This window comes from Vitis riparia, chromosome 14 (genome assembly GCF_004353265.1).
Source record: "Vitis riparia cultivar Riparia Gloire de Montpellier isolate 1030 chromosome 14, EGFV_Vit.rip_1.0, whole genome shotgun sequence".
NCBI classification, from domain to species: Eukaryota; Viridiplantae; Streptophyta; class Magnoliopsida; order Vitales; family Vitaceae; genus Vitis; species Vitis riparia.
In genome coordinates, this window is record NC_048444.1 from 11,920,728 (window position 1) to 11,992,816 (window position 72,089).

At 34.2% G+C, this 72,089-nt stretch overlaps 2 protein-coding genes and 1 long non-coding RNA gene across 3 annotated transcripts; 2 read left to right on the forward strand and 1 right to left on the reverse strand.

The window, feature by feature from the left end:
- Positions 1-24,986: 24,986 nt before the first annotated feature.
- LOC117929670 lies at positions 24,987-26,392 on the forward strand. Its single transcript, XR_004653790.1, has 3 exons — positions 24,987-25,408; positions 25,816-25,892; positions 26,103-26,392. It is a non-coding gene; the product is annotated as an uncharacterized LOC117929670 (long non-coding RNA).
- Positions 26,393-28,087: 1,695 nt separating this feature from the next.
- Positions 28,088-29,659, forward strand: LOC117929627 (transcription repressor MYB6-like). The gene is made up of 3 exons (XM_034849974.1): positions 28,088-28,337; positions 28,435-28,564; positions 28,654-29,659. The coding sequence occupies exons 1-3, from the start codon at positions 28,208-28,210 to the stop codon at positions 29,078-29,080; spliced, it is 687 nt and encodes a 228-aa protein (XP_034705865.1). The 5' UTR covers positions 28,088-28,207; the 3' UTR covers positions 29,081-29,659.
- Positions 29,660-69,808: 40,149 nt separating this feature from the next.
- On the reverse strand, positions 69,809-70,603 carry LOC117930934 (uncharacterized protein At1g66480-like). The gene has a single exon (XM_034851741.1). The coding sequence runs from the start codon at positions 70,577-70,579 to the stop codon at positions 70,064-70,066; it is 516 nt and encodes a 171-aa protein (XP_034707632.1). The 5' UTR covers positions 70,580-70,603; the 3' UTR covers positions 69,809-70,063.
- Positions 70,604-72,089: the final 1,486 nt, after the last annotated feature.

The following is a 72,089-nucleotide window of genomic DNA, read 5'->3' on the forward strand; positions in this document are numbered from 1 at the left end:
GTGGCCGGAAAGTTCCCCACGCGCCCTCACGCGCCGGCGCGTGAGATTCAGGCCGCCAGAGAAGAGATGTGCGTGGCCGGCGCGTGGCTGGCGCGTGGCTGGGATTCTTCCTCCGGTGCTTTGAGAAAAGTTGAAGATCTCCTCCTTGCGCACCTGATAGTATGGTCGGTGTCGGAAAAGTACTTCGCCGGAAAAGTCGCCGGCGATGAGGGTTTTCCGACAGCGGTGAGGGTTGATCGGAAGCTTTAGGAGATGGGAAGGGTGACCGGAATGAAACATGGTTACTGAAAGATTTCCCATAATGGATTCACGGATAAACCGAAAATAATTAGGGTTTTTTTCTCCCTAGGCTCTGATATCATGTGAAGAGAGAGAGAGAAAAGGGAGAATCCCTAATTATTGTTATTGAAAAACTGTAAATAATACACATTGGACTTGGGTATATATATACATGCTAGTGGGACTCACAATACAGTAAGGAAAGAAAAGGAAAAAGAAAAGTAAATAACCTAAATAACTATACATTATCTAACAGTAACTAGAGCTTTGATTTTTCAGAAGAATGGCCCAAAAAAATATGGGAGAGGTGCCATCCTTACAATTGCCCACCTTATCAATCTGTGGCCCTTACATGTTCTTGACTACAATACACCCATGAACCTTCTTACCTAGTGCTATCCCCATTTTGATGGTTAGAGAGGAATTCCACCTAAAGTGTTTGGATGCCCGACTTTTGTTTATATTCAAGCTCATCAAAGAACAAAACTTGATCATCAAGCCATTAAGTGTATGTTTGTTGGTTACTCACCTATTAAAAAGGGATGTAAGTGTTGTCATCTAGCTTCTAGATGGTTTTATATTTCCATGGATGTTACTTTTTGTGAACGTCAACCTTTTTTCTCTCAACATTATCTTTAGGTGGAGCCTTTCATAGAAGAAATGAATTTTTTTTTCCTACCATTCCTAATCTTTCAATAGGATCAAGACATTATCCAGTAACCATACTCCATAATACTCTTGAAATGACCCAAACAATCCCTTCAGAACTACCTCACCTGATCTCATTGAATCATCATCCGAACCTATTGAACAAAGGAAATGGGGGGAGGATCATGTGGCACCACTCAAAGCCTATTCAAGGAGGATGCAGTCAGTCCAAGAATCTCTTAATGCTCCAATCATTAGCCTTGAAACAGGTATTGAGCAAGTCTCTAACTCTATTGATAATCTTAATTTACTTATTGCTCTCAAAAAAGGAAATAGACAATGCACCCAACATCCCTTATCTAATTTTGTCTCCTTTGATAACTTATCTCCCATGTGGTTTGAAGCCATTTTGGGTCTGAAAATTAATGTAACCAAGAGTGAGCTCATTCTGGTGGGGAGAACGGAGAACCTAGATGAGTTGGCCCTTGTATTAGGTTGTAAAGTGGGAGTGCTCCCGACCACTTATTTGGAGCTCCCACTAGGTGCCCCTTATAATTCGTTGGTGTCTTGGGATTAGGTGGAAGAAAGATTCTGCAAAAGATTGGCACTGTGGAAAAGACAATATATTTCCAGAGGAAGACTAACGTTGATTATAAGTACATTATCTAGTTTGCCAATCTATTTTTTGTCTCTTTTCTAGATGCCAAAGATTGTGTGGTTAAGGTTGGAAAAAATTCAAAGGGACTTCCTTTGGGGAGGCGGGACTTTAGATAGTAAGCCTCATCTAGTGAAGTGGGATATCATTTGCTCTGACAGAAGGAGGGGGGGCCTAGGTGTTAAGCGCTTTCATTCGCTTAACAAGGCATTCCTTTGTAAATGGATTTGGTGCTTTGCTTTAGAAAGGGAGTCCTTTTGGAGACAAATCATTAGTGGTAAATATGGGGATTTGGAAGGGGGTTGGTGCTCTTAGGAAGCAAGAGGAGGCTATGGTGTTGGGTTATGGAAGACCATAAGGAAGTTGTGGGATTTAGTTAGTTGTAAATTGTCTTTTTCAATGGGCAATAGGAAAAGGATAAAGTTTTGGAAAGGTAAATGGTGCGGGGATGAGCCGTTAAATGTTTCTTTTCCCTCTTTATTTGCCCTTTCTAACTCTAAAGATGCTTGGGTGGCGGAGTTATGACAACATTCTAATGAGGGGGGTGGCTGCAATCCTAACTTCCCAAGGCCTCTAAATGATTGGGAGATTGTTATTGTGGAACGCTTTTTGGCAAGACTTTAAGATAAAGTGGTAGAAGAGGGTAAAGAGGATAAAGTGTGTTTGGTTGAAACGAAGAGTGGGACTTTCTTTGTTAAATCACTTTTTGCTAGCTTAGAGATAGGAAGAGTAGTGCAATTCCCTTCTAGTGTTGTGTTGAATGTGTGGGTTCCTCCTAAGGTGAGCTTTTTTGTATGGGAGGCGACTTGGGGAAAAACTTGGACTCTTGACAAGTTTCAAAGGAGGGGGTGGTCTTTGGCCAACCGTTGTTTCCTATGTCTATCTCATGAGGTGTCAATTGACCACATCCTTTTGCATTATGACAAGGCAAGGGTGTTGTGGGAGCTTTTATTCTCTCTCTTAAGAGTTTATTAGGTACTGCAGTTCATAGTTAGAGAGACTCTGCTAGGTTGACATAGTTTCTTTGTTGGAAGAAAGCGGAAAAAAGTTTGGAGGGCGACTCTTTTATGCCTTTTCTGGACTACTTTTTTTTTTTTGATTGGAAACGACACAGAGATATATTGATAGATAAAAAGAAGTACAAATAGAAGGATGAGAAATCCTCCCGCCAAAGAAAACTAAACTACAGGAAATTACACTGTAAAACAAGCGAACACTCTATAAAGGACCATTCCTTATGGAGTACACACCGCTAACCAATCAAGTTGTAGCACATTAAGGGAATCCCCTTAAAAACCTTGGAACAGAAAGCTCAAAGAGAAGCAAGGAAAACAATAGAGTCCCAAAGATACTCTGAATTCCTTGCTTTATCCTAAAAAATCCTTTCGTTTCTTTCCCACCACACAACCCGAATAAGAGCGATGCTCACAGCTTGCCACAAAACTAACCACCTTTTCTGGACTACTTGGAAAGAGAGAAATAGAAGATCTTTTGAGAATGTGGAACTCTTAATCCAAAGGCTGAAATATTTGTTTTTGTATGACTTGTTAGCTTGGACCAAACTGTTTATAAGTGAAAGATTGATGCCCATAGTAGATTTCATTGACTAGTTGGGGTCATTTTAAGGGAGGGAGTAACTTTTAGTTTTGTCTTCCTTTTTTTGGCGCTTTTTGGCTGCCGTTATATATATCGTGTGTACTTTGGTGCACCCTTTTTGACGTTTTTTAATACAAATCTCATTTACTGATAAAAAATAAATATGGAAAAGAAAATATTCCCCCTATGGACACTTTAACCCATTCTAACAACATATACAAGAATGAATGTTTAAATGAGCCCCACTTGCTCAACCTTGCTCCTTTCTAAGAGGTGTAGGTAATTATGGATTTTCTTTGTCATTCAATTCAAGCAAGGTCATGACTAAGTTTCTTCTTTTTCTTTGCACGTGTAACATATGTTCGAAATGTACCAGTCCTTCCATTTGAGTTGATCTAAAGTTATTATCTTGACTCATGTAGTTTCTTAAGCAAAGAAGCTAACCCTTTAAAACACCTTAGAATTCTAGACTATGCCAAAGGAAACACCTCCGCCCTTCCATATGATAAAAAGGAATAGAAGGACTTAATTGGAAAAATGCTATTCTTCATGTTCATTCACACCAAATTATCTTTTAGTGTTCATGCTAATGGATTACTCATTTAACCTCCTTAAAAAGACTTATACCTTCTCTAATTCCTAATCATGCAATTGTCTTAAGAACCTAGGGCTTCAACTACCTTTCTTCGATACTTAAGCTACCCATATGTTTTTTGTAGAGACTATAAATAGAGCTCTCCCTTTAGGAAAGTCTCCCTCAAAGGAGTGTCCCATACCACCTATCCTTCTAAAATTTAACCCCACTCTCATTTTTTATTTATTTTTTGATAGGTAAGATAGAGTGTATTAAAAGAGAAAAGTAAACCCCACTCTCATTATCAACCTTAAAACATGTTCTGCCCTTGAAGACCTCCCATCCACTCTTGATTGCCTTCCACACACCCACTCTATATCATTCCCTCACTTCTTTATAGCACCAACCCCCTTCTCTTGTCCATACTTTGCTACAATCACTCATTTTAAAAAAGGCTTCCTTTCACTTGTAACTCTCCAATACCATTTTCTAAGAAAGAGCCTTGTTAAGGGTGGGTAAGTTTTTGATACCCAAACCCCCCTTCCACTTGTCCATGCAAACTATGGACCAATTTACTAGATGCGGCTTACTCTAAAGCCCTTCTCCCCATAGATAATGTCGTTAAATCTTTTCTAGTCTAGCATTGACCCTCTTTGGAATGACAAAAAGAGATATGAAAAAAATTAATATGTTGGACCAAGTGCTATTTATCTAAGTATGTCTTCCTCCTTTTGATGGGTATTGTCTCTTCCACGAAGAGAGTCATTTTTAAAATCCTTCTTCCACTCCATTCAACACCCAGGAGGACCTGAAGGGGGCTTTCACTGGAAGACTCAAGTAGGTGGTTGGGAGATTGCCCACCTTGCTTGCCAAAACTCTAGCCAGATCCTTCATATTTGAGACCACCCAATTGGAATCAACTCTCTTTTCTTTAGATTGATCTTTAAACTTGATATTGCCTCAAACCATAAGAATACCTAACTTAAATTCTCTTGTTCTCCTTACAAGAATCACAAAAAATGAGTGTCATCAGAATATTAAAAGTAAAGAGTACCACCCCCACACTAGAGATTAGTAGAGAGTTAAGTTGAGATTAGTAGCTAAGGGCTATACCTTGACTTATGGGATAGATTATCATGGAACTTTTGCCTTGATGGAGAAAATGAGCACCATTTGTATTTTGTTATACTTGGCTACTAACCTAAATTGGCCCTTGTAGAAACTCAATATGAAGAATGCTTTTCTACTTGCAGCGTTAGAAGTGGAAGTCTATATGACAGTATTGCTTGGTCTAGAGGAAGATTTAATGGCAATGAAGTTTGTAAAGTTAAGAAGGTTTTTTATGGCCTTATCACCAAGGGCCTAGTTTGGGAGGTTTGCTAAAGCAATGAAAAATATGGGTTCTACTCAGAGCCAAGGGGATGATGATACATCATTTATTAAGCATTCAAACATAGGAAAGATTACAACTCTTATTGTATATGTTGATGACATTGTCATGACAAGAGATGACTTGGAAGAGGGTGCAAGATTGAAGAACTAACTTGGAAAGGAATTTGAGATTAAAGATATTGGAAGGCTTAAATACTTTCTTTGGATCGAAGTTGCACACTCTAAGGAGGGAATGGTAATCTCATAGAAAAAGTATGTATTAGATCTCTATAAAGGTATTGCTAGGAAGTAGACCAACAAAGATGCCAATTGAGCCAAGTCATAAGCATTTTTTTTTATTTTTTTATCAGAAACTAAATATATGTATTAATAGAGAAAAGGGACATGAAAAGGATGACAAATCCTCCCCATGAAGTACAAGCCCGATCAAAAGAAACTATGTAAACCTCCACTAACCAAGGAAGGCTATACAAGAGGTACAAAAGGCCGTGTGATCAAAAGAACTAAGTAAACCTCCACTAACCCAAGGAAGGCTATACAAAAGGAACAAAATGCCTATACAAGTAAAAGAATCCTGACCCTGTAAACCCAACCCTAGGGTGTACATAACGGAAGCCAACTAAGCTGGATTACAATCAAAGGATAAGGTTTAAAAATGTTTGTAGAGTAAGCCCAAAAAGAAACATAAAAATGAAGTTGATCCCACATCATCTTTGGCGTCTTCTAAATGTTCTCGAAAATCCTAGCATTTCTCTCTTTCCACACAAACCACAAGAGAGAGAGAAATGCAATCCTCCAAAGAGTCTTGCCTCTAATAGAATTCCCAAAACACTTGAAGGAGATCACCAACATATTGCAAATATTGTAGGCTTAACCCACTCCATCCCAACCTGTGAAAAAATTATGTGCCACAATCCCAAAGTAATCAGACAATGCAAGAAGAGATGATCAATCATCTCTCTGCTCTTCCTACATAGGATGCACCAATTAGGGTTAAGGGCTTTGATAGGTCTTCTCAACTGCAACATGTCATTGGTATTTACCTTCTTATGAGCCACTGACCAAGCAAAGGCCCTGACCTTAGAGGAGACTTTTGAGTTCCACAAAAAATTAGCTGGGTAGAAAGGAATAGAATTTGAGACACTGGCTAAGGCTGAAAAAAATGATTTAACTGAGAAAATTCCAGAAGAGGATGGAATCCAAGCTTTCGCAGCCGGAATAGGAGTCAAATAAACAAGGGAAAGTAAGGATTTTAGTCTTTCAAGATCCACAATCTCCTTAACAGTTAGGTTTCATTTGAAGACTAGATCCTAAGACATAATAGTGTTATTACCCAGAATAGCTGAAATAGGACGAGTTTTAGTGGTGGTGATTCTGAATAGTCTTGGAAATTGTAAACAAAGAGATTGGTCCCCTCACCAAAGATCTTCTCAGAAACAAATTTTGGTACCATCATCTACCACCAAACGAATGTGTGTAGAAAAAATTTGAGGAAAATGAGCAATGGCCTTCCAGGGGCAATGATGTGACCATTTAATTATATTGTTGATGTCCCATCCATTAGAATGTGTCCCATAGATACTCAAGATAACTTGATACCAAATGGCAGAACCTTCCTTAGGGAACCTCCAAAGCCACTTCCCTAATAAAGTTTGGTTCCTTAGAGAGATTTTCCCAAATCCCAACCCACAAAACTTCTTAGGCTTACAAACCCTGTCCCAATTGACCAAATGATCCCTTTTACCCTCACCAGAACCTGACCATAGAAAATCCCTTTGTAATTTCTCAATTCCCAAAGCTATTGAAGTTGGAACCTTGAAAAGAGAAAGAAAATAGCTGGGGATGTATGACAAACAAGACTGAATAAGGGTGATTTTTCCTCCTAAGGACAAAAAGGCTTTTTTCCATCCATCCAACCTCCTAGAGACTTTATCCAACACTGGATCCCAAAAGAAGAGTGAATTCGGATTCCCCCCTAAAGAGAGACCCAAATACGATAAAGGCCAATCAGAGACTGCACACTCAAGCAGAGAAGCCAACCTTACAGTTTGGTCTTGACTAATGTTGATTCCCGAGAGAATGCTCTTATTTAGATTGATCCTTAGCCTTGATAACCGCCCAAACACCAACAAAATTAACTTGAGAGAATGCAACTCTTCAAAGGATGCTCTAAGAAACAAGATGGTGTCATCCGCAAATTGTAAATGAGACACCCAGATCCTATTTTTGCCCACTAGAAACCCCTTAAATAAACCTCTCTCCTTTGCTCTCACAATCAATCTGCTTAAAACATTAGCCACCAAGGTGAACAAAAAAGGGGAAAGGGGATCTCCTTGTCTTAAGTCTTTGTATGCCTTAACCCACCCCTTAGCGTTTCCATTTATTAGGATTACAAACGACGCTGAAGATAAGCATCCCCTCATCTAGGACCTCCATCTTGGACTAAACCCTTTTCTTTCAAGTACATGGTCCAAAAAAACCTAATCAATATGATCATAGGCCTTTTCAAAATCAATTTTGAAGACTACCCCTTCTTCTCTTGATCTCCTTTTCTCATTCACCAACTCATTAGCAATCTGGACAACATCTAGAATCTGCCTCCCCTCAACAAAGACACCTTCAGTTAAAAAGATGGCGTCTTGGAAGACTTTATGCAACTGCCCTAATAGAACTTTGGCTATGATTTTGTACAAGCTAGTAACCAAACTGATGGGTCTATAATCCGAGATCCTGCTTATTTGACTATTTTTTGGCACTAAAGCAATGAAGGTAGCATTTGTGCTTTGGTTGATAAGTCCATTATTGTGAAACTCTAAGAACACTCTTAAAAGATCATCCTTAATTGTCTCCCAACCCTCTTGAGAGAAAGCAATTGTAAAACCATTTGGACTAGGGGCCTTTTTTTTTTATTTAAATGCAACACAACATTGTGAATTTCCTCTTCTGAAAAAGGGCGATCCAACCACTTGGCTCTTCCTGCTAAAATAGGAGACCAATCCAAACCTTCAATCGTCACAAGCTTAATGAAGGAAAAAATCATGAGAAAAAGCAATTGTAAAACCATTTGGACTAGGGGCCTTTTGGTTATTTAAATGCAACACAACATTGTGAATTTCCTCTTCTGAAAAAGGGCGATCCAACCACTCGGCTCTTTCTGCTAAAATAGGAGACCAATCCAAACCTTCAATCGTCACAAGCTTAATGAAGGAAAAAATCATGAGAAAAAGCAATTGTAAAACCATTTGGACTAGGGGCCTTTTTGTTATTTAAATGCAACACAACATTGTGAATTTCCTCTTCTGAAAAAGGGCGATCCAACCACTCGGCTCTTCTTGCTAAAATAGGAGACCAATCCAAACCTTCAATCGTCACAAGCTTAATGAAGGAAAAAATCATCCACCAGTAGATTGGGAAAGGTGTCAATGCCTTGAGGAGAAATTGATTTGCTTGTCTTGCACTGGACCTGATATAGCTTATCTAGTCAGCATGGTAATTTGATTCATGCATAATCCCATGGACATACATGTTAGAGGCAGTTTTTAGAATAGTTAGATACTTGAAGTCAATTCCAGGAAAAAGGTATTTTGTTTTGAAAGGCAGGTAGAATGATTCTTGAATCTTACACAAATGTGGACTGGGCAGGATCGATGACAAGATTGAAGATCAATTTCTGGATACTGAAATCTTTTGGGAGGAAATTTAGTTGCCCGAAGAAGTAAGAAAATTGAGTGCCAAGGCGGAGTCTAGAGCCATGGCACATGAGGTATGCAAACTTCTTTGAACAAAAAATACATTGAATGATCTTAAGATCAAGTGGGAAAGGCCAGTGAGAAGGGCTAGTGAGATTCTATTATGACATAATAAATAAAGCCCACAATCCAATTTAACATGAGCAGATCAAACATTTGGAAATAGATCGCCATTTTATTAAAGAAAAGTTAGATAGTGGACTAGTATTCACTCCCTAAGCATCTACAAAAAGTTAACTAGCTAAAATTTTGACTAAGGGATTTGTAACTCACTTGTTTTATGTTGTTACAAGCAAGTTGGGATTAAATAACATTTGTTCACCAACTTGATGGTAAGTGTTGAAAATCCTGACAACTTGTCTGATCTGATTGAGCAAGATCTATGCATCCGATCATGCAAGCTATGTTGACTGATTGAGCAAGATGTATGCATCTGATTGTGCAAGCTGTCCACAATCAGTACAGCTCATAGAAGCTGTAAATTGTTGTTGTAAATCAGGTATAAATTAGGCCTGTAAATTAGGGATTCCTTCCTTATTTGTACAGTTGACTAATGGTGTCTACAGTCAATGTATTCTAAGCTATTAGTGGGATTATTTTCTTTTGTTGTTTTCCCAGTAAATTCTCTATATTTAAGATAAATTCCTCCGTTGGTACAAGAAATACAATTCCATTATTGTTTTACAATAATTTTCTTTTGCACCTGATCAGCTAATGAACCCTTTTCACAATTTTCCTTCTAATGCCAATTGAATGTTTTGATTCTTTTTCTGTTATTTCTTGTTACGAGTCTACCTTTTCATAGGATCAGGAAGAAGTATAGGGTAATTTATGTTTGCAATCAATTTCTGCAGTCTGGCAACTTATTCAGATGACAAAAATTCCCAGCTTTGTTTTGGAAATGATGTTGTCTAGTGGAATCTGGTGAATATGCTACTATCTTGATTGATGACAACTAGGAGGGAAGCTTGCAATCTTACTTGGCTGTAATCTATGAATATATTAGAAGAAAACTATGAGTTTGTTGTAATATTGATGTGGGCTTCTAGCATAGTCCTGATTTCCTTTGGAGACGATCCCTCATTTTAATGTAGTTGATTATTACTGATAAAAACTTACCAGAAAAAAGAACAATGAAAGATAAAATTTCCCACACAGTAGTCTTGCCAATTGCTGCCATTAACAATTCTTGGGATTTATTTGGTTGCTGAATTTGTCCAGACTTGCTGGTCTTTCATTAAAAAGATAGAATTTATTGGGCTTAAGCACCAATTTGTGGTTCCATTTTGAGGTGGAGTCGCAAATTAGTTTTGTATGTGTTATTATATATATATAAATATTCATTTGCACTTGAAGGAACTGTGCTTCTTTGAAGTACAAAAGTTTCAGAGGAGTTTGGTGTAGGCATGGAGAAACAAGCTGTAGAAAATATTGGATGTTTAAGTGCAAACCCACTGAATAATAGAACTTCATCTTCCTTATTGTTTTGAAATTGCTTCCTTGGTTATTGAAGCCCTATGAAGCATAGAATGGCATTCAAGTCACTGGTGGCTCTTTTGATTATGTCCTTTCTCCATGACTTCCAACTTCCTTTCAATTTCTTTATTTGTTCTATTGATTTTCTTAAGCATCTAGAAAACTTAAATAATTTTTTAATTTTCAGTTGTTTGTTTGTGTAGGTCTTTATGTTGAAGAAGGCAGATGATTCTCTACTTTCTTCTAAGGAAACTGATCCTTGGTTGTTGGTTTTCTGAATTGTTTCAGGTACACTTCCTTAGTTCCTTTAGTACTTCAGTAACTGAGACTGAACTATACTTTGCTAACCTGTTATATCCAAAATTTTCCTGTCCATTTTTGACCATTTTCTCTGCGACAGTAGCTTTTTCCCAGTCCTGGATGCTACCTATGGTTTGAAAGATCAATGTCCTTCACAATTGGTAGTGAGAAAGATGTGTGAACCTTCAGAATCTGATCTACTTGCCAATAGGTAAACAAAATTTTTAAATCAAAGGATCTATTGAAGGCTGTGATTTCATAATTATTATTTCCATAAGAATGAATTGAGGTGTTTTTAAATTGAAAAGAGGCCCTTTCACTTCTTACCACCTTTGGTGTAGGACAACCCTAGTATGGTTGCCTACACTCAAAAGTAGGTGGCCTAGGGTTTTTTTTTAGGGTGTAAGGAGAGGAACAAGGAATAAAATTTATGAGAGAGATAAAATAAAATTAAAAAACAAAAAGAATAGAGAGAAATAAGAAATGATGAAAAAAAGATGATATCCTTAGTCTCACTAAGGCCCTCTAGGAGTCTTAATTAGACGAAAATCAATGGAGTCTCACCATTGAGGATTGCAACACTTGCAATGAAAAAAACATAATATTATTAATATTAATCAATTTATTTATTTGATTTACATTTTTTTTTTGATAGGCAACAGCAAAGAAATATATTGATAGAATTAATAAGTACAATAGAAGGATGAGGAATCCTCCCACCAAAGAAAACTAAACAACAAGAATACAAAAACAAGAAACTAAATGGTAAAAACAATGAACAATCTCTCTTAGCTAGACCATCCCATTGGAGCTACACATTGCTAGCCAATCTAGTTATAACACATTAAGGGGAATGCCCTTCAAAACCATGGAGCAAAAAGCCCAAAGAGAAGCAAGGAAGTGAATGAAATCCCATAGATTCTCTGCATTCTTAGCATTTCTTTCCCGCCACACAACCCAAATTAAAACAATGCATGCGGTATGCCACAAAACTATGCCTCTCTTGGATTTTCCAAAACCTTTATAATTGATAGACATCATGTCGGAAATGCTTCTCGAGGGAACCCAATCCATCTTGGCTAACTAAAATTATCTGTGTCACAACCCCATCGTCAAAGAACAATGTAAGAAAAGATGATATGCTGATTCTCCATGCTTTACACACAACTTACAAATGTTAGGATTAAGAGCTTTGTAGGGTCTTCTCAATTGTAGCAAGTCATTAGTATTTACCTTCTTGTGTGCCACTAACCAGACAAAGGACTTGGCTTTAAAAGAGACTTGAGAATTCCATACAAAATTATTAGGTAAAACTGGAGATAAATCGGATAGGTGGGACAAGGCTAGAAAAAAAAACTTGACTGTAAATAACCCTGAAGAAGATAAAGACTAGGATCTCGCATCTGAAATTGATGGGGATAAATGCAAACAATCAAGTGAATGCATGAGGCTTTCTAAATCTTCTATCTCAGAATCGCAAAAGTTACGACGGAAATTAAAATTCCAAGAGAAGGTGTGAGCAGACCCGAGAATAGAAGATATGGGAATATTTTTATCAGTGACTACTTTAAATAGTCTTGGATATTGGAAACCCAGAGGTTGGTCCCCCCACAACAAGTCTTCCCTAAAGCAAATTCTTTTCCCATCTCCTACCACAAACTGAGTATACTTGGAAAAATCCTGAAAGACTTGTGCAATAGCCTTCCAAGGACAACGATGAGACCATCTGACTATAGTGTTGACATCCTAACCATTAGAATGTATCCCATAAATGAGTAGAATGACCTGATGCCACAGAGTTGAACTCTCCCTAGGATACCTCCACAACCATTTCCTTAAAAGAGCGAGATTCTTTAGAGAAATCTTCCCAAACCCCAATCCCCCTTTTGCTTTTGGTTTACACACTACATCCCAACTAATAAGATGATGTCTTTTACATTCCCCAACCCCTGACCAAAGGAAACCCCTTTGCAATCTCTCAATTTTTGCAGCCATTGAAGCGGGAATCTTGAACAAGGAAAGAAAGTAGTTAGGAATGTGGGAAAGACATGAGTGGATAAGAGTTATCCTACCTCCAAAAGATAAGAGTTATCCTAATCTCCTCGAGATTCTTTTAATCATTGGATCCCAAAAGCTACAAGCCTTTGGATTCCCTCCCAAAGGAAGACCCAGGTAGAGTATAGGCCAATTAGAAGCCTTACAATCAAGCATCAAGGCCAACCTAGAGAGATGATCCTGATCAAGGTTGATGCCAAAAAGTTCACTCTTGTCAAGATTGACCTTAAGCCCATAAATTTGCCCAAATACTAACAATAAACTCTTAAGAGTTTGCAGTTGTTCCGCACTTGAGTTAGAAAAGAAGATGATATCATTTGCGAATTACAGATGGGACACCCTTGTTGTATTCCTACCTACACTGAAGCCTTCCAACAAACTTCTTTCCTCTACTCTCAACAACATCCTACTCAACACATCGGCGACGATAGTAAACAGAAAAGGGGATAAAGGATCGATCACCTTGTCTTAATCCTCTAGTTGCCTTGACCCACTCTTTAGTGTTTCAATTCACTAAAATTGCATAAGAGACCGAAGACAAACAACCTCTCATCTCCATCTAGGACTAAACCCCTTCTTCTCCAACATATGATCCAAAAAATCCCAATTCACATGGTCATAAGCCTTTTCAAAGTCAATTTTGAAGACTCTCCTTTCTCCTCTGATTGTCTTTTCTCATCCACTATCTCATTGGCTATAAGAACTGCGTTCAAATTTTGTCTCCCTTGAACAAAAGCACCTTGATTAGAATGGGTAGTTTCATTTAGTACACCTCTTAATCGCCCTGATAGAACTTTGGCTATTAACTTGTAGAGACAAGTGATCAAGCTAATAGGTCTAAAGTCTGAAAATTTTTTGTCTGGCTTCTTTTGGGCAAAAGAACAATGAAGGTGGCATTGGTACTTTGATTAATAATTCCACTTCTGTAAAACTCTGCGAACACCCTCACTAAGCCCTCTTTGATCACATCCCAACAATCTTGAAACCCCGCAATGGTAAAACCATCAGGCCCTGATGCCTTATCCTTATCTAATTGAAAAATGGCTTTAGAAATCTCTTCTTCAGTAAAAGGGGAATCCAACCTAGACTGAGATAGGGGACCAATCTAAGCCTTCTACTTTCCAAGATTCTTGAGGAGGACTCGAGTAGAGCTTTTCATATTAAAGTAATATCTCCTCTGTGATGCTTTCAGTATTATTCAACACTAAACCTCTTTCATTCTCCAAAAACTTGATGAATTTCCTATTTTGTCTACTATTAACCACTTTGTGAAAAAACTTTGAATTGCAATCCCCTTCTTTAACCTATTTCACCCTACCTTTTTGTCTCCAATGAACTTCTTCTGTCAAAATTAATTCCTCCACCTCCCCTTTCTTAAAGCTCTTTGAGCTGAAAGTTTAGGAGAAAGAACCCTTCTTGCTCAACAGCATCAATGTTAGCTATTTCACTTAGGATACTTTTTTTCCTCTCCTTTAGCACTCCAAAAGAATCCTTATTCCATTATTTCAATTTGGCCTTAACATATTGTAACTTCCTCATAAACTTATGACCTTCCCAACCATTTCCCTGAAAACCTCTCCACCAACTACCGAAGCAATCTTTGAAACTAGGATGTTGCAGCCACATATTCTCAAATCTAAAAGGAGTTAGACCCCACTTGAAAGGATTGGTATCCAAAATCATCAGCCAATGATCCGATGCCCATCTAGGAAGAACTTTTTGAAGGCTATGAGGGAAGAAGTGCTCCCCACACAGGTGACTCTTGCATGTTTGACCAAGTGAATGGGGCGTTTTGTAAAGGGGGGTAAACTAATTCACAATCTCTTATAAATCCATTAAAGTCTCTCATGCTAGAAGTTAAACTAGAGCCTCCCAATTTTTCTGAAATTCTCCTTACAACATTAAAATCACCACCCACACGCCATAAAGGAAAAGAGAGGCCAAAAATGTCTAAGAGCTCTACCCAAAAATCCTTCATAAGTAAGGAACTGTTTGGCCCATAAACTGAGGATAGCCATAGGGGTCCACATCCATCCAACAAAAACTTGATTGAGACAGAAAAAAAGCCTATTACCACCTTCTCACTGCAAAGTTTCTTTGAGTCCCATATAATCAAAATCCCTCCTAAAGCCCCAAACGCTGGAAGAGCAGCCCATTCCTTATTCCTAACCGACCAGACACTACCAACAAACCTTCTGTCACACACTTCCCTTTTTGTTTCCTGAAACATCACAACATTCGGATTCTCAAGCTGCAAAATATCTTTAACTATCCTTCGTTTTTTCCTAGATCCCAAACCCCTAGTATTCCAACTGATGATTTTTATGGATAAACCTCTCTAACCCTAAACCTCCATACCAGTTCCAATAGATCTCAAATACATGTGGAGAACCTGTTCTTCCGCCTAGAATACACCTTAATATCCAGAGAACTTAAGACCTCACAAACTTTAGCCATTTTGCTAGAAGAAAGACCTTCTATTTGGAACCCACCAATAGGGAAAAACTTAGCATCACCATGGCTAACTATAACTAGGTTGGGGGCCCCAATAGGCGTGCTGGGCATGGTCTTAAGGGAGTTAATACCCTTGGACATTTGGTTCAGACAAGTTAACTGGGACTCCACAACATCTAGGTTAGGATTGCCAACAGAATCTTGACATAAAGCACCATCGTCATTTTTTTTTTTTTTAAAAACATTTTAGAAACAACTCGAGAATTCGTAGGATACTGAGACTGAATTATTGAACTGGGAAGAACGGGAACAGAAGGATTCAGAGGTGGAAGTGCGAAGCCATAGGGGGGGGGGGGATTGACAAAGATGACTGAGAATGTAGAGAAGAAGATACCTCAATGTTTTCCACTACCATCATTCCACAGGTCCCCACAGAGTTTAGCCCTTTTTCTCTGGTTACTGGACTATAAGGAAAAACCATGACTGAAGAGCCACGATGAATAAAACCCTCGAAACCCTTAGAGCCTACTTTGTCTTCTACGTTAGAGGATTTGCGCAATTTCTCCTTCCCCTTTGAGTGTATAGAAGCCTTAAGAGAAGACCTTTGTTGATTATCCGCGGCTCCTCTTGTTGACGAAGCCCCTTCTCCCGAGCAACTTTTTCTGAACCCTGACGATCGGGGACTCGCACTGAACCTTCGTTCCATCTGTGTTCCCGCTTTGAAAGCATCATCCTTTGGAGGAGCAATAAAAATTGTAGATGAAATCTCATGCATTAGAGGCTTGCTTCGACTTCGAACCCCTTGTTGGTATTTAGAAATTGGAGGGATAAGAGTACCACAGCTTCTTTGAACCAAACTTCGTTGCGGAACCCCTCAATTGAGAAACGGAGACCTCTGAGATTGACTTCCCCTTTCCCATTACAGAGGAGTCTTCTCTGCGTAAAGAGCCCTTCTCATTAATGGGCTGCTTTCCACCCATTCCTTGGCCCAATGTCGATAGCGGGCCTTTTAAATTAACACCCCTCTCCCAACCCAAATTTGCTTCCACTAGTGGCCTTATTTATAGGGTTCTCTAAGAAATCCAAAGTTTACTAAGATTCTAATAATCTATTATGATTCTAATTCTTATTATAATATTCAAAGTTTACTAGGACTTTAATAACCTATTATGACTCAAATTTTAATTATATTATAATTTAACTAGCTAATCCTAATTTGACTCCAACAAATACTAATATTAATTCAATTCTAATTAATACTAATTCTAATTTAATTCCAACTAATATTAATCCTAATTTAATTTCAAGTAATACTAATCCTACTTTAATTGCAACTAATAAAAATTCCCTTTCTTGATGTATATCTTAGAGATTCATCCTCATCAATTCCCTTGACTTAAAAACAAAACTTGAACTCGAGTTTTAGTGATTTTCCATGGTCAATTAAAATCTCGAGCAATGCCTTCCACCTTTTTTTTTCTTTGTTGACTCTTTACCATGGTAAGACGGGACATCAAGATCTCTTGAACTTGTTCAATTTCATGCAAGACAATTACCAAACTTCAAAAAACTTTCCAAGGTTGTAAAACAAGTTGATAGTTTTTGAAATAATTATATGTCATCAACAAGCTTGCGGAAAGTTGTTTCCCAAACTCATCTTGTAAATTGTCTTATGGAAGAATAAAGTTCTTGAATTCTCTATATTCAAAATAATTTTTAGCAGATTCTTCATGTTTGCCACCACACATGATAATGTTTTGCTTTAGAAGTTAAGCATCGGTTATTTTGAAGCTTCTACAACTTCTTTTATCTCTTCTAATAGTTGATCTAGGATTAGTTCCATCACTTCTTGCATTCTAGATTCATCATTGATGATTTCTTCCTTCTTACTAGTAACTTCGACTTGCTTTTTAATAGGAGTATTTGATGGCTTTTCTAGTTTCAAGGGTGCTAATATTTCCTTTGATTGCTTAAGGGGTGGAATTTCCTTCATTGGACGGAGGATCTTCTTACGCCCATTGTGCACAAGTGTATAAGTGTTCTCATATCCATTATGTTGGACCATTTCATCAAATAGCCACGGTTTTCCAAGCATAATATGGGCAACTTTTATCAGCAAAACATCACACTATGCTGATAACTTAAAATTATTACTGAAATTAAATGTCACTAGACAATGAAAACTCACCAAAATAGATGTGTCATTTACTCATGCTACTTGATAGGGATTTAGATCTTCTTCTATCAATAATCAAAGTACATAGTCTCCCTTGGCAAGCAACACGAGTTCGGAAGACACTAGTACTTCGCTAGTCTTTCTCTTCATTTAGCCTTGGTATGTTCATCAATGGTTGCATAAAAATGTTTTAGCTTGCACCCATGTTTGCATACATTGCTCCACTCCTTAATTGCATATGCCTTCATGCTAAGAACTTTCACTCTGATACCAAAATTGGTGTAGAACAACCTTAGTATGGTTGCCTACACTCAAAAGTAGGTGGGTTGGGGTTTTTATTTTAAGGTGTAAGGAGAGGAACAAGGAATAAAATATATGATAGAGAGAAATAAAAAAAAAAAAAAGAGAGAAAGAAGAAGCGATGAAAAAAAGATGGAAACCTTAGAGTCTCACTAAGGGCTTCTAGGAGTCCCACCTAGAAGAAAATCAATGGAGTCTCACCATTGAGGATTGCAATACTTGCAATGAAAAAACCATAATATTATTAATATCAATCAATTTATTCTTTCGATTTATATTGATTAGTCTTATTTATAGGCTTTTCTAAGAAATCCAAAGTCTACTAAGATTCTAATAACCTATTATGATTCTAATTCTTATTATAATATCCAAAGTCTACTGGGACTATAATAACCTATCATTTCTCAAATTTTAATTATATTATAACTTAATTAGCTAATCCTAATTTGATTCCAACAAAACTTAACTAGCTAATCCTAATTTGATTTCAACAAATACAAATCCTAATTCAATTCTAATTAATACTAATTCTGATTTAATTCTAACTAATATTAATCCTAATTTAATTTCAAGTAATACTAATCCTACTTTAATTGCAACTAATACAAATTCCCTTTCTTAATGTATATCTTAGAGATTCATTATCATCAACCTCCCTCCAGTAAAATAGTAGAATGATTGGACATTGGCTTTGCAAATTGAATTTGGTTGTATTTGTGAAGTGATCCTCCAAGTTGCCTATTTAATTCTCCACACCATGTGAAAGAGCCATTTGTTAAAAATGAGACTCACCTAAATTGTGAGCTTCTATGTGAGAGGGAGCCTTTGCAGCTGATAATGGTGAAGACTGATGATTATTCACCATTGAGAAAGCCTCATTGTGAGGTAGTTGACTCTCCTCTGCCCTACCACTCACTGCAAGAATCAAAGCTTATTATTGGCCGAGGAAACGCCATAAAATTGATGATGTCAGGAAATTGCAGTAAGTGAGCAGGAATACTCTAGAGGAACCCTGGACCTGTGTCCTAAATGCACCGCCTCTCCTTTAGCACAAATGCATTTTTTTAAAAAAAAAAAAAAATTGGTCCACTAGCCGTTATGGGCTCCACTAGCCTAACGTCAACCCAATTTAAACAATGGGTCTCCAAGTCTTTGTGCTCAAAATCATTTCCTTTTGGGTTATTAAAATGGGTCTTCGCCTTACAAACATTGCACCCCTTAGTGGGCCCAAAATGCTATCCATAAAGGGAGGAAACAACCCCTCACTCCTCATGACAATTTACATCAAATAAGCCCGAAACCTCCTTACCTACCATAGGCCTAAGTTTCCTCACCATTGACACATAGCCACCTTTTGCTCAAATGCACTTGATGTTTGAGTAACCCTTACGTCATCCCTAACCTTAGATCTCTGGAACTCCAGCCCGCCACCTTCACTATCCATGGTTGAGTCTCCCACCGTAGATGGATAGCATAAGACAATTGTCCAACCACGATATGTATCTTACTTGATGCCTCTTACCATTCGACTTGACAAGAATCCTTGCCCATTACAAATTTTAGCAAGAAGCTGTGACTTCATCCACTCCTAGAAAGCCTTGCATGATAGCTCTTTGCTTGGATATTGTGATGGTAATAGCCTGTTGATGGAGCCCATCTATCCAAGAATAGAAATTTGTTTTTATACCATCTCAAACTACCCTTCAAGATTGCCTTAGGTTCAACAGTTGTTTCTCAAACAGTATATGGGAGCCTTCTATTTAAGTCAGCTTAACACCACCCTTAAGATTCCAGTTGGCCAAGGTCCTTGAGCTTAACACCACTTGTCAATGGATCCTATAGCTTCATCTTGGCTTCAAAGTTGAAATTGTTAGAGGAGGAGTTTAAAGCTTAGAATAAAGGAGTCTTTGTGAATGTAGCTGCCCACAAGGCTTGTGCGTTGAATCATATCAGCTTCTAGGATGGCGGGGAGAGGAAAGGATAGATTTATTTGGAAGATAGGGAAGCTAAAAGATTAACCTTAGAAGAGTTCAATTATGAGGCCATTTTAGAGGAAACCTCTTTGTGGCAAAAATCTAAGGAGCTATGTATGAAGGATGGGAACAAAAATACGAAGTTTTTCACAATATGGCTAATGCTCAACGTAGAAGAAAATCGCATAAGGAGAATTAGAATAAATGGAGAGTGGATAATGGAGGAGGCAAAGATTCTAGAAAAGGTGTGAATTATTTTTAGTTCCTATTGTCGGATTCGATGGGGGAGTGATTACCTTATATAGTCTCTTTCAAGACATTGAGCAATGAGGACTCTTATAAGTTGGAAGAGGCATTCATTGAGGAGGAGGTTCATGATGCTCTTTTAGATCCAAACAAGGACAAAGATCGTGGTCCAAATGGCTTTTCTTTGACATTTTGGCAATATTGTTGGGATTTTGTGAAGGAGTTATTGGCCTTGTACAAAGATTTTCTTGCGAGGTGCACCTTTGATTCCAAAAGAAAAGAGTTTAAACCCCTTAGCCTTGTGGGTAGTCTATACAAAATTTTAGCTAAAGTTCCAACTAATAGATTGCAGAAAGTGATTGGGAAAGTGGTGTCAAAGTCTTAGAATGAGTTTCTGGAAGGGAGAAAAATCTTAGATGTGGTCCTCATTGCTAATGAAGCTATAGATTCAAGATTAAGGAGCGTAAAGAGGGAGTTGTTTGTAAGTTACATATTGAGAAAGCCTATGACCATGAAAATTAAAGCTTCCTCTTGGAGGAGAAGCGAAAAATGGGCTTTGGGTAGAAATGGATTGATTGGATTTAATTTGGCATTTCAACTACAAGGCTTCAGTTTTGGCAAATGGCATCCCTTATGGATTTTTCAGAGTATAGAGGGTTTGAGATACAAGGATCCCCTTTCCTCTTATCTCTTTGTTTTGGTGATGGAGGCTTTCAATGAGATGGGCAGTGGAGGGAGTCTTGATTTGAAGTTTCAAGGTAGGAGGGGGGGATAGAGGAGAGGAGATCTCTCACCTTCTGTTCATTGATGATACCCTTCTTTTTTGCGAACATTGTTTAGATCAATTAGTCCATATGGCTTAAGAATTGCTTTGGTTTGAGGCTTCTTCAAGAATAAAAATTAACTTGAACAAAAGCAAACTAGTTCCAATAGGTGAAGAACCTAATGTGGAGGAGCTAGCATCAATGTTAGGTTGTAGAGTAGGAAAGCTATTTGTCACTTGGGCTTGTCCTAGAACGCTCCCTTCAAGCCTTCAATTGCTTAGGACATGGTAGAGGAGAGGTTCTTGAAAAGACTAACTCTATGGAAAAGGCAATATCTCTCAAAAAGAGGTAGACTCATCTTGCTAAAAAGTACTTCTAGCAACCTACCAATTTACTTTATGTTCCTTTTTGTTATTCCTAAATCGGTGGCTTTGAGATTAGAGAAAATTCAAAGGGATCTCTTGTGGGGAGGAGGGGGCTCTTGAGAAAAAAGCCCCATCTAGTGAAATAGTCGTCAATTTTAAAAGATAAAAAGAAGTGAGGTTTAAGCATCAAGGAGTCTTCCATTCTCAATAAAGCCTTACTCAGTAAATGATCTTGGATATTCACTTTGGAGTGGGATATGCTTTGGAGAAAGGTCATAGTGGGAAACCTTGGAAAAGAACTAGGAGTATGGTGCTTTTAAGTAGGAAGGGAGGGATATTGTGTTATCTTGTGGAAATCGATATAAAAAGGGTGGGGAGTTTTTAAAACAGAGTGTAAGATTTGAGGTGGGCCATGGGAGAAGAACAAAATTTTGACATAATGTGTGGTGTGGTGGTGTTCCCTTAAAGGATTCTTTCCCATCTCTATTCTCCTTTGCTCATTCCAAGGAGGCATGGGTGGATGATGCTTGGGAGGTAGGGAGATGGTCATGTGGAACCTGTGCTTCTTTAAGACATTTTCAAGATTAGGAGATGGATAATGTTGAGGAGTTTCTTTAGAGGCTATACATGCTCAGAAGTAGCAAAGAGGAGGATAGTATGGCATTGAAGGCTATTAGAAGTAGTGAATTATCGGTGAAGTCTTTCTATTCTGCCTTGGGAGTTAAAGGTTGAAGTGTCTTTCCCCTCGAAGATATAGTGTGGGGCTCTTGAGCTCCTACCATTGTAGGTTTTTTTGGGTGGGAAGTGGCTTGGGAGGGATTCTAACCATGGACCAACTTAAAAGGAGAGGATGGCTTTTGATGGGTTATTGTTATGTGTGTAAAAATGAAGAAGAATTCCATGGTGGAAAAGCTAGAGAGCTATGACACTTTCTATTATTTTCATTTGGCATTTTGTGAGTTTCCCTAATGAGTTGGAATGGGAACTTTGCAGGCAAGAAGAGAAGAAAGGCTTGGAAATCAACTCCAATTTGCCTTTTTTGGACAGTTTGGAAGGAACACAATTGAAGAACCTTTGAAGGGTGCAGCGCACTAACCAGTCTAAAGGACTCTCTTATATCTAATCTATACATGTGGTTTTATGGTTATCTTCTAGTTGATGATCAAGCTGGTCTGCTATCCTTGATAGATTTTATTGAGCAGTTATGCTCTAAATACTAGATTGGGGCTGTGGTTGTAGGTTGTTTCTTTTGTTTTCTCACATGTATACTTCCTGTGTACTGTGTTTGCCTCTTTTTGATTGGCACTTTTGTTTATATATATATATATATATATATATTGCCTATCAAAAGAAAAAAAAGGGAACAGATGTAGTTTTTGTTAGCTTATGCTTTTCTCTTCCCAACATGTATCTCTGCCATTAAGGGAACAGACTTACCTTCATTGTGAATATGCCAATATGATCTTCATTCTGATGCCAATTTATTGGTTGTGACTGTCTGCTATATATCATGAGCTTGTAAATTAATATAATATGATAATCTGTATATATTTTGTGTTCTTTTTTTAAGAGTTATTCCCACTTAGTGTTCAGTTATCATAGATAAAGAAACTTCTTGGTTAGAATGTCATACTTACAATGCCTTCTCTTTTCCCATATTTTGCAAGTGTACATATTCTCTTAATGTCACCAGAATGTGGTAGGCTAATGCTAAATCCTGTATTCATATGAGTTCAAAGATGTTTCAATGTTCTTTATACTGGTATATTATGGATTTTCCATACTTCAAACAGAGAATGTGGTAGGTTAATGCCAAAGCCTGTACTCATATGATGAGTTCAAAGATGTTCCAATGTGCTTTATAGTTTATAGGTGTGTGTGCATGCGTACATGCACGTGGTGCGTGTGTGTTTCAGCCAATGGTTCACCAGCTTAAAAGTGGTCACACTTTCTTCATGGTCATATTGTGAGTTGATGTGTATTACAGATTGACATGGTTTTGCAACTGATCTATTATTTATCTATTTATTTATTTTTTCCATATGGATTATGAAGAAACAAATATCCCCATTATAAATAATGGGCTTGTGGAATTAACTCCTTGGCAACTTTTTTGAGCAAAGGCTTGCATTAACATCAAAGTTTCCAAGGACTCAAAGCAGAGGGTTGCAGAGTTAACCTTTGAATCTGAGTGATAGCTCCTTGAGGTGGTTCTTTTGTGCATTCACTCAAAGGTGTTTAAACCTTTTTGACTTGACCCTTCAAATATAGAGTAAAAAAATGTTTATTAGCTATACATGTGAATTTGACAGATATCTTTTTTATCTCTGTGTCATCATTGGATTCAGGGACTTAAGAGATACGCAACAAAGAAGAACGTGAAAGAACCAACTAAAACTGTGTTCTGACTACCTGTTGATAAAGTAAAATGTTATACTGACTTGAAAAACAAGGACCAAATGCTGCTGTGTTCTAGCTAATGGTTAATGAAGTAATATCTTATACTGCCTCCTAGTTTGCAATATCTGATACAAAGAGAGGCAAATAAAGTGGACTGCTCTTTCAGTATCCAAACTGTTGTTTAGCATGTTTTTTCTTATCAATTGTTTTGACACTCTTAACCATACTTTAGGAGATGTATCTCACATAACAACTGTTATTCAACCACAAACAAATAGGTGGAAAATTTGGTTTGATCATGATAAATCACCTACTACACAACTATAGTAAGAGCATGTTAGAGTGAGAAGATACTTCATGTTGATGTGAATAGGGTACTTAAAAAATGATCCTCTTTGGGGTTTCACCTACATGAAGCCTTGATGGTGATGTGAAAAGGGTGCTTCAAAATGACCAGCTTCGAGACTGTGTTACAATGAAGCTTAGGGGTTTATTAGAACTAGCGGATATGAGCACTGATCTGTAGGGATTTCTTTGACTTGTACAATTCCAAGAGAAAATTTTATGAGATAGTGGTACAAGCGTACAGCCAAAACTATGTATGATAGAGCAGGTCGTGAACTGATCAAGAAATGATACATCCTTCTTTTTTTTTTTTTGTATTGTTGGTAAACTTATTAGTTGAATATTGCAATGGATAGGAGAAAGAACTGGAAAGATGCATTGATTTAGAAAATCCAAGAAAATATAGGAGTTAACTACATGGTGAGGTGGTTGGGGGTTGTGGCATGGATGTATATGACTCAGCTACCTTTCCTGTTCCTAGTTATGTGGATTAGTGTAAGAATTGTAAAGGAATGAGATCCATATGATCCATTAAAGGCAAATTTGCATAAGACTTTATTTATCTTAGTTATTTCTGTCTGAATTGTGTTTTTTAAGTATAGGGTTTTTACATACTTATCCTTGAGGTGGTGTTAACCATTGATCAACGATTTATTGAGATGATACAAAATGCGATTTTCAATAATTTAATTCCTCCTCCACCCTTTGGGTGCTGAGAAGCATAATGGTAAATTAGCTGTAAATCTAGGAGACATGGCCTTCCAAGGTGTAGCTCAGTGGTATTTCTTTTTAGCATTGACACAAACCATTTTTGATGCCACTTCTGGGTGGATTGTGGTGCTGCCATTCCTTTAGGATACCTTTCAGCTTCAGTGAAAACTCTTCCTCAGTTTTTATAGATACGGAGTTTGTATGGTAACTCAATTTTAAGTATGCAACTGACTTTGTTGGTTGAGTGGAGTTACAGTAGTTCATCAGAGGATGAGAGGCAACCAGGCCAAGGCCAAGGTCATTGGTTGCTTTTAAAACAAAAAGTCCCAAGTTTGAGCCTCCTCAGCATTTAAGTGGTGTAGGGTAGAAAATTAGGCCCATGTCACCCATGTTTTGCCTCGTTGGCCGTTGAGATAATGTCTTTCCATTGAGGTGAATTCCCTGTTGTCCAAAATAATAATAATAATAATAATAATAATAAAAGGAAAAAAAAAAAAGAAAAAGAAAGAAAAAAAGAAAAAAATCCTAAAGCTGTGGACCAAACTGTTCTTCATACAATCCGTTGAATGGTAAAAGTTTCTGGTGGATGCTAGACTGGTTGGCATCGACCAGCCGGTCAAACCCAGGTAGGTAAACTGCTCATGACAAGGTCAAGGGATAAAGAGATTGTGTTATTGTCGTTTCTTTTCTCAAAATCATGCTGTTCTTTTCATAGTTTATCCTATTGTGCTCATGACTTATGTAACAGTAAAAAATCCTGATTCATGGGGACAAGTGGTGAACAATCAGTCTGGCTATGACTGGTTGCTGTATGATTGACAAGAAACAAATGTGGAATTACGCATTCTTACCTGGTGGCACATTCTCAAGCTAGACCACTGGATGATGGTGGCTCCGTTTCCAACCAGTCCCAAATAAAGAAAGGAGACACAAGTTCATACTTATGGTTGGTAAGTTGCATTGTTAATTCTGTGCTTGTTAACATAAATTCTGTAAGATACTGCACTAAGGTAAAACCTTAAACTATTGAACAGAGAAATAAAACTAGTTACTAGAACATGGTTAGTCACAGTTGTCAAACCTGTGCAATCTATACATAAAATTCTATACTGTGTGAAGGTCAGACCCTGAAATTATTGAAATGTGAGAGAGCAAAAATGGTATGAAGCATGACAAGCATTCCATGTTCTTACTGCTTTCAGATTTGAAATACCAAGTACCTTTTAATTTTACTTTATTTATTTATTTTTAAATTTTGGGTCCACTCCCTTTGCAAGATGTTTACATGGGTTCCAAATTTTGCGGCTCTTAACTTTTGAAGCATTCCATGTCCATAATTGCCTCTCTCTTTTGGTAGGTAAAGCCGGTTTGGCTGAGTAAGAACAGAGGCGGTTAGAAGTTGAAGGAAGACTGCACATCTGAATATTTTAGTTGGTAGGTGAGCTTTATATCATCCACTGGTTTCAGGGTGATTGCATTCCTTCTAACTGAAGCAGGACTGCAACTTGCCCAGCTAACTATCTTATGTTATATTCATTCCACCCACCCACCCATCAGTCCTGCTTCATTTGTAGCTTCCAAAGCTGACAACAATATAGAAAATTCTTGAATGCATCATTTTCATTATTTTGGCTTAAACTGCAGTGCATATGAACCCAGAGTCCAGTGGGTTGTTAAGGTCAGATGAGACTGGGGAGGCCAAGAAAGTGCCAAAATCATTCATCAGGGCAATTAGCAGCATACACAAGATCAGAAAACGTGATCTGGATCATTGGTATTTGGTCATTGGGAGCCAAAAAGAAAGTTGGTTAAGAAGGTGAATTCCATTTTTTGTGATTGTTGGGTGGAGTGGTTCAAGGCCACCCTACCCAAATTGTACTGTGCCATTACATATTCTTGTGGTACAAACTTAACCAGTGTTGTTGGAGTGAAGTTATTGATCTCAGTAATGGCCAATGAGAGAGGAAAAAGGTAAAAGCACTGCAGGTACACCCATCATTGGACCCTCAGAGTCCAGGTTAAGGGTCGCAATGGGTGGGGATGTACGCGGCGGGGGGTAGGCGGAGGCTTTCCATCCGGGTCGCCGCTTATAAAAATTATTTTTCATTCCTATCCCATTTACCATCTTAGATTCAGATGAGCGGGGAATCCTTGTTAAAGGAATAAATACCTTAATATTTTAATTTTTAAAATTTTAGATATAAAATAATAATAATAATAATTGTTATTATTATTAAATAAAAGGGTTTGAGATTTTTTATTTTTCAGACTTAGGTTGATTCTCCGCCCCATCCCCCACTACGTATAATATTAAATAAAAATTATTTCAATTATTTTTTTTTTCATTTTCAACTTTTTTAATATATATAAAATGAAAAAAAAATTATTTTTACAAAAATAAATTATAAAATGTTTAATATTTATTTTTAATATAATTTAAATTTTGTAAACAAAATATTAAAAAGATTAAAAATTTTATTAAAAAAATTAGACAGATATAAATAAATGGGATGGGTGCCCATCCGAACCACTCGTTGCTCCCTAGTCAATGCTCTGTTAGGAGGGGTGGGGTACCCTCCAAAAGTTGGTTGCTAGCTTTTCCAAAATCATTTCACATGCAAATGCCCAACCAAATCATTTCATATTGCTAGCCTACAATAACTTTTTAAATTCTTAATTTTTTTTTTGTAACAATTCTATCGATAATAACTCAAAATAATATTATTAAACTATGTTATTGTTATTTCAAGTTAAAAAGTAAATATGAAATTTTAAAAATATAAATAATTTAGGGTACGAAAAATTTGAGAACGGTACAAAAAATGTGATAAATACATGTTTGGTACTTTCATCACATTTTTCATATTGATTTTTAGTTTAAAAATTTTTGAAATTACAAATTTATTTTCGAAAATATTATCATTAGTAACTCAAAAGAGTATTAGTAATTTATTTTATTCTAATTTAACTTTTAAAACCTTAAATTCAAAAAAATGTAAAATTTGGAGAGTACGGAACAATCTAATTACCTAAGCTTTACATATGATTATCAAAATGTTGAATTTTAATGAAAATACTCATTTTATATTAAAATATTGCCATATTCATTTTTATGTTGAATTTAAATGTTTAATAATTTGTTAAAAATAAAATAATGTAATTATGATATATGATGATATTTTTTTTTGTTAATAAATATGTTTTCAAATTTTATATTATTTTTATTTTTATTTTTTTCTAATTCTATTTTTATCTCATATTTATTTTATTTAAATCCAAAATTGTTGAGAAGGGAGGAAGAAAGAATGCCACCGGTTCTTCCCTCAACCGGAATTTTTATTTCAAATTTAAAATGGATGACCAAGATGTTGTCGTGAACATCCAATGGCTTAGAAAAACTTTTCGGCAGGTACCGAAGAGGGACCATAAAATTTTCCAAGAAAGTAAGGTGGGGTGGAAAAGGAAGACAGGGAGAAGGAAAAGGACGTATACTTAACAGTAAGCAGAAAGAGGGTAACGGACCATACTTACCCCCATCTCCTCACTTGACCCTCCTATTGATATATACCCACCTAAAAGAGCAAAAACTGCCATTCCAAGTCAACACGCCTCCTATTCTCTCTCTCACACACACAAGCATATATCTACGCCCATCTCCTCTTCCTGTTTGCCCTTGATCTCTCTTCTCCTTCTCTCTCTCTTTCTCGTATTGTATGCTGCTGCATCTCTGAAGGAAGGAATTGATATCAATGAGGAAGCCTTGCTGTGATAAAAAAGACACAACAAAGGGAGCTTGGTCTAAGCAAGAAGACCAGAGGCTCATTGATTACATCAAGACTCATGGTGAAGGCTGTTGGCGTTCTCTCCCCAAGGCTGCAGGTTTTTCTCCTTCTCAAACCTTCTTCTTTCTCCTCCTCCTCCTACTCTCTGTGAGTCCTTCTTCTTATATGGTTTCATGTGGATTGACGACATGCAGGGTTGCATCGCTGTGGCAAAAGCTGCAGGCTGAGATGGATAAACTATCTAAGACCAGACCTCAAACGCGGTAACTTCGGCCAAGATGAAGAGGACCTCATAATCAAGCTCCATGCCCTCCTCGGCAACAGGTACAATCTGTTTCTTCTGTCTTAAGTGTGTGCTGCATTAATGGTAGCTGGCTTATTCATTGTAACTGAATTTTTAATGGGCTGTTCAGGTGGTCATTGATAGCTGGAAGGTTGCCCGGGCGGACGGACAACGAGGTTAAGAACTACTGGAACTCTCATATGAGGAAGAAGCTGATAAACATGGGCATTGATCCAAATAACCATCGGGTGAACCAAAGTTTTCCTGCTCCTCTAAACCGGTGTGCTTCTGCTGCTACCATGTCATCCGGCTCCATGACTGGCGCATGCGATAATAAGTCACTGAAACCTTCTGCTGATAACGATCCCCTCTCCGATTCTGCAAGTGGCCTTGAAGATGAAATATCCGCCTCCCTTGACTTGAATCTTGATCTCACCATTTCCATTCCTGCTTCTTCATTCACGGACGTCATTGACAAGAAGCGGCAAGATACTAAATCAGTATTCTCCAGGGAGGTGGAAGGTGACGCAAATCCTACCCTTATTTTATTCAGATGAGGCCGATGGCCGGTGGACATCAATTGTTTCCGTCCTGCCCAATATCCATGCAGCAAGGGGTGACAGATCCAAACTTGTTTAGGAAGTGCCAAACGGAAGAAGAATGTGCTTTTTGCCACAATTGGAGATGGACACGGACACTGGTGTAAATTAACAAGTTCTGATGAATTCACAGAGGAGAAATTGAACAACAGTGCTGCAGCCAAGCAATTCATTCATGCTGAGTTACAGATGGAGTCTCTTCATTTTATCGATCAATCAAGTTTCATTCTTTAATATAAAAAAGGCTCCCAAGGGTGCATGAAAATGAAGGAGCGAGAGCAACCCAGACACCATCGATGTCTGAGAAGGACGTGGCTTTGTATTTTCCTGGCTGAGACAGACGGGGGTCTGTGATCCATATACCATATACCATATATCTTATATGGTCGTATGTAAATATCTACAGCCAGTAGATGGACATGGAGTTTTGAAACTGTTTCACCATGGATTCCTCTTTCATGATTAATCCTTTACGGAAGTTCTCCATTCTAACAACCAAATATATGAAAGAGCTTAGAAAATTACTCTTCTTGTTAACATTCCATTTGATGTTTTATGTTCAATAAATATGGTTTTCTAAAATTCCATTTTAATGACTTTGAATTCGATTTCAACTTCCAATCAAAATAAAAGATAGAAAACTGTCGATTAGGATGGAAAGAGATATCTATTTACGAAGGTTAATTCCGTTTGTTTTAGGGTAAATTTGATGATTATATTTCCCACCGAATGAATTATTTTTCAAATAAAAAAATGTTTTTTTAAATATCGATACATTTTTGGATAAAAGTTCTTTTTGTTAATTTTTATACCTATTTCATATTATTTATATATGAACGTTTAATCATTTAAATTAATTAAAAAAAGTTATCAATTCACAATTTAATGATAACATTAATGATTGAACTACTGCTAATTCGATGACATCATAAATATATAATTTATATATTATTAAAATAAAAAATAATTATAAAATTTAAAATATATATGAAATTTAAAACCAATAATATTTACTTACTTTCCAGCCTTAATATTATCAAATTAATTCATGGATAAATATAAATTTATTAATATTTTAAATTTTATTAAATAAAATATTTATAATATTTAAATATGAACATACATATTAAAAATTGGGAGAAAATTCTATCATTAACTTTAACTATATACTAAAAATTATATGTAACATAATTTAATAATTTTTTAAAAATATTGCATTATTTTATTTACATTTTTATTATTATAAAAATATTTAAAAAACAAGTCATGCTTTATTTTTTTGTTTGCAGCATTTAGCTACAAAGCATGGGTACCGAAGTGGGTGCCTTCTCACGCCTTGAACTTGGACAGTTGGGTTTTGTTTGTTGTATTTTCCGCGATCAAATATCATCCATCCACTTCGGAAGGAGATAAGGATGAAGAAGCTTTAAATTGCTGGTGGTCCGCAGCAACCCAGAGCGCGCGATGGCCCGAGTGCGAGTCCATCTCTTGACCCATCGATGTGGGCTCTCGATGGTGAGTCGTGTTTGTATTACATTAAATAGGTAATATATCATATTATTATGAATTTATTACCATCATTATTGAATAAGTTAATTTCAATCATATCTACTAAAGAAGAAGATGAATTTTAAAGCACTTACAAAAAAGTGAAAAACAAAAAACTTATTAGGATAAATAAATTCTATTTATTTTTAATTTTTCTATTAAAATTTTATAAAAAAACTATAAATTTAATTTATATATTGTTAATTAAATTTAATTTAAATATTATTAAAAATAAAAATAATTTTATAATTACAAATAAATATTTTTTTAGTAAAATATGAATAGTAATATTATTATGAAATTATAAATTATATATTTTTTTAATAAAAAGATATTATTTTAGTGTATATATTATAAAATATGAATAGTAATATCTTGGTAAAGGAATAATATATATATATATATATATATATATATATATATATATTTTAAAATAAAAATTTAAAACATTGTTAATAATGTCTTATTTAAAATAAATTTTAAAATAAGTGAAGTTGACTTTTTAATATATAAAATAAACCAAGTTTTTTTTATTAAATGTTTATATTGAGTAATTAATTATGAACAAAGTATTTTGAATTTGTTTTAATTTAGCCTACAATTTCATATTTGAAGATTTCCGATATTAGTTGATAGAGAGAATGAAAGGAAAAAGAACAAGCATTCCACTTTATTTTCTTTTATGATTTTTAATTAATTTTCTATTTTTCTATGTTTTTTTATTTATTTAAAAATAGATAAAAATAATTTCTATTTATTCTCTAAAATTCTAAAAATCATTCTTTATTTAACTTTATTTTTAAAACTTGTTTTAAAATATATATATATTTTTTTATAAAATTTCAAATAGAGGTTAAATGTTTGAACTTAATGAAGTTAAGTGAAATTAAGGCGGATGAGAATTATTAACTTTTTTTCTTCTGGCTCGTGGGATTCAAACAATGGGGCTGAATACCTCCTCAACCCCGTAAGTGGGAAAGGTAAATATGACTCTTGACTGGACCATCTAGAGAAGAGGTTGGTCGCAGCTCAAAGTCCGAGAAGAATTCTACAATTCTACAATTCTACAATTCCACAATTCTAGAGGCATGCTGCCCCAGCAACCATTCAATACCAAGGCTAGTTGCATTCTCTTGGTCAGAATGGAAAGTTAGTTCTTACTCTCTGTTTTTGCCTTCTGGGGCTCACAAGTCACACCAACCTCCTCATCTGCGGAAACACAATCTTCTTCTTTCCCATTTTTTTTCTTATTTTTATTTTGATTTTTCCCATTTTTGGTTAAGATTTTTTTTTCTATCACTTTGACAAAGTATGTCAAATCACACCAATATATTTTCGAATTCCATTTTGGAATAGGCATAAAAAAACTAAATATATATTTAATCTTTAAAAATAGACAATTCAAAAAATTGCTTTGTATTAGTGTATTAAACTATTAGTTTAGCTTTTTTATTTTATTTTATTTTATTTTTATTATATATATATATATTTATTTATTTATTTTAACTTTTTATTTTTATTTTTTATTTTTTATCATTTGGTAGGTACATTCTTTTAGGTTATGTTGGGAAAGTATTAAGAAAAATAAATTTTTTAGGTTTTGTTTAGTTATTGTATAGAAAATATATAAAAAAAATTAAATATAATTAAAATTAATTATAAATTTATATATTTTCAAATTATTTAAATTTTATATGAAAAAGTTAAAATAAATAAATAAGTTAGGAGCCGTATATAAAAATAATTTATTTAATTTAAATTTATTATTTATTTATTTTTTCATTTTTTTCTCCAAATTTTTTAGAATCAAACATAATCTTAGATTTTTAAGTTAAATTTTAAATATTTAATGATTAACACTACATTTGGTTTCTGAAAAATACTAAGAAAATAAAAAAAATACTAAGGAGTTTCAATATGAAAAACACAAAATAATTAAAATTAGTTAAAATGATAGATTTTTAAATTATTTAATATTTATATATATATATATATATATATAAAAAGAGTGAAATAAGTTTGAAATAATCATATAAAATAATTTGCTTATTTTAAATCTATTTTTTTTTCTCTATTTTATTTTTCTTACATTTTTTTTTTGGACAAAACATAACTAAGAAATTTGATATAATGGAAATTATGATTTTTAAGTAGTAAAAAAAATTCTAAAAATTCTGGATTTTCTTGATCTCGTGATATCCTTCTTAAATGCAGGTCAAACCCTTCTTCAATCTTTATTATAACGATCTCTAGATCTTCGTGATTTCGATTTGCTTCTAAAACGCAAGTCAGACCATTTTTTTAATTATAAAATAAAGAAAAATTTAAAATTTATTTTCCACATGTAATATTTTACCACGTAATTAAGAAAATAATAAACTATACGGGACAAATTGGGATGCATGTACCACTATTCATCTAAACGACTTGTGATAAAATTAGAAAAAAAACAACATTATTGAATGTGTTAAGTCTACATCAGATGGCATGGTTGGAATTTTTGGTCAAATTGATTTTTGATCAAATAAAATAATACATTTTTCATTATTTATTTATTTATTTATTTTTAAATTAAAAGCTCACCATCATTCCATTTTTGACCACTACATAAAATAAGCATTTTAGCTTAGCAAATGTGAAACCCATCATTTCTAATGGCTTAGTCATTCCAACATTTGATTAACCCCTCATTTCATCAATTGTGTGTCGTTTAGCTATGATTAAAGATATGAAATAATGCATCATTGAAGTTAGATTAGCAAAGATTCCTAATGGGTGTAAGTGTCAACTCCTCTAGTTGTCATGCACCTAGAGTTTTGTTGCAACGGCACAATGCATGCGGCAACCCCTATGGGTATGATCAAGGGGTGTAACTTGCATGCCGTACTTTTTAAAGGCTCTATGCTAATTAGTTTCATCTTGCCATGGACTTAGTATGGGAGCGACTCTAGATCCCGATTAGTTTGTATAGGAGTGGTCAAGTCTTCTTTTCAATTAAGTTCTCGACTAGCGACAAACTCTTCAAATTTAACTGGATCGGTATGTCTGAATTCTGAAAAATCTTCCAACAACACCTACATTCCTAATTCTTGGAGCATGATCCTCACTTCATTTTGCTCTAACCAACCAACATATTCTTTTTTATGAGCACTTCCGCTGTCAAGGAAATTAGATAGACAATCCGTGACATAATGCTCCAAAAATTTGTATGTCTTAGCCTTACAACCCATCAAGTCATATTAGTCTTGCTAACAATTATTCAAGTTAAGTACCTAGTCATTTTTACACTTGTGCAACCTAATAGTAAATTGGAAAATTGATTTTTTTACTGACGAATTGAATCTATTTGAAAGTAATTTTGAAAAAGATTGAAAGTGCTTCCTATTGTTTGAATTTTTTTCTTCAAAAATTAAGTGTTTCATAATTATTTTAAAAATTTATTTTCAAACTGATGAAGAATTATTTGAAGTGATTTCTGGATAATTACTTGAAATAATTTTTGGAAATTTTTTATATTATATAATATACTACCAAAATCACAGCTAAAATATATTTTTTAGTTTATATTTAAATACTAAGTTATTCTTTCTAGAAGTTTCATCGAAAAAGCACCATTTATAAAAATGTTATAAATAATAGGGTTTTACCATAATCATTATCAGAGTAGCTTTTAATTTAACAAAGATAGTGGAGAAGTACTAAGGAACTTCATGGCATTCGCATGTAAAACCTCTTCCTTATTTTTTCTTTTATATATTTATTTTTCCTTATTTTTCTTTATGGTATTTTGATGTCCACATTGAGATTTAAAAGAAAATCGGGTTGTCCGTTGATATTTAGTTAGTCACATATTAAAGATCAATGCATTTTCCAAAATGTAATTTGAGTAGAGTTTTGATATCATTTATAAGAATTTAACTAATACCTTGTTTGATAGCTGTTTTTGAGTATTGATATAATTCTTAAAAATTTAATTAAAGTCGGTTTTTTAAAATAGTATTGTATTCTTTAAAATAAAAAAATAAGAAAGTATATTTTATAATTAGAAAAAAAAACAGTTTTTTCTCCTAAAAAACAAAAAAACATAGTTGTGGACCCCGCATTTCGGCTCAATGCGTTTCCCACTCGATGACGAAACTCGTATTTTTGTCTTGAAAGATTATGATTTTTATTCATTAAGAAAATGACTTGGAGTCGCCACTTATTTTTGTTTTATTTTTAAAGGGTAAACAAAATAAGAAAGAAAAACCCTAAGTGTGACTCCTTATTTTGGAAAAGGTGATCTGCAAAAAAAACCGGATCGGGCTCGGGGGTCAGGTTACCTATCGGGAAGGCACGGTGAAGACCATAGCACCCCTCTAAGTCCCTAAAGTCGGGTCTTTACTAATAAAATGAAGCTGACGTGGCAATTGGTGAGTAAATCAATGGATATCCTAAATGATCATGCACACATAAGAATCGAGACATGCATAGACAACGATTAGAGGGAAAATGAGTACATACCTGGGCCACGAGCCACCATGCGCTATCAATAGAGAGGGTTAGTACACCATATAGAGCACAAAACATATCACATGCATCACTAAACAGGGATTAAAATTGTTCGAAGGAAAGCTGGATTTCTGAAATTCATTTGAAAATTTATTCGAAAATTGGAGCTTTAAAATTTATCTGAAAATTGGATTCGTAGAAATTAGATGTAAGAATGGGAATTTTGGAAATTAAATTTGAAAGAGATTGGGATTTTGAAGGATTGTTTGAAAGTTCGGGATCTTTGAGGAAAACTAAGTTGCGAAAATCGAGGCTTTGGGAATTAAATTTCGAAAGAAAACAGAATTGTGAGTTATTTGAGAAGTGGAGATTATGAGAGTCGATTTATAAAAAGTTGGAAATCTTGAAAATCGTTTAAAGGCGAAATTCATAGAAATAATGAGTAAAACAATAGTGACAATGATAATGATAAGTAGCGGGATAAATACGGGAATTGGAGCACGAGAAACTGAAAATGAAGTTCGGAGATAGGACAATTAGAATTTCGAATAGCTAAACTTAGGAATCGGAATTTTGAAGAATTAGACTTTGATCATTGAAATTTATAGGAGAAATAAATGGGTAAGTATGGAATAATGTTACTAATTAATCAAAACGATATTTAGACGGATGAATAGTGAATAGTGGGATTTTGAAAATTAATTTCGAAAGTCGGGCCTTTGAATAATTGAACTCTAATTATTGGAATTTTTAGAAGAAAAAAACGAGTAAACGTGGAATTTATAATAATGATAACAAAGATGATATTTAAATGAATAAAAGTGAATGATGGAAAAAAATTTTAGTCTAAGGGTTAAATTTGGGAATCCGATTTTGAAGAGTTGAATTTTAATGATCGAAATAAATAAACGAACAAATATGCAAACGAATGAAATAGTGGAATTTCTATAATTGAAAATGTGCATTTAGGGCGTTGGATTTTTAAAGGATTAGGCTTTGAATAAATAGGTAGGTACGAGATTATAATACTAATTAACGAGAATAATATTTAGGCGAATAATGGAATTTCTAGGATCGAAAATTGAATTAAGACAGGGGGGTTTTCAAAAGATTGGACTTGGAATAGATATGGAATAATGATTCTAATGGGTGAGGATAAAATTTAGACGAATTATAGAATTTTTAGGATTTGAAAAAAAATTAAATTAAGACGTGAGATTTTTGAAGAACTAGGTTTTAAATAAATGGATGAATATGGGATAATAATCTTGATCGGTGAAAATAAGATTTAAACGAATATTTGAAGAATTAAATTTAAGCATGGGATTTTAGAAGGATTATACTTTAAATAGATAGGTAAATAGAGGCGGATAATTCTAATGAAAATAAGATTTGAGCGAATTGCGGAATTTTTAGAATTGAAAAATTGAGTTAGGGAGTTAGATTTTCGAGGGATTAGACTTTAAATAAGTAAATAAATATAAGGTACTAATTCAAATTAAAGAAAATAACATTCAGCCAAATAGTAGAGTTTTAATGAGTGTGAATCTTAGAAGAAGGTGAATGAATATATATGGAATAATAATTATAATTAACAAACGTAGTATTTAAGTGAGTGAAATTGAATAGTGGAAATTTCGGGATTGAAAATTAATTTAAGAAGTTAAGTTTTTGAAGAATTGGATTTTGAATAAATAAATAAATATAGGATGACAATTCTGTTTAAGGAAAGTAACTTTTAAATGAATAAAGAAGAATAGTGGAATTTTTAGGGGTTTTGAAAATTAGATTTGGAATTCAGATTTTTGAAGGGTGGAAACTTTAATGATTGGAGTCTCTTTTTTTTTTTTTTTTTTTTAAATGAGATGAATAAATATATATGGGATAAAAATAATTATTGACAAACATAATATCTAAATGTATAAAACTGAATAGTTGAATATTTAAAATTGAAAATTAATTTAGGAAGATATTGGAGTTTCGGAAATTAGATTAAAATCTTGAATCTTGAAAATTGACTTTGGAATTGGGGAGCTAAAAAAAAAGGAACATTATGAAATAGAAACTCTTAAAAATTAGAAAAGGATTTTGGGAAACTATACTTTGAAAATGAAGATTTTGACAATTAGATTTAAACGTTAAAAAGGGTGAGTATTGAATCTTGATATTGAGAATGGAGAGGTTGCACAAATAAGCAAATATATATGCATGACTGCATGAGTGACACTCTCCACCGACTGTGGGGCAAGTGGGCTTTGGAAATGGGCTTGAGAGGGGGGGGTCCATGCAAAACAGTCTCCATAAACGAATCCGCCTTCCTCGCAGCTTAGCTGCTACGGGTTGCACATAGAAGATGACGCCGGAACATCGCCGCTGCCAGTGCCGTCGCCACCAAGAGCAACGTCGCTGACATCTGGATAAAACCCCACCCCTTTCGCAGCTCCGAACCCCGTTTTATCGAACCTTGGACCAAGCTTCAGGCTGATATCATTCAGCTCAAAGAATCCATTCCAGCTGCGTTACAGCCACTTCCATCTCTGAATCGGGAGCCCCACCAGCATGAACCCTCCTACGTTAATCATAAGATCCATTGCCAACTTTGATACCACATGTCTAACACTATTTCCATTAATTCTGAAGGTAGTCTGGCTGTGGTCTAAGCTTCATAAACTTCATCTTGGCAAGCAGCGGCTCCACTTATGATTCCTCAAATACTTCAAACCAGATGTCCCCAAAACTCAAATAATCACAGCAAAATCAGGTATCTCATGGTCGCTATGGCGTATTCCTGATGATCCAAATCCGTCCGAAAAGGGAAATGATCTCAGAGGGAAGGAATTGGGTGTCTCGGGTGCAAGGACCAGATTTTCGGAGCATGCACGTGGGCGGGTAAAATGACAAGGAAACAACTAAGACATGGATAACAGGGTGGTGAGAGAAGTAGGTTTATAGATACGGGAAGGTTTAGAGAGAGGAGTTCCTTGCTGATGTACTACTCATAGAAATCAGTGGATAAAACGGTCCCCAAATATTAAAAACTCCAATGCAGCCCCGTACCCAAGAATGCCCAAAATAACCACAAGAAACACACATGCTGCACTGGTTATGGTCTGTTTGCCACCCTGCTTACCAGTCATACTCTTGGCTTGTGTAGCGTGAAAGACGGGTAGAAGTGGCAATGCATGGCCACGGGTAGCCATGCAAAGGTAGAAGAAACGGGTCCAATGATGGGTGGTTGGAAATAGCATGTGAGGTAGAGAGATGAGAAGTGGTGGTGCGCATGAGGGTATAGAAGACGAGTGATGAGCGAGGTGAGGGATGGGTAAGGGGGAGCAAAGATGGTGAGTGGCAGCCAAGGGGATGTAGTGAGGGATGGGTACGTGAAGGTGGTGGGTTTGCATAGGATAGATTATGGGGTGATGGATATGTAGAGATGAGGAGTGGTTCAGTGAGTATGAAAATATTGGAGAGAGAAGTGGGTGTAGAGAAAAGATTGAGGAAAGAGGGAAGAGGATGTAGGCATAGAGTTAGTGGTACGAAGAGAGAGAAAAGGTGGTAAACATGGCATGGGTTTGATGGGTACCAAGATGGGTATGACAGGTGCCCTGACTGTATCCGATTTCTTGGCCATTGTACCAGGGAATTTGCCTACAGCTTCCAAGCCAAACTGCCATTGAAGTGGGCAAATAGGGAAACCTGATAATCCCCCCTCAAAACTAACTAAACTGATTTTCGGATTCAGAGGCGGAAATCATTATGGTATTTTCTCCTTTTCGTCATCACCACCAACTAAGCCAAAATTTCACTCAAACATAATGAAGCTAAAAAAAAAACCTCTTCACTTAATCACTCTCTCATTTTTCAACTCTTTGAAGCTAGCTTTTCCTTTGTCTTCTGGATCTTCAACACCTTTTTCACAATCTTCCTGTCAGCACTTTAATCAGTTCTTGAGAAACTAGATGGCAGGTATCCATCATTTCTAAACTCCTTAGCTGGGAAGCTTTCATCATCTTCACAAGATATTGTTCTCCCCACTGACGATGAAATATGAAAACCAAAAAAAATTGAAGAGAGACCTAGGTTCAGATGTTGGCACTGAAGTGAAGCCAATGGAACTGTGGATAATATCCGTGTACTGAAGCTGTGAGATAATCATTGAGGCAGCAAATTATGTGCAGCATCCCGAATGCCCAGTTGTGTCCTTGGCACTATATCATCAATTGGTGGGACGTATACCACCTCATTTCTTGCAGTCACCATAAAACTTGGGTCAAGTTGCCCAATCACTTTTGGACCCTTCCTTTGAGGAATATTTCTTTTTCATCAATCAGAATACATTTATATTTGTATACTTGATCCAAACTCCTTCTCAAGCTGCCTCCATTCACCAATACAAGGAATATTTCAGTCACCTTTAATTATATCCCATCTCCTCCACAAAAGCTTCCCTTCATCGCCATCGGACCGTTATTACACACCACAAAGGTCCCATCAAGCCTACTGATTATCCAGATATCATCAAATGAGCCGCGAACTGAGGATTCTCAACAGCGAGAGCACCCTGAGATTGAATGAACTCAGAGTGCCTCCCGAGGAGCTCTCATATAGCCTCCAGAAAAGGCCACCCTGATTCAGACTTTTCAGATGGGGATGGGAAACCCGATAGAGTCTACAGCCAAGCACCAGGAGCAGAAGAAAATAGCAAACAGAGCACAAAATAATAGGAACTGAACGAAACCCCCACAAACCTCATATCACGTATCAATCAATGAGCTCAAACGTAGGAGTGGGTCAAATCGATTTTTCAAATGAGTTTTTAAAACATAGATCGAGACATGAATGCTAATACCTCATATGAAATCTCAGAAACAGAGAACACAAAACAAGTTAGAAATCAAAGATGAATCAAGTGAAAGCAAACTCGGATTCCATGCAAACAAACCAAAGATCCCAACAAACACATCCAGACCTCAAAGCAGGACCTAATGATACCCAGAAAAATCAACAAAATGGCATGAATATGGAAGAACCAATAGTTTGTGGAAACAAATACCTGTATCGATTCCTATCAACGTGATTCTTATGAACGTTTCTTCCTCTCTATGACCAGGTATCTCTTCCAAGTTTTTCTTCTTTCTCCCCTTGTCCCTCGACTCCGGATCCCCACTTGAAGCCCAGAAACCCTCCTTTTTTATCTCCTGTTTCTATCTTCCTTGGCAAGCCTCTACTTGCCCCACTGTTCCTCGCATCAGCAGCACGTCGTCTGCCAACCACCAGCATGGCCGCCCATGTTTATGCAGCTGATTTTCCGGGTGTGGAGAAAAGAGGGACCCCTCCTCTTGTCTCCAATGCTGCCAGCTCCTCTAATGTTATATATTAAAAACTAAGATCTCCCAAATGGGGGTCTACAATAGTGCTTTTAAAAAATATTTTTTAAATTTTATCGATTATTTTCACATGTGTTTATAAGAATTGTTTAAAAAAATAATTATACACATATAAAGAATGATTAAAAATAAAGTATTGCATGTAAAAGTTATTTTAAAATCACAAAAAACAAGTTTAACAATGTTTTATAAAATATTAGATAATAATTTTAAAATTTGTTATAAAAAACTATTTTGTTCAAAATTATTTTTGAAATTACTTTCCAAATTGAGCCTAATTTTCCTATGTTACTAGGGACTAGGAAGCTTTGGAGATAGACAAGAATTATAAGAGAAAGATTTAAATTTCAATATCTTTTTTATATTAAACAAAATTGAATTGCTTTATATCATAATTTTAATTAATTTAAAATAAAATCAAAAGCTTTAAGTTGTTTTTATTTGTAGTGCTTCATACACACAATAGCTATACATAAAAAGTTTAATTAAAATTACACTAATTTTTTTTAATTTATAATTATAATATCAGTAATTTTCACTCATCTATCAAGGAATGAGAAGGGTGGGGAGGTATTTGATAAATTTTCAAATTAATAGTGACCAAGTGTATTTAGTCAAAAACCTAAAAAAAATGTCTAAAATTAACCCTTCATAATAATTATATCAACATATAGACAAAATTCAAATTAACGGTGATTCAGTATATTTAGTCAAAACTTAAAAGAGGTGAACAAAGTTAACCTTTGTGTCAATGTTTAATGTTTGTTTGCCATTTATAATGAGTACTTATCTCAATTACTCATGTGTTAATAAAATTTTGGATAAAATTACATTGCTCTTTGCTTATATGAAATAAAATATAGTTTTATAGTAGACTTATATTATATTTGGTTTAGGAAAATATTAAGGAAAAAAATATTGAAGTCATCTCTTATCTTATAATAAAAATATGATAAAAAATAAAATATAATTAAAATTAATTAGAAACTTATATATTTTTAAATTATTAATTTTTTTTATATGTAAAAGTTAAAATAAGTGAAATGAGTTAAAAATAATGTATAAAAATAATTTATCGACTTTAACTCTATTTTTTTTTACTTTATATTTTCTTTCAAATTAATAACCTCTTAAATTCCAATCTTTATAATGAAATATGACTAAACACATGAAACAAGTTCTCAATTTAGCTTTGATGTGATATTTATATCACAATAGTACTAATGCCCAAATCATGACCCTATTTTCCAAATTACACACTAAATATATTTAACAAGTAAGGTCAAAATCATTTAACATTGATAATTTATTTTTGTTCACCTCACATGCCCTTGGTCAACCTTCACATGTAAATCAACATCTCGCTGAGTTGGACTCACATTCATACCTAATATTTTGTTTGGTTATAACCCTATAGGTTGAAACAACCCTAATTTACCCATAGAAAGGGTATAATTGGTATTTTCTCACTAGGTTGGACTCACACTCACACCTAATATTTTGTTTGGTTATAGCCCTATAGGTTGAAACAACCCTAATTTAGAGATAGAAAGGGTATAATTGGTATTTTCTCATTGAGTTGGACTCACACTCACACCCAATATTTTGTTTGGTTATAGCCCTATAGGTTGAAACAACCCTAATTTAGAGGTACAAAGGGTATAATTGGTATTTTCTAAAATGTGCACCCCTCCTATTTCTCTCTACACCCACCGAAATCCTTTATTTATTTTTTATTTTTTTGCCCCCCATCCTTTTCATTTTCACATCCACCCACCTACCAAACTTCAACAACTAGAAGTTATTTTCCTCTCCCTTCCCCCACTAGCATGTGTTGGAAAAGGGACATTCCATTTACTATTTTCACATAACATGCTTGGGTGTGAGAATATTCTCCTATTTTCTTTTTTCATATAGAAAGCATATCAAAGTAGCTATTTTCATATATTCCCTTTCTAAAAGAGCTTGAAGCAAAGCCTAACATAGTTATGCTTATTGGGATTTAGACTATAAACCCAATGAAAAAGTATAAAAATTTTGTAGACAAAGGTAGAGATCTAGGGTTTTGGAATTTACGTAGGCTTGAATCATGAGTTAAAAAGACTATAAATTTGTTGATCACTTTTACTTTTGCTTCGAGACCACAAGAATCTTCCTTTATGAATCTACTTTCAAGTAAGTATGATTGTGTGGATGATATCCTAGAGCACTATGGAAGCTTAGAAAGAGTGAGGAAAAGGGTGGTAGTTGGTTAGGCCTCACAAGTGAGTGTTTTCTTTAACCAAAGAACAAGGGTGCGGGAAAAATAACCACCTTATCTCTTAATAAGTTAAAAGAACACCTTGTCTTTAATGAGCAAAATACCATCTCGAGCTTAATGAGTAAGATCCGCCTCTTACGGCGCACCCCATGACTATTAGTGCTATCAACCAATTGGATTAGATCTTAAATCCTTGAGTTGCAAATTCACATATTATATGATTAATTGATATTTCTATATTCATAAGGATAAATGTTGAATTTCAAATTTGTGGAATTGCCATGACTATAAACTAACTATGATCGTTCATCTTTGGATTATTTAAAGGGGAATTATTGTTAGATCAATAAGACATTTTGTTGTCTTCTGTAATGATGCCTAAAACCAAATTTTGAATTACTAATCATTTGATTACTAAAAATATATGAACGCTTTTACGATCTTACTTATATAAAACTCAAAATAATCATTAATTCTAGCATTAGCGCAAAATCTTCGCAAGATTAATAACACATAAAACATAGTAGCTTGAAGAGAATGCATATTCCTCTAGTAGCTTGGTAATATGCCTCTCTTTAGGTCCTATTTAATGTACAATTAATATCTAACATTATATTTAGTTTAACTTCTAAATCTAATAACCAAGATAAGTCACTCCACAATAAGTGGAAGGTCTTCAAATTGATAAATTGTAGTTTTTTCATTCATACATTCATTCGTTCATGTACAGAGTATATATAGAGGGTAATCACCATTCTAAGAATGGGAAAGAATGATACAAGGAAATAATGATATAAGGAAATAACAACTAATATCCTAATATCTCAACTTTCCTAATATCTCAATATTCCTAATATCTTAATATTCCTAGTATCTCAATATTCCTAATATCTCAATATTCATAATATCTCAACTTTCCTAATATCTAAACATTCCTAATATCTCAACACTAAATGATATAAGGAAATAATGATATAAGGAAAGCATTCCTAATATCTCAACACTCCCCCTCAAGTTGGTGCATAGATGTCACACATGCCCAACTTGTCTAAAAATTTTGAGAACACTTGACTTGAGACAGCTTTGGTAAGGATATCGGCCAATTGATCTTCTGATCGAATCTTAGGCAATTCCACAATCTTATCATCCAACTTTTCCTTAATGAAGAATCTATCCACCTCGACATGCTTTGTACGATCATGTTGTACTGGATTATGAGCAATATCACATGCGGCTTTATTGTCACAAAACAATCGGATTGGTTGCCTAGATAGGTAACCTAAATCCTATAAGAGGAGTCTTAGCAATAATGCCTCACAAAGTCCTAGAGCCATACCTCTAAATTCCGCTTCTGCACTTGAACGAGCGACGACATTCTGTTTCTTACTTTTCCATGTCACAAGATTACCACCTACAAAGGTAAAGTAACCAGATGTAGATCGCCTATCATCCACTGCACCAGCCCAATCAGCATCAGTATATACTTCTATACTCTGATGATCAACATTTTTTGCGAATAAAATTCCCTTCCCAGGAGCATTCTTCAAATACCTCAAAATACGCATGATTGCATTCATATGTTGTTCTCCAGGATTATGCATGTATTGACTCACTACACTCAATGCATAAGCAAGATCTGGTCTTGTATGAGCTAAGTACATTAATCTCCCCACAAGTCTTCGGTATCTTCCCTTATCGGTTGATACTTGATTAGGCTCAACACACAATTTCAGACCTTCTTCTATTGGTGTATTAATAGGTTGACATCCCGACATTCCAGTCTCCTATAAAAGATCTAAGGCATACTTTCTTTGAGACAGAAAAATTCCTTCACTTGATCGAGAAACTTCAATCCCAAGAAAGTATTTCAGAGGACCTAGATCTTTCATTTCGAATTCTCTAGATAGATAATTTTGTAGAGCTTTTCTTTCTTCAGGATCATTTCCTGTAACTACCATGTCATCCACATATACGATGAGTGCCGTAATCTTACCATGTTGCTTTTTTAGGAACAAAGTGTGATCTGAATTACTTTGACGATAGCCAAAAGCTCTCATTGACTTTGTGAACCTTCCAAACCATGCTCTCGGGGATTGCTTCAACCCATACAATGACTTCTTCAATTTGCACACCTTCTGACATTGCTTTTCTGACATCATGCGTCCTGGTGGAAGATCCATATATACTTCTTCAGATAACTTGCCATGCAAAAAGGCATTTTTCACATCAAATTGTTGTAATGGCCAATCTAGGTTTGCAGCTAAAGACAGTAATACTCGAATTGTGTTGATCTTAGCTACAGGTGCAAATGTCTCTGTGTAGTCAATTCCATAAGTTTGAGTGTACCCTTTTGCTACCAGTCTTGCTTTAAATCGTTCAATACTACCATCTGCCTTGTACTTCATAGTATAGATCCAACGACACCCAACTAGCTTCTTTCCTGGTGGACATTCTACGAGTTCCCATGTTTCATTCTTCTGCAATGATTTCATATCTTCATTCATGGCTGCTTTCCACCTTGGATCAGCTAAGGCTTCCTGCACACTGTTAGGAATAGCTACAGTAGATAATTGATTTACAAATGACTTATTTGATTCAGACAAACGATGGGTAGACACATAGTTGCTCATGGGATATTTGACTTTAGTAGACAATTCAGGTTCATATGTGGGTTTAGGAATACCTCTATTATGACGATGTGGTAACCGTTTCATGAATGGATCAGGCTCCAAATTAAGAACACCCTCAACAGACGACGATTGGTTTGGTATTTCAATGAAGACATCTTCGGACCCAAATTGTTGACCACTCATATCCAACTCACCCACTTCCTGGTTCACTAGTTCAGATTGTCCAGATTCATCTTCCTCAGAAATATGATAATCATAATCGAGAGTCTGAATTTCCTTATGGTACTCCCCCTAAAGTTCAGACTCGGATGAAAAATACATTGAATCTTCATGAAACACCACATCCATTGTAATATACATATGTCGAGTTGGAGGATGGTAACATCGATATCCCTTTTTGTGCAATGCATATCCAACAAACACACATTGCAATGCATGGGAAGTTAACTTGGTGCGTTGGTGCTTGTGTAGATGCACAAATGCCACGCAACCAAAAACACGAGGAGGTAGATTTGGGACGGTTGGGGCAACTACGGCATTAGTAAGAGCTTGGAGAGGTGTTTGAAAGTTAATTGAGCTAGAAGGTACCCGATTGATCAAGTATGCGGCATATGTGATTGCTTTTCCCCAATAAGATATTGGTGTTTTTGCTGCTATCAAGGAAGCACGAACAACCTCTAACAAGTGTCGATTTTTTCGTTCAGCGACTCCATTTTGCTGGGGTGTATTGGAACAAGTAGTCTGATGAATGATGCCATGTCCTTCCAAATACTTTTGAAGATCAGAACTTTGATATTCTCCACCATTATCACTACGCAAAACCCGAACCTTTGCATTGTATTGAGTTTCAATCATTTTATGAAATTTTTGAAACAACAAGTTCACTTCATCTTTGGTCTTCATCAAGCATAACCATGTCATTCTGGTACAATCATCAATAAAAGTAACAAACCAACGTGAGCCACTCAAAGTTGGGACTTTGGATGGGCCCCAAACATCAGAATGTATAATCATAAAAGGAAACGGACTTTTATTCAAAATTAACGCAAACGAAGCATGATGACTTTTAGCTAATTCACAAATATCACAACGGAAACCAGAAATATCACTCTTTGCAAACAAACTAGGAAACAATTTTTTTAAATAACCAAAGGAAGCATGTCCCAGACGTCGATGCCATAACCAAATTTCAGACTTTTTCTTCTCCCCCTCAGATCCATCTGCCATCAAGGCTTGTTGCAACTTATTTGAATCCTTTGACTGCAAGTCCAAGTAATAGAGTTTTCCCCGTTTAATACCACAACCAATCGTCTGTCTTGTTTGGATGTCCTTAATCACACAAAATTCAGGCCAAAAAATGACAATACAAGATAAGGCTGTAGTGATTTGAGAAACTGACAAAAGATTGTAATCTAAAGATGGAACAACTAAAACAGAATCCAAATTCAAAGTATCAGTAAGAGTTAAGGATCCTTCCCCAAAAACTGGGGTTGTGTTACCATTGGCTGTGGAAACAATTTTTTGTGAGGAAGGTCTAAGGGGTGAAACCTGTCTAGAATCAAAAGTCATATGATCTGTAGCACTAGAATCAATTATCCATATACTATTAATAACAGGTGTAAAAGTATTTAAAAACTTACCACCATGATCAGTAGCGGCTACCAATGCAGAGGCTTTCTCAGCAACATTAGCCTCTGTTTTTATTTCGGCAACAATTGCAGTCGAGGTTTTCTTGGAATCCTTCTTCCGTTGATCATGATTATTATAATTAATAACAAAGTGTTGATAGCCTAAACATGATCTAAAGGTCCATGGTTCAAACCCTCGGTTCCTTATTGTTTTCCTGGTCATACCAAGAGTCGTTGCTTTGAAATTGTGGGATATCCAGACTGGTGGGACCAGTCTTATTGCAGTGAGTGCATTTGAAGGTTGACTTATCAATATTAGGGCTTGTCTTAGGATGGTTGATCGCTGTCGGACTACCATAGCGACAAAATATCCAGGATTTCAGTTCCATGGCTCTGATACCATCTTCAAACTGATAAATTGTAGTTTTTTCATTCATACATTCATTCGTTCATGTACAGAGTATATATAGAGGGTAATCACCATTCTAAGAATGGGAAAGAATGATACAAGGAAATAATGATATAAGGAAATAACAACTAATATCCTAATATCTCAACTTTCCTAATATCTCAATATTCCTAATATCTTAATATTCCTAGTATCTCAATATTCCTAATATCTCAATATTCATAATATCTCAACTTTCCTAATATCTAAACATTCCTAATATCTCAACACTAAATGATATAAGGAAATAATGATATAAGGAAAGCATTCCTAATATCTCAACAGAAGGTAATATACTACATGTACTTTTGGGTTATTCAAACTCATGAATCACTTAGTTACTTACTCATATACCCAAATCATACACAATTAATGCAACTTGATTAGGCAGAATGCTTATAATGATAATGTTTAAAAGAATAAACATAAAAATAAAGGTATGTAAATAAACATTACATTTTATTAATAAATATAAATTGCATGTTTCTTAGTGATTTTGCTTTTTGAAGGCTACCTTTGATGGGGCACAGTAGAGTACATGCATTTCTGCTTGAACCTGAAGCATGGGATGTCCTAAATACCTTCTTTTTCATGCAATGAAAGAATATCAAACTATATTTGTGCCTCCTTTTATTCTGATCTCCATTTACCCACTAGATTGTGATAATGCTCATCTAGGTTAGACTTTATTTTGCAAGTGTCCTAGAGAATGAAGACAAAAGAAATTTTTTGATATATCTTAAAAAAATTAGCAATGTTAGTGGGAAGACAAGCGAGTTGGAAATGGTTCCTCATGTACCCTTCCTAACTAAAAATATCCATTGGTGCAACTTGTAAGAGTAGTTGGAGAAATATTAACATCTAGATCATGAAGTTCTACTGAGAACAACAAAGTAAATGAGGAAAAAGAATGAAGTGTGGCAAACATGAAACAACCAGTGGATTTTAACATGCCCTCTTCAAAAGAATGCATGGATAGGCGAGGTCCTCATCAAGTCCCAATAGAATCAAGAACAGAATTAATGCTTGATACTACCAGTTAAGAAACCCATAATCCCACTGATGAATGATTTGTTAACTCCTTAGCTATAAGGACAAAGCCTTGGAAGTTAATCACGACCTAGAAGCTGGTGAGGGATAGTGATAAGGATCCGAACTAATCACTTCAATGGCCCCTAAAGAGCCTATTTTAGTGTGTTTGATGTGCTTAAAAATGGTTCACTTCTTGTTTTTATTGTTACTACCTTAGCTAGTTGCATTTGATTGTTTTCATGTTTATCTCATGGATTTCAATGCTATTTGGTCAATAAAATTAATAGAAGAGTGTCTTAAAGTTTAATGAAGGTTATAGGTGAAGTCAGAAGGCTTCAAGTTGCCAAATCTTGCCTAGGCTCATGTGGAGAAAATGGCAAAGCAAGCCTAAGTAATATAAACCCACATAGGGAAAGCCTAATTACTACCAATTAGGTTCCCTTGGATGATGAGTGGTTTTATTTCTATTTCTTTGAAAATTCTTTGTTTGTTCGCTCTTTGGAGTACTCTTCATTTTTCATTTGAATTTGCATCCTCCTCTACTTTTTCTTATTATTAAGCCAAACTTCATCAATATTCTTGTTCAATTCCTTTGATAATCTCTCAACAAAGATGGTTAGATAAAAAGAATAATGGATGCTTCGTCATTGATATAAAACACGCTTTTCTTAAAAATTTTCTTAATTTTAATTTGAATATCTGAGCATTGGATATTTTTACAATATTTTTCTCTAATATGTTTTATATATAGCAAAATAATATTTCAAATTAAGATATTTTTATTGGGATAGAGTCCTTAAAAGTGAGATGTGATATAATAACATCAAATTTGAGTTTCTACTATTATATCCATTAATTGCATTAAGATTCATTTGAGCATTTAGGTTTGCATCACTTGAATTGTATATGACTTGAGCTTATTATGAGTTGCACAAAAGATCCAAGTCATGAGTTTTTTGCAAGTTGATGAGTTGTTCATAACTAGTTCATGGACATAGACAATTCATCTGAGGCTATAGTGCACTATAGGGAAACCTGAATCTCTCTGTTCTCCATCCCAAACTTAGGTTAGGTGCATGAAACTTACCCTAAGCCTCTAGATCCTTTGCAATGGGAGCAATGTTAAGATTTAAGGACCTAGATTAAAAAGCTATAGAAAACTTTACCTATATTTGGATATTCCTAGATCAAATTCTTGCGGTGAAGAAGATGCTTGAAAACTCTAGAGGTTTCGTACATTTAAGATCTTTTGCCCAATGACTCTAACCATGATCTTGGCACTCCAAAGAGTGGGCTTTAGAAGGGAGGATGCTTTGCTCTCTCTCTTTAGAGGTGGAAGACGATGGTCATCTAAAGATTTTAGAAACCTTAATCCCCAAGAAGGTCTTTATAAGTTTTCCTTATTGGGGTTAAATGACTTGAGCCCACATGAGTTTGGGTCACTTAATCTAGCCCAAGAATTGATTAATTAACCACATAAGGTCATCAAATTTAGAGGCCTTGTTCATTATTCCTTGTGCAACCTTGTGTAATTATCAAAACGCCCTTATATACAAAAGTGAACCTAGAGGTAATATAACCCTCATAAACCATGTCATCATATTATATGAGCTTAGAATAAGAACCATTGGAACCCATGTGAAGTTGATTCAACCTTCCACCATAGAAAATCATTTGCACTCTAATACTTTATATAAATAACAGTAAGATGAATCTCAGGTTCATGACCTGCTATATATTGAATGTAGATTCCCCATGAACTGGTGTTTACAATCTAATAAGGTAGTGGTATCACCTATCAAAATTACCTCTCCCATCCTTGAGTTATAAATCCTACTTATTATATGATCAATTGGCATGTTTTAACTCAAAGGAGCATATGTCAAATTTTCATTAAAGGAAATGTTATGGCCACAATCTTCTAGATCACGCGTCCTTTAGATAATTTAAGGGGGCACATTGTCTCAATCCTATGAGATATCATGGTACCTCTATTGAGAATACCTGTTGCTACTGACCTCCATCAATAGTAACCCAATCTATAAGGATAAGTGACTACCTTAAGGTCTCACCCATAGGTTAAAGCCTCATATTGACTTTGTCATAGACTCAATATCTTCTCAAGGTTAAGAGTTTATGTAATATAGTAGCTTAATGAATCATGATAAATGATAACCTTACGTTATGATTCACTGTAGGTCTTATCTAGTGTCCATCACATACACTAATGCACTCATCATGGAAAAACTATTTTGATGACCAAGACAAGTCATCTATCTAATTAGGAAGTAGTACATTACAATTTATACATGGATTACCTAAGTCCATTATTCGGTTGTGGACTACTTATTTATTTACAAGGAACCCACAACTTGCATCCTTTGTGAAATGCATCAAAGTCATGTATAATGTAAGAGATATAAGCTGAATATTGAAATTAATGTCAATGAATGAAGGGATATCTTGGGCATAGTGAAGTCTAACCTTATTATATCATGTCTTGCTTTTTAAGGGCTCAATCTCAATATGCATTACCTCCTAATTAGAGGAATGACTAGTCTTGGCCATTAGGATGTGTTTCATATGGTAAGTGCACTAGTGTGTATGGTTACACATTGGATATGACTTATAGTGAATCATAGCATTGACTATCATGTAGTCATGAATCACCGAGCTACTTGTTGCATGGACTCTCAACCTTGAGAGAATATTGAGTTAGTGTTAAGGTCTTCAGTGCTTTTAATCTAAGGGTGAGACCTTAAGATGACCATATATTCCCCATGGATTAGGTCACTATTGATTAAGGTAGGTGACAATAGATATTCTCAAGATAGGCACCATGATATTTCTCTGGTTTGAGATAGTGTGTCCCTTTGAGTGATCCTCAGGATTTATAATCATGAAATCTATGGCGTTGTAGTAATTCCTTTTGCGGAATTTAACATGCTCTTAGTGAATTAGAGTATATTAGTTAATAACATAATAGGAGGATCTAAGACTAAACGATTGTAGAGATAATAGTGAGAGATTGATAACATTTACATTGTTAGATTATAGATACCGATTTATGGGGACTTAGCATGTAATGGATAGTAGGTTATCAATTGGAAAAATTGATTAAATTAGATTTAATCAGTTCTTTCTTGATGTAATGATATAGGATATTAGAGTGCAATTGACTTTCCTTAGTGGAAATGTTAAGTAAACTTCAAAATTGGATTCTTAGGGAATCAATATTTTCTTATAAGTATTAGTGGTTTATGGTCGAGGTCATATTCTTTTTAGTATAAAGGTTTAAGGATTTATAGAAAATTAATCATTTACATTCATAAGAGAATTTTGATAAAAGTGCACGATTGCACTAGATTTTATGATTAATTATTTTTATTTATTTGGATTAGGCTAATTAATTGAATCCTATAAGAGCTAATTAGTTAATTAGGACCTAGTGGGCTAGTTTAAATAATTGAAATCCAAGTTGGGTTAAAGTTACTTAAGCCCATAGGAGAGTCTATATAAAACCTTATGGGTTTTAGTTTTAGACACTAAGTTTCAGACCATTAGTCTTTTAGATACCTAGTCACCTTTTCTTTTTTTCTTTCTCTCTCTCTCTGTCTCTCTATCTCATTTTCTCCTTTCAAGGTGTGTAGCCACTCTACACAAGTGCCATGGATTAAAGGAGTGATCGGGTAGAAGATTGTTAGGTTATGAGATCCCCCTCGCCATCTTCATCGACTAGAATTAGTCTAGGAGCATCCAAATCACAAATATTATTTTTTAAGCACCTAGATTTAATGTTTTTTTTTATTTATTAAAAACTGATTTTGTTATTTAAATCTAGTATCCCTAGAATACTAATAGCATGCACCCATGATCTAAGGCTTGGCATAGATTAATCCAGATATTCCAACAATTTTTACTTTAGAGGATATATCATTATCAATGCCAATGATCATTTCTTTTGCATTATCTCAAATGGTAAGCATATATTTCCTTTTTGAATGAATCCTTACAAAAACAAGTAACTTTTGGTACCTATATATTTTTAGATCTTGGAAAGTAAGTTTTTCTCTCCTTTAGAATATAAAATTATTTAAAATTTTGAAAAACAAGAGGAAATTTCCTTCAAGGACAATTATAACTAATATGACATATTCTTTCAAAAAAATTACATATGGTGAATAGGCTATTACTAAGATTCTTGAATGGCTTGTAACCTAACCTCTTTTTATAAAAAAATGCATTTTTGAATTATGTTGTTTTCTTTTACAAAAGATATTTTGTATTCTCAATATTTTCAAACTTTTTATTAAGCTCATTGAGTTTATTTTCAAGAGAAGATATTTTTCTTTATAGAAAATTTTTTAAAATATTTTTTTCAAGATCAAAGTATAACTCTTCAAAAGCATTTTGCAATTTATCATGACTTGAAAAAGAATTTACCTCATCTTCATTTTACTCTAAAGCATTGAAGCATATGTTGACATCCTCACTTAAGCACTCTTCTTCCAATGAGTCTTCATCACTCTCACTCCATGTTGCCACTATTACTTTTTTTTTTTTTTCAACATTTGAGGAGTCTTTCCTTGGATAAGGCCTTCTCTCCCATTTTTTAAAGCATGTTTTTCAAGATTAAAGTATAATTCTTGAAGCATTTTGCAAATCATCATGACTTGAAGAAGAATTTACCTCAACTTCATTTTCTCTTAAAGCATTGAATCATATGTTGACATCCTCATTTGATTATTCTTCTTCTATGGAGTCTTCGTCATTCTCACTCCATGTTGCCACTATTAATTTTTTTTTTTTTGCATTCAAGGACACTTTTTTTGGACAAGACCTTCTCCCCTAAACCTTCTCAAATTTCATATATAGTTCATGAATTTATTTGAGATGAGATATTGTCATCTTAATTTTTTTTTTCCTGTTCATTATCATTTGTTGAGCCCTTAAATGCCATGTTATTTATTTATTTATTTATTTTTTCAACTTCTTGATGATTTTTCATATTGATCTCATGAGTCATGAATGATCTAATGAGTTCTTCAAGTAAAAGCTTGTTTGGATTTTTGGCGTCTTGGATTGTGGCTACTTTAGTTTACCACTTCTTTGGAAGAGACCATAGAATCTTCATGACTTTCTCCATTTCGGTGTTAGTCTTTCCCAAAGCATTAAATCTATTGATGATATCTATAACTTGGTGAACATCTCAACAATTTGTTTCATAATCCTTCATAAAAAATAATTCATAATCATGCACAAGGATGTTCATTTTAGACTATCTTTGACTTGATTGATTCTTTCATTTGTAATTTCTAAGTCTTTATATATCTTTGGTGGATTCACAATGATATATCATATTATATTCATTTCCATAAAATGCACAATGAAGATAACAAATAACTATTTAGTTGTGCATTTTTCTTTTCTTGCTCATTCCATCTCAATCATCATTTCATTTGAACAAAAAATTATAAACTAGGAATTTCCAATTCAATTATAAATCTTATGTGGATTGCCAAGTTATTCATACTCATTGTATCAAAAAATTTATTACAAAATTTTAATTTGGTAACAAAAATTATTTTACTTGCTTTTTTAGAAAATAATGAATTTTTACAATTTTATTTACAAAAGTATTTTGATTCATTTTCATTTAAGAAAAAAAAGTGATTTTTACAAATTATTTAAATCAACATAACTTTATTTGCAAAAGAAATTTTAATTAAAAAGAAAAACAAAGATTTAAATCATCTATTTCTAAAAAAAACACTTTTAATCTCATTTTAATTAAGGAAAAAGAATTCATTTAAAAAAAAAATTGGACAATTTTATTAAAAATTAATTTTTGGGACAGCTTTATTTACAAAACAATTTTTGGACGATTTTATTAAATACAATTTTTAAAATTCTATCAAAAACAATTCTTTTGGATTTTTCTAAATGCATTTTTCTGAATTTTTATAAATAAATAAAAAATAAAAAACATTTATTTTATTAAAAAGAATATTTTAAAATTATTATTTTATGAAAACATATTCATTGAATTCTTCCTTTTATTTAAACAAAATTTCTAGTTTGTTCGATGTTCAATTCTGTACACACTCAATAAATATATATGGATAAATATTTACAAGAACTAATAAAAATAAAACCAAATAAAAATGGAAAATAAAATATGTATCAAAATAAACTTACAATAAGCTCCATGTGTCATCAATTCGTACTCAGCCAACAAAATTGCAGAATGGGTCCATGCAAAAACAAAAATATCACAAATGTAAATATAAAAAAATGTGTAGAGTAAAAAATAATTATTCAGGTTTCAAATTAGTCCAATAAATTTCAACAATTAAAAATGGGCCCAAATTAACAAATATAACCCAACAAAAATATCTCACATGCCAATAGTCATAGTGCAAGATTTCCCAATTAATTACCAAAATACAAGTACAATTAATCAAACCCAAATACAATAAACTAAAATAAATTCAATTAGGCCTAAATTTAATATGCAAACCTAAATCCACAACCAAAATCAACTCAATTTAATATTCAAACCCACATCCAAAATATACTACAATATTACATCATATCCAAATTAAATAATTCAAATGAGTACAACCATATAAATTATCCCAAATGAACAAATTCCAAATTAATAAATTCCAAATTAATTCATCAACAGTAAATTAGCCCGAATTTCATATTAATTCTCTAATAACAAATTAACCAAAATTTCATATTAATTTACCAACAACAAATTAACATAAATCTCATACTAATTATAAACACAAATACACAAGCCCAATTTCAACAACAATTAATATTAAAATTAAATAAAGAGAAAAATAGTAGATGACTGTGGATATGAAGATGGGTTTAATGGGAAATAAAAAGAAATGAAAAAGAAAAAAAATGGAAGGAAGGAAAAAGGAGGGGGCGTGTGGCAGTGGATGTTCGGAGGGAGCACAAACCCAGAAAAAAATGGGAAAGGAAAAATCTAGGAGGGATTCCCCGACCGATCTGTGTGGGAGTTGGGGGAGGAAAAATAGAGAAAGAAAAGAAAAATCAGAGAAAAAAAAAGGGACTGACCGTCTTTTGTGAGAGTTGGGAAGTAGGGAGAAAAAATGAAAAAAAATGAAAAAAATAATAAAAAATGAAGAGTTGAGAGAGGGAGTTGGCCATTGCCGCCGTCCTGGAGGAAGCCCCATGAAGAAGAAAATGGAGAGGAAAAGGAAGGAAATGGAGAAGATGGCGGGTGTGTGGTCGGTGCGCCGTTGGAGTAGAGAGAAGAGTCTTGGGGGTAAAGTTGAGAATGGAGAAAAGGTGGGGAAGAAGCTGAAGAATGGCAGGGAAAAAAATAAAAATAAAAAATGAGGAGAAGAGATATTGGGGGAGGCGCCCGCCATTTATTGGAATGGGGGCTGCCGTTCTTGGGAAATGGGGGGAGAAAGTGGAGGGCCAAATGGGGAGAAAGGAGAGGAAAGTGGGTAGGAAAAAATAAAAAAGGAAAAAAAGCATGAAGAATGGAGATTGGGGGGGGGGGAGATTGGGGGGGGGGGGGGGCCTTGGATGTGGGGGGTATGGGAGGTAGGTGAGGGTAGGTAGGGTGAGGAGAAAGAGGAAGAGAGAGAAAAGAAGAGAGAGGAGAGAGAAAGTGATAAATAAAATATAAAAATACAATATAATATAATATAATAATAAAACAAATAGAAATAAAAATAAAACAATTTACAAAATAATAAAAACTAAGAATTAAAATGGTAAGTGAGCAAAAAAATAACACATGTAATCAGAATTTAAAATTGAGCTCAAAATTAATGTAAAAATAAAATTGGAACAAATTTTGGAGTCTACAATATGCCATTTTTTATTTATTTATTTTTTAAACTAAAACTTTCCAAAAACCTCTTATTATTTGAACTAAACTAGTTTTTCTATTAATTTTTTTTTTCATTTAAGCTTAAATCAATATCCATCCTATCCAAGCATGAATACCACTCCAACACTAGGCATTAAATTAATCCCACTCCAACACCTATATTGTAACTTTATTGATTTATTTGTTATTACTTTATTACTTTATTTGTTTATATCAACTCTCCACATAACAACCATTCTATCTACTTTATTGTTTCTTATAATACCACTATAACATAATATTTTATTCCCATTGCACACATTGGATGCTTTTGTTTTATTTTTTTATTTTTTTTCTGAATCCATATAATCATCTATCACATACACATAGTACAACTTTTTTTTTTTTTTTTTTTTTACTCTTTCTTCCCTTAATCTTACTATCTTTTCCCACAACCAAGTTATACTAACCAAGACATTTCCTTTTCCACAACCAAGTTACACAAACAAACTTGATGTGTTTGTTTTCTTCCTACATTATTTAATCATTACATTTTGACATGTATTATTTTTCTATATTTTTTTCTCATTTTATAGAACTATTTATTCAAATAACCTTTTGTTTTTTTTTTTCCAAGTACAATCACCTTATGTAAACCATCCTTTACACTTCCTATTCCAACACCATATCATCTTTTGTACCAAAGTCCTTCTCTCCCACAACCAAGTTATACAAACAAACTTGTTGCATTTGTTTTCTTCCTACTTTATTTAATCATTACATTTTGACATGTATTATTTTTCTAGCAAACCAACCATAGACACGACACACACATCCACAAACGTTTTTCACTGTGGAGGCACATACAACCACAAAACTTCCTTTTATTTATTTATTTTTTTTTTCAACTCTCAATCTCACAACTTCCACATAACACACTTCCTCACTGTTTTTTTTCCTTTTTCAAATCCATGATCTATGATTATTTTTGTGTGTTATTTTTATTTTTATTGTATTATTTGTTATAACTCAATGTCATACCATTAAGCTATTTTATCAAACATACTTTATTTATTTAATGATTTAAATCCAATTATTAAATTACTTTAAGTTATTAAGTTGATTTATCAAACACCTCCTTATCCTTAAACCACTATCTTTATAAACTAGTAATATATATATATAATCACTTTAAGTTATTAAGTTGATTTATCAAACACCTCCTTACCCTTAAACTACTATACCTATAAACTTGTAATATATATTACCTAATAACAAATAAATTAAAGCAAAATCATTTGGATATGATTATATTAGATCATAGATGAATTCTGATAATGATATTGTAGACCCCCTTGGAGGTGGATACCGGGCAACACTTGAGAGAAGTGGGGGGCCCTCTTTTCTCCACACCCGGGAAGTCAGCTGCATGGGCATGCAGCAGGCCATGCTAGTAGGTGAGGGTGCCATGCTGCTGAGGCAAGGAACAGCGCGGCAGGTAGAGGCTTGCCAAAGAAGATAGGCTGGGAAGAAAAAAGGAGGAGATGGAGCTCGCTGGGCATGGGATTTTGGAGGAGACTTGCTGGTTCGAGGGTCTTGGACGGGGAAGCTCGTGAGAAGGCGGGATTAAGAAAGGAGCAGCTGCAGGTGAGTTTGAAGCGATTTTCTCGCTTACTTTGATTCATATTTTTCTCAATTCTTTCTCATTTTAGCTTGTATTGCATAGTTCATCAGTTGGGTCAGATTATATGTTGAATCCCGTTGATTTTTTTTTTTTTTGTGGATCATTTTCTTTGTTGTTGTTGATCTTGCTGTTATCCTTGTGGCTTGGCTTGGAGTTGATGAGACTCTACTTCTCATGTATTTTGTAACTTAGCTTGAGGTTTCCCTCACCCGAACCAACTCATGGATATCACCTGAAAGGATGCATGACACACTCAATTTCCTTTCCTTTTTTTTTTTGCCTTATTCTCCTTTTATTATCAATCTCTTTGCTTTCTTTTGGGTCTTTGGCTCCTTCTCTACCATTTGTGTTCCTCTGTTACTGGAACCTAGGAAGACCAGCAACTTTCCCTCACTCTCGCAAGGCCATGCATAGCCATGCATGGCCACCACCTCCCATGCCCACCTCCTCAAGCTCCCTCACCACGAGTTACTCCACTCTGAGACCGAGTTCCGTCCAGAGGAGTGTGGGCAGTCACTCGCTTCAGCACAAGCGCCGCCGCTGCCACTCTCTTCCCCACGNTATGACCTTTTCAATTCCCATCATGAAAATGCATTAAAAGCAGTGAAAAATATATGAGGTTCTTCTAACTTTTGGGTATGGGATATTGATTTTTAATACCTCAATTTGTCAAAAATTGCAACTTGCAAAACGGAATGTCAAGGTATCATCAATGCTTTGTTAATGAAATGATCAAAGCTTATACCAAACTTATCCACATGCGGTCCCCATTATGGCCACCAAGGCACTATCTTGCAAAACACTCATGCTAGATTCTAGCTCATTTATTTATGTATTCTGGATAAACATTTGACATAGTATATGTCGATAAAAATACTTTTAACTAATAGTATTTTTATTATTAGTGCTTTTTGTTATTAACATAAAAACATATTTTTATAGAAAACGAATTAATATTTGATTATAAATAAAATGTTGCCAAGTTATTTGTGTAGGAAAAATTTCAAATACTGACTAATGAGTATTAAGAAGAAATTTGTAACAACCTGCACCGCTTTTGGCCCTAAAATGACCATCATAGTTTTAAGACGCATTTATAAGATTAAGAGGAGTTCATACTTGTATAGTTCGAAGAATTTTTTTCCTTATCTAATGTGAGACATTACAAAATTACTCTTAAAGTATACCAACAAACACACAAATTAATTGTTTCAATTCCCTCAATTAAAATAAATTTCATAATTGGTAAAGCACATACAACACATAAATTACAGCGATATGAACATTTCCCATTATCTATTATTTACACTTTCTATTCCAACACCACATCATCTCTTGTACTGAAGTCTCTCTCTTTCTCTCTCTCAACACATAAATTACAATGATATGAACATTTCCCATTATCTATTATTTACACTTCCTATTCCAACACCATCTCATCTCTTGTTCCAAAGTCTTTCGCTCTCTCTTTTTTCTTTCAAAACCTTCCAATATTCTAGCCTCTACCAATTTCTAGCGAACCAACCATAGACATGACACACATCCACAAACGTTGTTGTTTTTTTTTTCCTTCACCATGGAGGCACGTACAACCACAAAACCTCATTCTATTTTCTTTTTTCAACTCTCAACCTCACAACTTCCCACAACACACTTCTTCATTGTTTTTTTTTTTTTTTTTGTGGTTATTTTTGTTTTTATTGTTTAGATCTAGTTAATTGAATATTCATAATTTTCCTATTTCCATCAATAAATCAACGTTATGCTTATAACTTTCTAATCTTTTTAATCTAAAAATTAAATAAACAAACCTTAATTTAGATTGAGATATTCCAAAGAATTTTAGAAGTGTTTAAAACTAATTAATGAATATAAATGCTAATATAAGAGTTAGAATCTTGGAAATTTTGATTTTCAAACCTAAGCTCCAAAGACTTCAACCCTACATTCTCTAATCTCTTTGATATCCGTGTAAAAGGATTTTTGTATAATGAAGTTAGGGAATCTAATTTATAACTAGGTTTTTAATGTGAAAAAGACCTTTCTATTCTCTTTTAATTTATTCCATTTATTTTTATTTTTAAATTATGATTTTAGCGCTATATTTTAATTTGGGGCATTACAACTTGCATACAATTCAATTACTTTATCTTATACTTATGTTTAGTTTCTCTTTTGAAAATAAAATTGGAAGTTAATAAGAGTCCGTGAAAAAATTCAAACATTTTATAGCTTTCACATTAATCCAAAAGAAAGCAAGTAGGATTAGAACTCAATTGAAATTAGTTAAAGAGAATATATGTGGATAAGGTGTTGGGGTGATGATGGAACAAACTTGTAGTAATTCAAAAGAAGAAACAAGAAAATTTGAATGGAAGTAAAAAAAGATTTGTTTGTTTAGAGGCTTGCAAATTGCAATGTCCTAAAGGCAGAATTTTGACACCTTGTTCTTGATTGCAACAGTAAAAAAGATGGTATCTTTCTTTTAGGATACAACTCTAAAATTGATATAAAGAGGGCAATCTCCTATTTATAACCTTGCAAACCAAGTGTTGTGTCCCCTCCAAAGGTTGTTCTTTTTCATTAGACATGTTCTTTTCATTCACCAATTTTCCAACAATCCCCCACATGAATGAAAGGACTTAGAACATTATTGGAGAGACAGATGAGAATGCATCAAGTCAGGTGTCTTTTGGACTTGAACCTACCTTAGTGAATATCCATCGGATTTGCTCGACGACAAAGTGAACTTAAGTCTTGAACTTGTCAACCTTAGTAGCAGTCAAGACTATGGATATCACATATAACTCATCTAAACACATTTTGGTTTATACGGTTGTGTTCATTTTGGTCCTGAACATATCCTGACTTCATGAGAACTTTAGAGAATGAAGCCTTCACAGTTTCATAGAAGCGACCACTTCTACCCTCATATAGGTGACATTAGTTAAAAGTATTTTGCTATACTTCTCTTAGTACAAGATACCGAGGTCATTAAATGTATAACATACCCTAATTTTTCGCAGACAACACACTTATTTACATATATAGGAATAAGAATAGTGTGTTTTTCTAGCATGATCAACTCTTTCTAGTTGACCTATTGAACCTAGATCTTGGGATCTCTAGTCAACTAGGTTAGGTTTCCATCCGATTCGATCATTGTATAGGCTTTAAACCCTTTCCTCTCGTAGTAACTACAACTTGCTCTCTAGACAGTCCCTTTGTAAGTGGATCTGCTATATTATCTTTTGACTTCACAAAGTTGGTAGTGATCACTCCATTCGAGAGCAACTGTTTGATTGTATTATGCCCGCATCTTATATGCCTTGATTTACCATTATAAACGGAATTTTTAGCCCTTGTTAATGCTGTTTGGCTATCACAATGAATACATATGGCCGTTACAGGCTTTGTCCACATTGGAATGTCTTCCAGAAAATTTTGAAGCCATTCAACTTCCTCTCCGGCCTTATCTAAGGCTATGAACTCTGATTCCATGGTCGATCGTGCTACACACGTTTGTTTGGAAGACTTCCATGATATTGCTGCTCCAGCTAAAGGGAATATATATCCATATGTTGATTTAGATTCCAAACCGTCAGAAATCCAATTGGCATCACTAAATCCTTCAATAACAGATGGATACCTTGTGTAATGCAATCCATACTCAATAGTATGCTTAAGGTATCTTAGTACCCTAACAAGAGCAAACCAATGCTCTTTGGTTGGGTTATTAGTGTATCTTGCTAGTCTATTTACAGAATAGGCAATATCAGGTCTAGTACCATTTGTAATGTACATCAGACTTACAATCACCCTAGAATACTCTAGTTGTGATACACTATCACCATATTCTTTTTCAATTTGTAGTTTGGATCAAAAGGTGTAGCACATGGTTTGCTATCATAATGACCAAACCTTTTGAGCATACTTTCTACATAATGGGATTGGGTAAGAACATATCCTTCATGATTTTTCTTAACTCTAATACCAAGAATCACATCAGCAAGACCTAAGTCTTTCATGTTAAATTTTGATCTTAACATTTTCTTGGTAGAATTTATAATGTTCTTGTTTGTTCCCATTATGAGCATGTCATCTACATATAGACATACTATGACATGTGAGTCATTAGTGCTCTTGACATACACATATTTGTCACACTCATTTATCTTGAAACCATTAGATAACATGGTGTGATCAATTTTTTCATGCCATTGTTTGGGTGCTTTCTTTAACCCAGAAATGGACTTGATAAGTCTACAAACTTTCTTTTCTTGTCCCTTTACCACAAACCCTTCATGTTGTTCTATATAAATTTCTTCATCTAAATCTCCATTTAGAAATGTTGTCTTGACATCCATTTGATGAATTTCAAAATTATGGATGGTAGCTATAGCAACTAACATCCTAATGGATGTAATTCTTGTTACAGGAGAGTAAGGGTCAAAGAAATCTAAACCCTCATTTTGTCGATATCCTTTAGCTACTAAACGTGCTTTGTACTTGTCAATAGTACCATCAGTTCGTAGCTTTCTTTTAAATATCCATTTGCAACCAATTGGTTTATTTCCTAGAGGAAGATTAACCAATTCCCAAGTATGATTTTGCATAATGGAATTTATTCCATCATTTACTGCTTCTTGCCAATAAGGAGCTTCTGGTGTTGACATAGCTTCTTTATATGTTTGAGGTTCAATTTGTGTCAAGAAAGTGATAAAACTAGGTCCAAAAGATGTGCTAGTTCTAGCTCTTTTGCTTCTCCTAGGTTCAACATCATCTCTTTGTTCATGTTGAGTTCTAGGCAAGCTATCATCAATTTTTCTTTTGATGATTTCATTTTGTCTTTCTTTGAAAGGAAATATCTCTTCAAAGAATTCAGCATCTCTGGATTCCATAATGATATTATTATTAATATCAGGAACTTCAGATTTGATCACTATGAATCGATATGTTGAACTATTTGAAACATATCCAATGAAGACACAATCAATTGTCTTTGGTCTAAGTTTTGTCCGTTTAGGTATCGAAACTTGTACCTTTGCAAGACACCCCCACACTTTCAGCTTTTTATAGGAAGGTAGTTTTCATTTCCACAACTCATAAGGAGACTTTGATGTTTTCTTATGACGTATTCTATTTAAAATGGTATTGGCTGTAAGCAATGCTTCCCTCCACATGTAGTGCGGTAACCCCGAACTATTTAACATAGAATTAACCATGTCCTTAAGTGTTCGGTTCTTTCTTTTAGTAATACCGTTTTATTGTGGTGTTGTAGTTTGATGCACTATACCATGTAATGCACAAAATTCAGAGAAAGTTGTAGACTCATACTCTCCTCCTCTATCAGACTTAGCATTTTCAAAGTCTTATTCTTCTGATTTTCAACCTCATTCTTGTATGTCTTAAAGACATCAATGGTTTCATCTTTGCTATGTAACAAATAAACATAGCAAAATCTACTATAGTCATCAATAAAAGTTATAAAATATTTTCTACCACCTCTAGTTGGAGTCATTTTCAAATCACAAAGATCACTATGAACTAATTCAAGTAGTTCACTAGATCTTTCAATTAATTTAAATGGCTTTCTTGCAAACTTTGATTCAACACATATTTCACACTTATGTGTTTTATTAATACCAAATTTAGGCAATAAACATAAGTTTACCATCTTATACATGGAACAATAATTAACATGTCCCAATCGAGAATGCTATAATTCACAAGACTCAACAATGTAAGCTGAAGACATAAAGCTTTTATTGATAGTTGAAGCAATTACATTGTCATTGAATACATTAAGTTTGAACAAGCCCTCACTCATGTATCCCTTTCCCACAAAGGTTCCACCCTTAGTCAACACAAGTTTGTCACTCTCAAATACAAGTTTAAATCCCTTCTTACTAAGAAAAGAAGCAGATACAAGGTTCTTTCTAATTTCAGGTACAAAGAGGACATCCATCAAGGTGAGTTTCTTCCTTGAAGTGAGATTCAAAACCATATCACCCTTGCCTTCCACCATAGATGAAGAAGCATTTCCCATGTAGAGTTTTTCTCCACTTTCAATCTTTTGGAAATTCACAAAGGAATTTGTATCACCACAAATGTGTCTAGTGGCTCTAGAATCAATCCACCAATCCTTAGAGTCCATCACAACATTTGACTCTAGGATTACAACAAAAAAAATTTCAGATTCTGCCATGTTTGCTTGACTGGCTTTTCCATTTCTTTCAGGTTTATTCTCATCATTTTTATGCAAACAATCTTTGGCACGATGGCCAAATTTTCCATACACCCAACAAGTCCCTTTGATCTTCTTATTATCAGGCTTGTTGTTGGTAGGTTTCTTTCTCTTTCCATTGTTGAAGGGAAGTTCCCTCTTCTTGGAGCACTCTCCTTCCACAAAATGGGCATTGGATTCCATGAATGACTTGCCAATAGATTTGTCATTCTTTTTGTTATTTTCTTCAATCCTAAGCCTTACCAACAAATCCTTCATTGACAATTCCTTGCGTTTTTGTTTCAGATAGTTCTTAAAGTCCTTCCATGAAGAAGACAACTTTTCAATGATGGAAACAACTTGAAATGCTTCATTGATCATTATTCCCTCAGCATGGATTTTATTGATGAGGATTTGAAGTTCTTCAACTTGATTAATAACAATAATAGAATCAATCATTTTGAAATCTAAAAACTTACCAATAATGAATTTCTTTGTTCCAACATCTTCAGTCTTGTACTTCTTCTCAAGTGCCTCCCACAACCCTCTTGTTGTAGTGAATGAAGAGTAAACATTGTAGAGGGAGTCAACAAGGCCATTGAGAATGTAGTTTCTACATAAGAAGTTTGAATGCTTCCAGGCCTCTATAACATTGAATGTCTCATTTGTTGGCTGTTCTAGTGCTTTGGGGCATTTCTCCTTCAGGACATGAACAAGGTTGAGGGTGGGAGATAAAAGAGCATATTTTGTTGCCACATTTTAAAGTCATCTCCATTGAATTTCTCTGGTTTTTCATGGTGTGTTCCTACCTTAATAGGAACAGGAACTTCAATGTTTGGTAAGGTAGAGTATGACTTGAATGTTTGTTCCATGATCACTAAACAAAATTCTGTCTTTAGATTGTTGGGGTGATGATGGAACAAACTTGCAGTAATTCAAAAGAAGAAACAAGAAAATTCGAATGACAGTAAAAAGAGATTCGTTTGTTTAGAGGCTTGCAAATTGCAATGTCCTAAGGATAGAATTTTGACACCCTATTCTTGATTGCAACAGTAAAAAAAATGGTATCTGTTTTTGCAGGATACAACTCTAAAACTAATATAAAGAGGACAATCTCTTATTTATATCCTTGCAAACCAAGTGTTGTGTCCCCTCCAAAGGTTGTGTCTCCTTCATTAGACATGTTCTTTTCATTCACCAATTTTCCAACATAAGGATCATTAATTTGATATAAAAGGTATTTTGATACATGGTGATAAAGCAAAATAGATATTTTGATATGGATTTTGACAAACAATCCTATATTGAATGATGAACTAAGGCAGATTTCAATGCCTCAATGGTATTAGTTTGAATTTTCAACATAGAGCCAACATCCACAATTTTTGGTGGTTATATTGTGTATATCAAAGTCATATTTTCAATAGATAGGGTTAAAGTAGGTTGACATTTGCTCATATCGCTTATTATCGAATATAATTTTGATAATCCAACAAACTCACTAGAAGTTGGAGAGTGAAGAACCAATATGCGAAATTCCATTTTGATATGCAAATTATGTATCAATATCTATGTCCTAGTATCAATTTTAGTAAGGAAGTTATTGGAAGGTTGGGAGATTTAATTTGATATGCAGAATAATTTCAATACAAGGGTGTGTTTATCATTGTATGTCGAGGGTGTGAATTTTGTTATTTTGATACTGGTACTTGGAGTAGGATGTTGATCTTATATCGAAACGGGTATCAATTTTTATGGTTGTATCAAATTTGTCCATGGACAGTGGTTACAAAGATCAAGACTAAAGATTTAGTTCTTGATTTTGATAAGATTCATGTTGTGTACATGGAAAATTATTATTGGACCCAAAACTTGTCGGATGCCTATAAATAACTTTCTATCTAGTCATTTGATAAAGATTATTAGAGATTGATAGATGTTAGATTTTTTAAAGATGGAATTTAGATTTAGAAAAAAGTTGGTTTGTAATTTTCCTACAAGATTTTCTTAGCTTCCAAACAAGATCCAGTTTTTGAATCTTGATTTAGAAAGTTGAGAATCGATTGATCTCTAGAGGAACTTCATGATGCAACATTGAAGAATGAAAGGATGCATTTCTCCGTAATGTTCTTAACTATATTCTTTTGGAATTCCGTTTTTCTTTATCTTAAGCTTGAATCCTTTTGATGTTTGGTTGTAAAACTATATCACATCATATTAAAGAAGTTATTTGATATGTGTAATGCATTTTTCAAATGTTCTGTATCATCAAAGAGGTTTTAGGAATTGAAATAGGAATGAATCTAATCATAAAAATGTTAAAATGTTCAATTTTCTAAAAGATAATCTTGTATCTAAGCTAGTAAACAAGAAATCCTATCCTAAGTATTAGAAAAATGCGTAGCTATTTTATGATAAAAATTTCTCTTGATGTTAATGTTTTAGGTGTAATAGATCAATGTATGATATCCTCATTCCATAATCATTTATCATATCTAATCATTTCAATCCACAATTCTTTCATTCTTTAATTATTTTGTATAATAAATCTTATTTTTAAGCTCATGTGATTAGTCTTAATAATTTGATATAGATCCCTATGGAGATGACCTAACTACCATGCTAGCCTTTGTGATTTTTTTTTTTTTTAAATTTTGAAGGAAGAAATTGTTTTGGTTTGGAAAAAGAAGGTTTTGATAACAAATCTGGTATAATTGTATAATAATTTGATTAATTGTAGCTTTTTTTCCTAATTAAATCATATATTAGAATTATACAAACCATCATGGACCCAAGAAGTTGATTAAATTGAGTTTAATCAATTTTTATCTTGATGTAATTTCTTAGGGCACTTGATGTTATTAAATCTCTTTGATGGAGTTTTGAGTCATCTTTATAATTACATTTTGTGGGAGCCAATATTTTCCTATAGGTCGTAATGGTCCTGACTTGAGCTCACATTCTTTGTTGGTATAAAGTTTTATGGACTTCATGGAGAATTCATCATTTATGTGTATAAAGGCATTTTGGTAAAAGCATGAGGTGCATAAGAATTTATGATTAATTATTTAGGTTTTTTTGGATTTGACTAATTAATTAATTGGAACTCACTATAACTAATTAATTAATTAGGACATAGGGGGTTAGATTTAGTGAACCAAGTGAGCCAAAGTCACTTAAGCCCATAAGAGACGCTATATTGACCCTTTTAGGGTTTAGGGTTATCTATCCATCCATTCCATTTTTCCAAACCCTAGCTTCCCTTCGTCTATCTCCCTCTCAAGGAGTGTCGTCACTCTATATAAGTGTTAGGGATCAAAGGAGTGATTGGGTGAAAAATTCCTAGGTGTTTGAGATTTGTTATATGAATTGACATATAATCTAGAAACATTCAAATCAAAGATAATTTTTGAGCATATAGATCTAAGTTTTATTGCAATATGTTTTTGCTTCCATTGTTAGTAGATCTAGTGGCCCTAGGATCTAGAGAGCATTGACTCTTAATTTTGTTTTCTAACATACTTTACTACCCATGACTTGATTCAATTTCCCTAAAATTTTCCATTTCATAGTAAATCTAAACTTAAATTTTTAAATAATTTTAATTAATGAATAACTATCCAATGATTAATAGATTCAAACCATTATTCTATTCTCCATAGTCATATCTCCTCATTTAATGTTACATCAATGAAAGCCTCAAAGCAAACATATTAATGAAAATACACAAAAACAAAACAATCTATACACAAAGGTACATGGAGTTTTACCATGGTTTGGCCAATCATGCCTACATTCACGAATGAGAGATATTATTACACTATAGAGAAAATTACAAAGGACTATCTTACTCTTTGTAAGTATAATTTGAACTTTGACACCCTTACTCCTTTGGTGTTTCCCATTTTTCCTCACATATATCTACACCCTAAATCATGAGCCCTCTTATTCCATTAGGTGTCTTCACTCTTCCTCGTATATGTATTCGGTACATATAATCTTCACAAGTCCATCTCCATTTGATCTCATAATTTTTCCCCCTTATAACTTAAAATATTTATGGAGATATTACTACTAATTTTCTTTATTCTATAAGAAATATAATTAGAATAAGGTATCAACTTAAAAAATATTTTATATAATACTTTTTTTTATATATATAAAGAAATATATACCAAGTAGGAATCTGAGATACTTCAAACTTTTAAATCATAAATTCAAATAATTATGTTTTAACACAATTCCTCTCTTTTTGGTAAATTTTATTTACCATTTTTTTTTATATATATATATCATGTGAATAAATTTTACTTTCCTTGGGAGTCTATTTTTCTTTTGTAGATAATTATACTTAGTGCCACATCAGCAATTTACTCCCGCCAAATTGCTCTAACTGATTCAACTGCCAGATGAATCTAATTTTGATGATTTGATTTTTCATTACATCACTTTCATCATTCGTTATCAGGCTTAAGTTAAAAGGGCAAAAGATAATGGTTGACGTGGCATTGCATATCAATAAAAGGGCCAGTTTCAAGTTTCAACACTTGAAATGGTAATCAGTTTGACTCAAGAAAAAACCCTTCTCACTTTGTTCATTTGTGTATATGCCTTCACACTTGTGCTTATTTTATTACTAAATCATACCAATCCAATACATTGCGTTCGGTTACAACAATCAAAAGTCTTCTTGAAATGAAGTACTTTCAAAGAAAAATTAAAGATTTGATGAGACTTAGAAAATATTTTTAAAAAATTAAAAAAAAAAAGACTTTAATGCTTACTAAAAAAGTATTTTATTGATAATTTTTCCAATTCTACGGCAGATAAATTAAAGCAAAATCATTTGGGTATGATTATATTAGATTATAGATGAATTCTGATAATGATACAGAAATCATGATGTTTGAAATCTAAACTTAATTATTTGAATTTCATTTTTGTTGGTGTTGGTACCTTCAACTTTGTTACCAATGCAAAATTATGACCTTTCCAATTCCCATAATGAAAATGCATTAAAAGCAATGAAAAATGTATGTGAAGTTCTTCTGACTCTTGGGTTCCGTATATTGATTTTTAATACCTCAATTGGTCAAAAATTGCAACTTGCGAAATTGAATGTCAAGCCATCATCAATGCTTTATTAATGGTATGATCCCAGCTTATACCAAACTTATCCACATGCAGTCCCCCTTGTGGCCACCAAGGCACTATCTTGCAAAACACACATGCTAGTATTTATGTATTTCGGATAAACATTTGACATAATATATGTTGATAAAAATACCTTTTAGCTAATAGTATTTTTTTTATTAAAATAAAAACATATTAAATACAGAAGAAATCTATAACAACCTGCACTGCTTTGGGCCTAAAATGATCATCACAGTTTTAAAACGCATCCATAAAATTAAGAGTTCATACTTGGATAGTTTGAAGAATTTTTCCCCCTATCCAATATGAGACATTACAAAATTGCTCTGAAGTATACTAGCAAACATACAAACTAATTACTTCAATTCCCTCCATTAAAATAAATTTTACAATTGGTGAAGCACACACAACACATAAATTACAGCTATATGAACATTTCCCATTATCAATTCTAGAAAACTATTGTATTTGGAGCAGCTACTTGGATTGAACTTGGAAAGAAAATTGATAAAAAAAGAAAAAATGTACATATTCCAATCAAAACTAACACACTTAAGGCGTCCACCAGTGCAAGGGGCCATTAGAAGACTCAGCGGGCATTCTCCGTGTAAAAATGAATGATCTTCTCAGCAGCTTCGCCTTCATCTTTGCTTTCTTCTATCAACTTTGTAACCTGGGCCTTGGGCAGCCTCACTTTCACCCTCGTCACCCCAGGACCAGCGCTTGTTCCCGGACCATCAGACGCAACGTTGGTGGATTTAACGATTGAAAGGTCGGAGACAGATCTTCGCGACAACATCAGACACTCTAGCCGGTCCTTGGCGCTCATGTTGATGGCGGATCTTGCCCGCCTGTGGGCCTTCTCCTCGGGAGGCAGGGTTGGCAATTCTATTAGGAAGTATATTTTCTTGGGCTTCAGCTCTTGGTGAGGTTGCAATGGCTTTGCTCGAATACCGAAGTGCTTAACCGCCTCTGATTCTAACAATACGTGACCTGGATAGTCTTGAACTACCTCCATGGATCGCACCGGCGTCCTTAGCTTGAAGATTGTGCCATCAATCTTCATCACCTTTGCCTTCTTTCTTCCTCCAATATTGTTCCCCATCTCCTCTCCCACTTTCTACTAGTAGTAGAATTAACTGAAGTTATGGTTATATTATACCCCCTTATATATATATATATATTTTATTTTCCCATGGAGCAAAGTGGTCTTTTGTGGTGTGAATTTGTGGAATTTTTGCTAGGATTCCCACTAAGAGGATGACATATGAATGGAGGAAATTCAATTTTATGACAACAGAATTGTCGTGAAGGTTAAAGCAACAAAAAGCAAGACCTTTATGTAACAGCTTGGACCTACCGCGGCCGTTGTTATCGGAGCCAAGCTTTCATACATTCTCATTAAGAAAAGTGGTGGCGGTGTTTTACATTATTGTCCTTTACATTGTTTTCAGTGGGCACTTGAAATGATTGGTATGTGGATAAGTCTGATAAGAAGCCTACACTACATTTATCATACGTGCAAATATGTCATTGGGGATGTACGCTTTCCATGGGCACCACATTATAACAGCTCAAATGTTATGGGCATTATGGGTACAAATTCTATTGGCTCTGCAGAGAAAGAGCCCACTTATAAGATTTCTCCCCATTTTTTTAATTTTTTTGTCACACCTTCAAATATTTTCTGTGAGGGTTTGTTTGATACGAGATAATAGGTAATGGAAATGAATATTTCATTTTTATTTCTATTTCTAGCTTCTTGAATGAAAATGAATTTGGTAATTCTATTTCTAGTATTTAGATGAACTTAAGAATTTAATGTTAGAATGATTATTTGTTTTCATTGTAATGTTTGATAATAATAGGAATGAGAATAATGAATAAATAAATTAATAATAATACCCTTACATATGATTTAAAATAATTTTTTATCTTTATTTTAAAAGAATAAATTTTGAGAGTTTTTCTTGTTACTAAATAATATAATTAAAAAAAATAATACATACTTAATAAATAAAAAATTAACCATAAAAAAAATCATATGACCTTAATATACAAATATTCAATTATTATTTTTATTAAAAAAAATTGAATAATTTGTCATGCTAGGGAAGCTATAAAATTATATTTTTCCAAAAAAAAGAGAAAAAATAAATTTATTATAATATTTAAATTCTTAAAGTTAGAAAATAATTTTCCTATTTCCAAGAGAGAAAATAAATGAACTCAAACTTTATTCTAATTTTCAATAAATATCATATCCAATAAAATTCATAATCCTAAAATATGCAAATATTCATTTATTTTTTATCAAAATTTTGAATAATTTGTCATGCAAAATAAGCTATTGAATTAAATTTTACTAATAAAGAAAAAAATTATAAAACATTTAAATTCTCAAAACTAGCAAATACTTCTTTCCTATTTGCAAAAGAGGAAATAAAAAAACATAAACTTCATTCTAGATCCTAATATAAGTACCATATTGTTAGCTCAAGGGTTCTAATCGGGTTTTGATGATAACAAACCATGGTTAAGTGACTTATTGGTTTAATGGTTAAGAATCTTAGACATAAACTCGAAAATGCATCAAAGGACCAAATGGATATAAG

Bases quoted from the DNA above. Each gene is read 5' to 3' on its own strand.
- LOC117930934 (XM_034851741.1), bottom strand. From the start codon at position 70,579: ATGGGGAACAATATTGGAGGAAGAAAGAAGGCAAAGGTGATGAAGATT.
- LOC117929627 (XM_034849974.1), top strand. From the start codon at position 28,208: ATGAGGAAGCCTTGCTGTGATAAAAAAGACACAACAAAGGGAGCTTGG. The intron at 28,338-28,434 runs GTTTTTCTCCTT...GACGACATGCAG, and splicing joins TTCTCTCCCCAAGGCTGCAG to GGTTGCATCGCTGTGGCAAA. The intron at 28,565-28,653 runs GTACAATCTGTT...TGGGCTGTTCAG, and splicing joins CATGCCCTCCTCGGCAACAG to GTGGTCATTGATAGCTGGAA.